Source organism: Ornithodoros turicata, chromosome 6 (genome assembly GCF_037126465.1).
Source record: "Ornithodoros turicata isolate Travis chromosome 6, ASM3712646v1, whole genome shotgun sequence".
NCBI lineage: Eukaryota > Metazoa > Arthropoda > Arachnida > Ixodida > Argasidae > Ornithodoros > Ornithodoros turicata.
The window spans coordinates 7,832,593-7,904,681 of NC_088206.1; the positions used below are offsets into that span (position 1 = coordinate 7,832,593).

Sequence of the window (72,089 nt, forward strand, 5' to 3'; positions counted from 1 at the left end):
AAGAGCGCCGCGAAGCAACTCTGGCTATGAAGCTAAGGAAACTTAGATTTCACCCGGTTTTCAAGACGACATTGGAAAGCGGCACCACCAACGACTGCGCGCTGTAGCAACATCACCAAAGAAACAAAGCCTGCTGATCGCTCGAATGACGTGACGTAACCATCAAGCGCCCGCCAATCACGTCAGTGCTTCGGCGGCCGTAGCTATATGGAGACGAGCCGCCATGAGCCGCTTGGGGGAGCCACAGGAAGCCCCTGTTTGAAATCGACTGCGGCGATTGGTTAACGCTCCGACTTTACATGTCCACGCGCAAAAGAGTTAGAGGCCTTCTGTATCTGTATGTTGTCTGTACCCACTCTATACCGCGCTGCTGGTTGCTGTTTTACTTTCTTTGTTACATGTCTCTGTTACACCTTTACTTTAGATCCTAGTGCCCTGGGCTTAAAGCAGCAATGAGGTGTCATTTCACGTGACTCGAAACCCATTCGTCAAGCTGTGCCTCAGGGGCCACCATACAAAAATGTTTTCGCTGTGCGGTGTACTGTTAGTGCGCAGTCAAATTTACGAAAGCAGTCCGAGAAAGCAGCCACGGCCGGCCGGCACGATCCTCGCGTGACGTCAGCAAGTCCCCGTACCTTTGTGCTTTGTTTCTTCTTAAAGTCACTGGATTGGGGAAAGCACCGCCGTCCCCCGATCTTTGCCGTCGCTACATTGGAGCAACAATGGCGGCCGTAGCATTCCAACACATGCAGCGACCGCCATTGTTGTTCCATGGTGGAGGCGGGAAAAGGGAAAGCATGGCGTTACTTTCCCCAATCCAGTGACTTTATTAAATGTATTTCTTCTCAGCTTACGCGCTGCTTACACCCGTTTGAGCTGCGCCGGTCTATGTCACGGGTCACGTGCCAGGGGAACAGGTGACGTCATGACGTACCCTCCTCCTTGCCTTATTCTTGAAAGGTGTGCGGAACCGAAGACTCTCGCACGCACCCATTAGCTCACCTCTGCTCCTCGTTCGTTCTCAGTGGTATAGAGGAGTATATAATATGTCACGTTCATAAATACAAATACTGAAAATAATTTATGCGTCTCTGGGCGCGCTGCGCTCGATGCATTTTCCGTGCGGCGCATGTTGAGGCATTCTCGTTCAAGTAAGTTGCACGCGCCCCTAAACTTTATCCACGAAGAAGGCGATATCTCTTTTTCGCTATTGATTAGAAGGGACGGGAAAGACTATATCAGGAAAGTGCAGAAACGACAAGATGGAGAATATAACGTTATTAGGGCTCATTCGCTCAGACGCCTACGCACAGCGTGCACTCACTACGCCAAAGTCTCCTAACTGAAAAAAAAAGAAAAAAGAAAAGAAAGCTCACTAACTTTGAAGAAAATACGTTTATTTTTCATCGTTCGTTGTTTCTTCTTCCTGTGGGGCAACGTTGCAGAACGTTGATAAATCTTGATCAGCCGAAAGAGTTCGCTGTTGGTCTTGCTTTCTTCTTTTTTTTGTGCGGCACGGAGGATGATTAAACTCGACGAAACCGTTATTTTGAATGGCTTATGTCTTTTTCGTCATTCTTAAATCGGGTAACTATGCGCTCGAAATATGAGAAGCTGGAAAAGTATCCATGGACTGGCGGATTGGAATGGGTCGGCGTGTTCTGGGGAGCGACTTCAGACGTTTGCATTTCGATTTTTTACCGGCCTCGGTGGATGAGTTGGCCGCGTGTCCATTCTGCTGATACTAAGGTTGCGGGTTCGATCCCGATTGTGGACACCACTAACTTGGTGGCAGTGTACATACAAGTTGCTCAGGCAGCATTTCGGAGCATGTTAATGAGCCCGTATATAGGCTGGAAAGATTGACAGACGACTGCGGCGTCGCTCATGGGTATGTGGTTGTAAAAGAAAAACACGAATTAACAATTATTACATTTCAATTTCTGTTTGCTTCTTGGAGTATTAATCCGCATGTTCTTGTTGCATTATCAGCGTAACAAGTTGTAATCAGTACATATATACTATAGTACATAGTGCTATGGTATTTTAATAGATCTGATTTCGATCTATTAAGACCAGCGTTAGGGGTAACTGGTTACTGTAACTAAGCTAGTTTTTCCGGTAACTTTTAACTTAACTCGTTGCTTTTGATCTCCAGTAACTTCCTGAGGAACTCGTTCATTTTTTAGGTAATTTTGTCAAAGTAACGCGGAGAAAGTTCAAAGTTCCTTTTGTTCGATTCTCGTCTACAAACATCGCGAGCTGCGTACTACTACTAAAGAACTAAAAAGCATATATAATGGGTAGCGAGTATCTTGGAAGTATATATCTCGTTACTTTTCTAAAGTACCTCAGGAGCTGGTAACGAGTTCCCTTTGTCGAGTAGCTTCCTCATCTCTGATTAAAACTATACATGTTACTGCGTACTGTACTGAAGAAGCACAGAAACTCACCCCCGTATGGTAAAGTTGCTGTACAAACGCTAGTTTTGATCGATTAATTGTGGGATTTGAGCCGTTGTGAAGAACGGCTGACATCTCCATATTTTCCATTTTCCCTCTAATCTAATCTAGGTGCGGGTCTAGCTTCCTTTTTGATGCGAATGTGAGTTCATTTTTCTTACTGACAATAAATGATGATTGTGGGGGCTGGATTCGGGACTTGATATCGATTTTTGTACTCGGCTTCGTAAACACAGTGCGAAACGTAAACACAGACAGACTCCTTTTTCCTGCAGTACAAAGAAAAGAGAGAGAGAGAGAGAGAGAGAGAGCGGAGGGGAAAAGGGTAAGGGCAGAGAGCCAACAACAATTGCCCGTGCCGCTTTTATTTTCTTCCTATAGTAATCCCTCAGCATTTTCCGTGCGAGATAAAGTGCGAAATGCTGTCTCGTATATATGTAAGAGAAGAGGAAGTTTAGTTTAGCTTAATTTAGAAGCGAAAGATGAAGAAAGAGGAGGGGTAGGGGAGAAAGATTTCTGGGTAGTTGGTTGGGGATTAAAACAGAAAAATTTGTAAAAATTTGATTAGTAGTAGAATAGTGTGCGCTGTTTGATTGAGAACGTACGCACCGCATATATGTGGAAGTGGGTTTGGCTGAGGAAGGTAGCTTGGGAAGTTTTCGGAATAGGAAATCAGCGAATTTCGGTATGGTCACGTGACCCTCTGGAAGCGAGTTTTAACGTGTTGTCAATGCCAACAATGTCAGTGTGAATGGAAGCTTTTTTTTTTTTTTCAAAATTGATTTTGTAAAAGTTAGTTTAACTAGCCAGTTTGATGCTTATTATGGTTATCTTACTTCGCTCTTCTTACTCTCCCTACGATTTTGTAACACCGGTGGTCAACGCTGACCTTGATTGGTTAAAGGGATAAACGCATGGAGCGTTTTTCCGACGTTTTCAGGACGCGCGCGCGCTCGGCGTGCGTGTGACCTCGTAAAAACCAGTTTTTCAACGCGGGCGGAGGGCGTACGCCGGAATCTGTCGACTACAGATATTCGCGCGCGTCTGGGCGCGTTTTCCGAGAAGTAGACAGAACCATGGCCGTCGTGTGGCAGACAAGGTAGCGTATAAGCAGCTCGCATAAATTTTTGGGACATTATCCGTCACACTAAATTTACGTGAACATTTTAATGGTATCTGGAAAGAAGGAACGCAGGACCCACAGGAAAGAAGAGCATCTGCACGATCTAACAGATATTTGTGGTCGACGATTATAGCAACAGTGGCGTGCGTCACTCGCTCCGTACGCGTCCCATGCGTTTCGGGTGGTCGCCTCGCTGGCGTTTCTTCGCCGCGTGTGCAAGGCCATGGCGTACGCGCGACATTTTGACGCTGAGAAAACGTCCAATGCGTTTCGCCCTTAAGAGGAAATGTGCTTTGACGTCCCGCGCATGGGCTATACTTGTGCGCGTGCTCGAATAGGAAAGAAGACACCCAAAGAACACTTTTTCTGACCGGTTCCCGCACAGCTGTACATGAACGGGTGCGCGAGGAAGAGAGTTAATAACCGTACAAGATTAGATCAGCGCAAGAGTCCCTAATTTGATCGGCCACCGGGAAGGTATGCATTACGAGGAGATACCTTAAAGCCTTGTCGTCTTCCTCCGATAATGATATTTGTCGATTGTGAAGAGGTGGGCTCCCATGTGGCTAGAATCTTTATCTCTTTTTGTTCCATCCTCCACCTTACTAACGTTGTTTTCTATCCAGGGCGTTCCCCCGCACATGCAGCATGGTATAGGGATGTCGTTGAACATTTCATGACCCGTTTCAATAGTCTTCACGTCTATTCGAGTGTTTCGATGCGGTGCTTTGAAGCTTGTGGAATGTGCAGCGTATCACTACGGCATAGTTCATCGTTTCTCCGCAGCGGTGTCGGCGCGCTGCGGAGAAACGATGAACTACCGTAGTGTGGATAGCTTCTTCGCGTCGTCTGCTTTTACACGTTTATTTTCCGCGTTCAGTGCAGTAGGTGGAGCATTGGGGAATATAACAGTATCGTACCATCGCGGCACAAGTGATCTTCCGGTAAATATACACAAGAAGTACGGGAAAGAACCATCTCAGCTCCAAACATCGGACGGCGTGTTATCCACACTAGAAAGGTGACGGTGTCGCCCCCTATAGGTCGATCTAGAACACACTGACTTGCGCATGCAAGCCAGGCACATGCCAGACGAGCACTAAGTAGAATTTTCACATTCATTATGAGCAGTAACTAAATATTGCACTGCACTGTGTGTATAGTATAGTGATTCGAGAAAAGTTAGGTCAGGTTATATATCAAACAAGAAAAAAAGAAAGAAAAAAGAACGGGGTGATCTTGACCGTGCATGACGTGGTGAGAGCTGGCTACTCCAATAGTCTCGTAGTCTTCGGAAAAATGAACCTGCGGACAGCTAATATATATCCACGCCGAGACTGCGAGGGTTCGAAACTCAGCACCGGCCATGCTGTATAAGGTTTTCCCTGGGTTTTTCGGCAGACTTTCCATGCGAATGTCGGCACAGTTTCCCCGGAGTCGGACCAGGACGCATACTAACCCCCCTACCTCTCACTCCTTCCTGCTGTCCTCTCTCCAACTGTCCACGTGTCTGTACGTCGCTCATAGCCACAGCTGCTTCGCAGCGCTCACACGGAATAAAAAAAAATAAGAAAGAAAAACTCAGCTAATATGTATATCAACGTAAACGAGAAAGAAACACAAAGTCAAGCCCAGAGAAAGAACAATTCTTCTCGTAGCATGTGTGATTTGACACATTCGATAAATAAATAAAATCAAACGCAAAACAGAAAGTGATCGAAAACTCTTTAGCAGTTCTGCCAGAGTGTTTCCCAATACACCCAATCTTTTCTTTTCTTTTTAGGCATTAGCAGTGACACCCACAATATGTCCGGAAAGACGTCTTTCCCTTCCAACAAATTTCAGGCACTCTCTTCCGTTCCTCCATTAAGGCCCACCCATCACATGCGAGAAAACGCGGTACATTCACATAACCTCCGCAGCGCCCCCGTCCAATTCATTCCGAGGCGTCTGCTAGCCGTCTTTTTTCATTAGCGGTTGCCCCTTTTCGTTATATAGTATGGCACGCGTACTATATATGTGGGACGGCGCCACAGTCCACAAGGCGAAAGGCTTGTTTGAAAAAAAAAAAAAAAAAGAAGAGAAGCGAAAAGAGGGCGCTCTGGCTATGTGGACACCCGTCCTAATTAAGTTGTAGCATTCCTTGTAATCTTAATGAGAGGGCAACGCACGTAGCGTTAATACACATGCCACAAAAAGCATGTATAGCTTGGTGACATTTTGTTCTCCTTTAATTGCCTTGTCTCGGGAACGTGTCAACATTTTTGTTAGTTGAATTGCTTTTTCTTTCTTTTTTCACGAAATGTTGCTGCATACAGGGATGGGCAGTATTTAAATACATTGCAATTAAAATAGCATTTGAAATATAAATACATGTATTTATATTTTTTTATTTCAATAGAGGCTTGAAAATGTATTTATAACTATATTTAAATACCGATTTTTGGGTATTTATTATGTACATACTTTATAAAAGTTGTAGCATTCCTTGTAATCTTAATGAGAGGGCAACGCACGTAGCGTTAATACACATGCCACAAAACGCATGTATAGCTTGGTGACATTTTGTTCTCTTTTAATTGCCTTGTCTCGGGAATGTGTCAACATTTTTGTTAGTTCAATTACTTTTTCTTTCTTTTTTCGCGAAATGTTGCTGCATACAGGGATGGCCAGTATTTAAATACATTGCAATTAAAATAGCTTTCGAAATATAAATACATGTATTTATATTTTTTTATTTCAATAGAGGCTTGAAAATGTATTTATAACTATATTTAAATACCGATTTTTGGGTATTTATTATGTACATACTTTATAAAAGTTGTAGCATTCCTTGTAATCTTAATGAGAGGGCAACGCACGTAGCGTTAATACACATGCCACAAAACGCATGTATAGCTTGGTGACATTTTGTTCTCTTTTAATTGCCTTGTCTCGGGAATGTGTCAACATTTTTGTTAGTTCAATTACTTTTTCTTTCTTTTTTCGCGAAATGTTGCTGCATACAGGGATGGCCAGTATTTAAATACATTGCAATTAAAATAGCTTTCGAAATATAAATACATGTATTTATATTTTTTTATTTCAATAGAGGCTTGAAAATGTATTTATAACTATATTTAAATACCTATTTTTGGGTATTTATTATGCACGTACTTTATAAATACCCTTAAATACGTTAGATACTGACTCATATCTCAAAGTTACCCTGCATTTGACCTTGTGGTAAGAAGGGCAAAACAGAGTTTGGAGAGCCGCGCAGTTATGCCGTGCTTTGGCAAGCATGCACATGCGATAAACCAGTTTAGATGGCTAGTTTTTCACTGTTGTTGTGGATAACGGTCGGAACCACCCGACTACCTCGTTGTACGAAGCATCCTCGTCAAATTTAATACAAGCACTTGTTCATCGGCACCTGTGGAGATGCTGTTCTCCTTTGTGAATCTGTTTCTACGGCCGAACAAAAGATACCCAGAAGATGCAGTCTTCGAGAAACTTCTAATATTCAAATCGGCTTCATAATCTAACAAATAAATGCTATTGTTCGTCGCTGATTTGTTGTTATGATAATCGTTATTTCTGTAATTCTTGTTGACATCCTCCTCAGAGTATTTATGGCGGTAGTTATGGTATTTAAATAGTGTATTTATATTTTGTATTTAATTACTCATATTGGAAGGTATTTATGCAGAGTATTTAAATCCCTCTTTCAACAAAATATTTTGTATTTATATTTCAATACTCAAAAAATGTATTTATTCCCATCCCTGGCTGCATAGATCGCTTCCATTGCATATCGGACAGAATGAGGTTCGGGATGATAGGAAACGAAGATAGCAGGGAATTAGATGGGAATAGATAGAACAACAACTCGATTACCCTGATCGAAAGTTGTTGCTGTTGCTTCTGACCTGCTGTGTATATGGTAATTATTCGTATCTTCAATGATTCTCACTTTTTCTTTGTTCCTTGAGATTAACTTCACCGCAATATATCGGGCGGTCAACATTCGATGACAAGTTAGAGCAGACAAGAACAACACAACAAAACGCTAAGCCCGGTAGGGTGTTTCGCAAAAATTGACTAACCTCGTTGTGATGATGTAGCTCTACAAGTTAGAAGAAGAAAAAAATCCCTCATACTTTACGTATTCGTTTCGTCAACAGAGGGCGCTTAGGAGACACACATCGACATCCAACATACAGCTTTTCGCAACCTGTGGCGTATTGGCGCAACTTAGCCTCAAAACATACAACAGTGGTAAACTGCGAAAATTTGCAGAAAGTCAAATCTACGTACTCATCTTTCACCCTTTTTTATTCTTTATTTTTGTACAAAGTGTTGTTGTCGTTGCTTCTGGTTTGAGGGGGCGATGTTCAGCAGCCATGCTCATATACAGGGTGTTTCACGAGAAATGAGCCAAAGTTAAAAAAAAAAATGTTCATCGCGCACCAAAAAGACGTACTGCATAGTGTTACCAGTGGTGTGAGGATACTCAAACTACTTTTGTTTTGTAATTAATTGATCAATTAATTAAGTACAATTAATTCTCACAGCAGTTTTTTTTTAATTATAAAAATTAGAGCCAAAATGCCAATGAGAAAGTTGTAGCGGGCGAGACAGCGATACGAAACACGTTGATCTCAACTTTGTACCTCTAACGGATCCTTTTTTTTTGCTCAGCTCCAAAGACTAACTTTCGGGTTTGCAAAAAAAAAACACACAAAAAAAAAAACGACGCGGGACCTGTCGCAGACGAGCGAGGAGTCAATGTCAAGCCAAAATGTCAGAATGTCAATGAGAACCGTGACTATAGTCTTCGTTCGATAACAGGACGCTAGAGAGCGCTGTGATCCGGCGCTCCTCGCCCGTCTGCGAGGGGTCCCGCCTCTGTTTTTTGCAAACCCGAAAGTTAGTATTTGGAGCCGGAAAAAAAAAAAGCATCCGTTAGAGGCACAAAGTTGCGATCAACGGTTGATTCATGTCGTTGTATCGCCCGCTACAACTTTCTCATTGACATTTTGGCGCTAATACTTATAATTAAGAAACTGCTATGACTAATTAATTTCATGAGAGAACTGATGTTCTGAGGCTGGAACAACATAGAAGGGACAATCACATACAAGGCCTCAAGTTGCCTAAGAAATTAACGATGAAAGATGATAGTCAGTGACTTTCATCTTTCATAATTAATTTCACTTAATTAATTAATTACAAAACAACAAGATAGTCTGAGTATCCTCACACCATTGGTAACACTATGCAGTCCTCGTTTTTGGTGCGCGATGAACCTTTTTTTAAAAAATCTTTGAATCATTTTTCGTGAAACACCCTTTGAGCTGAGTTGAGTTGATAAGAAAGGGGAAGAAAATGGAGAAATAGGCACTCATTACGAGAGCCGGCTACTCCAGAAGGAAAACAAAAATGGCTAATTACAATAAGAACAATGAGTGCCAAAGACACTCAGTCAGTCACTCACGCACACTGTCCACACACACTGTCCACACACACTGTCCACACACACTGTCCACACACACTGTCCACACACACTGTCCACACACACACTGTCCACACACACTGTGTCCACCAACTGTGAAACACCCTGTTTACGTTCATGCATATATGTTCATCATAGTATATCGCCTCCTGACAACTTTACGCTTCTTCTTCGGGACACGCGAACTGTTGCGAGTCGTCTATGGTTAACTCCACCCATTCATCTTGACGTGTTTCTGCTTATACGCGAACGAGGAAAAGCTTCAAAGCAAAACACAGTTTCCTTCCTCGACTCCAACACTCCCTTGTCTGACTCAGCCTGTGTGAAGTGCTGTGACAGCGTGCCCGGAATAATTGCTACCTATATCCACAGACTCGGACGGGCGTCAGCGAATCGCCAGACACTTAATTGGGATACCGTAACAAAATACGAAAGCGCCTTCGCGGATGATTTTTGCAACGGGGGAATAATAGCTGTAACCCGCCTCTTGACGCAGCTGGGTTTCTGACGGAGACTTTGGATTCGCGCATTTGACGGGAGATAAGATGCAGTTTGTGTAGTCCGTTCGAGCCGGGAGCGGCTCAAATCGCCTCGTTAAAATTTTAATATGTGTTTGTGTTCGTACAAAGGGTGTTGGCAGGGTGGCTTTGCAACAATGCGTCGCTGTCATGCAGGGAAGTTCTCTTTACGGATTTGTAATTTGAGGGTATTTAAACGGCACATTCGGACGTTGAATGGTGAGATGGTGACAATAGGAAGGTGAAATATACTTTATCGTTGAGTGATGGTGTTCTCAGCTGAAGCTGTGGACGCCTACTGCCGAAAGATTCTACGAAACTTTTACTAAAACTATGACTGCTCTAGATTAACAGTGATGTAATTGGGGTTGGATAATTTGAGTGTTGAAATCTGTGTGTGTGTGTGTGTTGAGTGTTTACGAGAGTTCTATTCACTTGGCTTTAGTGTCATAAACAGTAGGTATAATTTATATAACTTAGCTGTAATTAGGTAACTGTACCTGTTTGTTAGTCACATTTTATGTAACTTATGTATACGGGTATGTATGTATGGATCGCTGTCGGTAAATTTTTGCTCACGTGGTCACTGTCACGTGCTTCTCCAACGCTACGAAAGTACTTACACGGTGATTGCGGCTACACAGCTATCGCTTTGAAAAATTAAAGAAATAAGAAATACGGTCAAAGATGGAAGTCACTGAAAAGGTTAGCCAGCTGTAGGACTCGAGCCCATGCACATCTTCTGGATTGACGGGCTTTCCAGAGTCTAACTCGAACCCCGAAATGAACTACCTTTTTTTTGTTTCGCTAAAAAAAGGAAAAATAGGAACGGAGTATTCAAAGCGTTCGTCGAAAATTCACTCAAAGAAGCCGCCCTACAATCATTCTACGAATATCTGTCTGCCAAGCCAATCGGAATACATTTGCCACGCGAAATGTATGCTAACTCTAATATTCCAAATCTGGCGGTGCTCCGCGAAAGCACCCGTTAAAGATGCACAGAAATTGCGTGATTTAAATTCACCGCGTGTTGCACTCACAGGCGCAGGACATAGAGAAACCGCCGTCTATACGAATTTATTGCTCTCTTTGCTAGACTTTTCGTTTTTTTTTTTTCGTTTTTCTTTTTTTCAGAACGTTTCTTTGAGAGCGCCATATTTACATAAAAGCCAAAACGAGAACAAGTCGCCCGTTTTTTTTTCTTTTGTTTTTTTCACTATATGCCGTGACAAATTGCAATTGCTTCGCGACCGCTCGGCTGTTTCCTGTTATTCCCGTCGAATTTTCGAAACGGCGCTTTCAAAGCAAATAAACAAAATAATGAAATTTGTTAGCTCTCCTTCCGGTTATTGAAGAGACGATGTCGGGCATGTACATCGTTGAGTAAAAGAACATGGCTCTATATAGGGTGCGGCTTAAGATCGGCGCTTTTCTTTTCAGTCTACAGTTTGGCACTGCCGGGGGGGGGGGGGGGGGGGGGTTACCAGTGCGTCACTGCATGCGCGCTAGAAAGAAGATGTAATCAGCTCTCAGTGGATGCTGTTACAAAGCAGAATTGAAGGAGCGAATGACGGGTACGTTGGAAAGCACAGCACTGCCATCTCGAAGATTATTCTCCTTCAATTGTTTTTCATACTATTTTTTTTTCCTTCACGTCTTTGTTTTTGGAGCCATAGTCCCTGACCGGAAATCCGGCACCTTTTCCCTCGGAGTTACTTGAATGTTTTTCTTTTTTCTCCCATTTACATTGCCAAAGTTCCAAAATGAAACCCTAGCAGGAAAAAAAGGAAAAGGAAATATAGAAGCCTCAGGAATGTCTGCGCGCCTATACTTTTCTCGATGTCTTCAAGTGTGGCACGTGTGCCTATTTGTCGATCTTATGACAGTCAGATGGGTGCTCTCGATTCGTGCACCGGAAGTAGTCCTTCAGATGCACATCCGATTTCTCAAGAGCCCCTCGGACACGCAAGCCCTTCCAGTGGTGGCGATCACCGGGAAAACGCAAAATACAACGGCGATTTCCATTCGACAACGTTTATGTCTCGTTTTGGCCGATATCGTTACCGTTTTGCAGATACCGTCTATACAGTACTGTTCTGAAACTGAAACCGAAACGAATATCGGTTAGGCTACCGTTACGGTTCAGTTTCAGAACTCTGAAAGCGGTTCCGGTTCCGGTTACGGGATTCGCAGTTTTAATATTTGCGGTTACCGGTAACAAAACAAATGAACCGGTATTTTTTTTTTCGGTTTTCTCTAGGATGGTATCTGCAAGCTGCGTGTATGTCGCATAACGAGCTACAAAGTGCAAACCGATAAAAATGAACATATTTATCTGTTGTGCTCCGAAAGGGTGGTGCAGTGCCATCTGCCAGGTCGAAGAAAGAGTGACCTCTTCCTTCTACGCAGTTTTAGCCGTTTGCGACATTCCCTGTAAAAGGCAGGGAAGGCGGAAACAGAAACGGTATGTTACCGAAATTGGAGACTGTAACGATAACGGAAACGGAAATGCGTACCAGTGTCCTCCATTACCGGAAACAGAAACGGAAACGAAAATTATCGTCCGGTATTGAATTCGGGTAATGGCTATTACTGTTGTGCGATGACATTTCAGTGACTTTTCATTTTATTTTCGTATTTCTATGACTCCGTTCCCTGTAATGCTCTAAATATTACACGACAGCGTGGAAATAAAGCGCAATATTGGATATCGAGGGTGCATCACTCGCTTACCTACTCGTGACATTTTCCTACCTACATGACATCAAAACATGACACAACATAGACTCCACGAACTCTACTCCACCATAGCACGAGGATGACAGCATATGATTTTTATCCTTATTATTATTATTATTATTATTTTTTACTTTCTTCCTTTCACCGTGGCTATATGGCAGTATTGTTTACTACTGAGAGCGTCCGCCTATGAATGCGACATTGGACAAAGGTTACCCCCATCTTGGGTTGCTGGACTCAGAGTGACTGAAGACAGAAGTCTGACTGAAGACATGTTCCTACACTTCTTTAAAAAATCCTGCAAGATGTGCACGTCCCAACGGCGTAAAATTACTTGTGTAGTGTGTACGCGTGGCACCGAAGCAGTACCTGGGCAAAACAGGGTTGCTGACAGAGCCGGACGCGCTGTCGTCCCGCAGCTCTGTAACAGCCGTTCCATTACCGGAAACAGTAATGGAAACGAAATTAAAAGCTGGTATCAAAAACGGATAACGGAAACGAAAATATATTACAGTAACGAAAATGGAAACGGTAACGAAAATATGTCCGTTATCCCTCCTTCCTGGTCAAATGATTTGTTGCGGTCTCTATATTATCTCGTACACATTAGTTCGCTCGTGCTGTAACAAGCTACAAGGCAAGAAATACTGGGTGCGTTAAGCGGTTAAGCAAACAGACTTGGAGGCAAACAACGTGCTAGGCTTGGTATCTTAACGACCACAATAATACAGTTCAGAGCTGATAAGGGACGTATACACGCGATACATGTCATACGATGCGTATGTCATACGATTATGAATGAATGAGTGAGTTTATTGGGCCCAAGACCGGCCGCAAGGGCCCATGGGTCCAAGTGCATAAGATGGTATATGTTGTCTACACAACTTCTGAATGAAAAACACATGACGTCTGTAACAGAAGAACATACAACACCACTAATCAGAGTTGTAAAGCGATACGAATATCGTGTGAAAAGTCGTTTGCGTTCACGCTTGAACCGATTCATATGAACCGGTAACCGAAATCATATTTTTCGGTTCAGGTTACGGTTGGTTAAGGTTAGGTTAGGTTAGGACAGGTTACGCCGATGGTGAATTGCGGTTACGTTCCGGTTACCGTTCTTGAAACAATTTGGGTTCCAAGCGGTTTTCGGTTCCGTTCCTGTTTCAGTCCCTGGCATTGTAAGAACATGATGACGGCGAGAGTTCAGACGTTTTTTAATACCACACAGATGCATTGTTATTAAGGAGACTTCCTTTCTTTTCTTGAGATTTATTTATTCATTTTCATAATACGGGAGGGAGAGAATTTTAACATGCTTATTATGGAAGCTTGCTGCCCACACATACAAGTGGATCACGTGCGAAAAGCACTCGCCATAGATAATAAATCAATCAATACATTTGGGGGCAAGGCAATTCCAGACACTCTTGCACAAACACCGATCAAACGATGTCCTGTGTAGATGCGTAACAAGTACGTTCTGGCTACGAAATCGAATAGAGATACTAATTACAAAGAAAATGAAGAGATGATGGGCTTGCCTACGGAAAGTGCGATAATTATTTAATTTTCAGTTTCACATTCATTTATATTTGACAAAGGAGAAATTTTCAAAATAATTTCAAACCGCAGTACAATATATACCTGTATCTAACCTTTCCAAGTGCTGTCAAAATCATCACTGGATTTTATAGCACGTATATTAATTTCTGGTTTTAAATTGGTACTGGCCGTGTCAGGCCATATTGCGTATTGCCTCGCAACGTCAATAGCTTTCTCGACCGTAAATTCTCTTGATGACATTTTTCGACCGACATTTAATTTAAAGTTTCATTGGAAACCTGACAGAAAACAAAAGCGGGTTAAAAAAAAGTGAAGGCTGCACCCGAAGGCTGCGCAATTTCGCGCTGCTCAGCAAGAAAGCATAATAAAAAAAATGTGTTGGACGCCGACATAGTTCTGTTTCACTTTTCAGCAAAACTCACTTTTATGTAACGACCGACAAATTGCGCGAATAAAAGTTCATTACCGGTGCGAATCGTTCGTTGCTTTTATTGCGCGTTGAACTTGGTGAGCGCTGGCAGACGCTCCGCGCCTGCGCCAGCAACAAATAAAGTAGTTCGCACGCGAATAGTTCGTCTGCTACTAATACCACTATAATTGCTGCGACAGTTAACTCTGTTTTAAGGACATCATTATTGCAGACGGCATGAGCAGAATGTAAGTTCGCGTAAGTTCAGTTGATACTTCATCGCGCGCATGCATACAACTGTCAGGGCGTTACTATGCGCCGCGTCCGTGCAGCGTCCCGTCTCCGTTCGTCCGGTTGTGGTCTGTTTTAATCTTTGCGAGCCTGACGGATTTTTTTCGAGCCGATCTTGGATTGATCGACGTTATTCGAGGAATCACTTGGTACGTAACAAACAATTATTTGATTTCTTTCGCATTGTGCACTCAAAAGTACCTCCTAGATGGACGCAATACGTTGATTTCGGTCGGAATAGGCTTAGCAGCGCCATGTTGGGGTCATACCGAACGGCGACGCCCAAATCAAATATACAACATTCCTGTCACACTCCTGTTTTTGCTGCACGCTTTTGTTCTATACGATCGGAGTGAAGTTCCTCTTTGATGCTGGTGCCGATAAGCTAAAATGACGGTCACAACTTCCTTTCTCGCAACGGATGCACGGAGCATCAACTGTAGTTTTTCAAATGCTGACCCCGGCGCACTTTGTAAACACGGGTGGGTTGTGAAAACTGCACATAATTGACGTTGTATATGACGTCACCTAACGCAGCTCGTGCCAAATGTTGTCTTTTAAATAAGAGATTAGTAGTATCAGTTGCGTTTCACGCAGAGCACGTGATTATATTATCGGTCAGAAGCTCGCTACCTGTTTGAACGCTGTGCATTCCACAGTGCTTGTGCAATCGAGGGGTCGTACGCCAACTTTATTTGGTCACTTTGGCGCGTGTTCTCATCACTTGTCTCGTGACCTAAACTCGGCTCTATCGATTCACCACGTCGAATCTTTGACCTCATTAACATTTCATGTTTCAACCGCTTGGCCAACCTGTGATATTCTCCTAGTGGAAAAAAACGAGAACAAAAAATGCGTTTCGCGCCGGATATGCAAAGAGGAGTGACCGAGGGACTATGTTTAGCGGTTTGCATCTTACGTCTGACCCAGTTCCGCTGGACAAGGCAGGGATTCTGCTGCTACGAGAATGTTATCAAACGTGTCTGCTATCTCAGACATAATATATTATTGTTTCGGTGCGAGGCGGATATGGCGCACTAATGTGTTTACGAGCAGCTCTATCACAGCACATATCAGCCATTGCGAGCGCCCTCCAAATGAAAATGATCTGGCAGACCGTGAGCCGTTGGGCCTACGGTGTTTGTTCTTCGTGTCTTGCCTTTCGTATACGTGGTGATCACAAAGCTCAAACGCGAGGTATACTTCAGGGCTTGAGCTTCATTAATTTGATGCAGTAATCAGCAGTTATCAAGGAGAGTCACAAAACGATGATGCTTCAGGCTTATCATAGAGCATCACACTTTGATAACAGACATATTTCTGTTTTGGCCACTATGTATCCAGAACGGCATGGAACAAGCAGTTAGCAGCAGTGTAATAATTTGGCATGCATTGTTATGTTTCTCATAACTAGATCGTTCACAGAACTAGTTGACATGACATAATTACTTATGTTGTGTCGTATGTTTACTCTTCGTAATACTTGGGGAATGCTATTCACATGTGGGCACGTCTGCAGCTGCACGTGGTTAAGTGCAATCTCTTCCGTAGAACTCTAGCACACCTACACAGCCACATTATTTCACATAACCTGCGCATATGACTCACAGACTATGACTCTGTGTGCTGTCCCAAAGCGCAAATTTCATTGTACGACATCCCAGTGATATCCTTTGGATGTCCGGACCTTGTAGGGATGTCCCTAGGATATTAATGGTTTGCTGGGGTGTTGGCAATGGCATGTTCTTTGCACATTTAGCATTGTGAAAAGTGTCAAAGCAATTATATTGCAAAGGAAAGTTATAAGCACTACAACTGCCGTTGTCGTGTTCACAACCTTGGCTTCAAAAGAAGATCCACCGCGTGAAATATGTTCTTATGTGATTTTTTATTCCGTGTCAGCGCCGCGAATCAACTGTGGCTATATACTGGCTATGTAATGTGAAATATGTATAAGGTGGTAGCTTACAAAGCACAAAAATTGCAGCCATTCAGTCCCATTACATTGCGACACATTCACTTGGATTTCTTGAGCTCGAGGATCCGTCGACGTTCTCTTGCCTTGCTAAACAATCTGTTCCAAATTTTTTTGTTTACCTGGTACATAGTACATGATAAAAAAATAATGACAAAAAGTCCCAGCAAAGAACAATACAGAATGATCAGACCCTTTAGTCTGTCTGTTGAAGCGTCTGCCTTGCTGATCAAATCCAGGTTGTTAAAAGTTGTTCTGCCCGCAAAGCTTCTTTTGGTCGTGACGGGAGGAACAACTGTGTTGACACAGCAGGATTGGAGGCTTCCTTGCTGCACGATATAGTGTATCTTGTGAAGAAAGGTGACCTTGGTTTCTGTGTATGTCTTCAGTTGCAAGAGCGGTATTACGTTACTCCGCATCTCCTTTCCCGCTTCAGCTCGGGTTAGGTTTTTTTCGTATATTTTTTAGGTATATCTCTGAGTACTTTTTGTCGATTTCTTTTCACAGTGTGTGACATTGTCGATAGACATGGTAGGGTTATTTGTGACATTTTTGTCGCACAATTTGTTAGGTTTGTGATGTTTGTTGATGTTGTGGAGCTTGTATTGTGTTTCTCCCTGTATGTCTAATTGCCTCGTCAATTACAATGTTACACGATTTGTTACCCATTCTTGGGCTGCAAGATCTTGAGGACCCAGTGCTTGGGAATGACCACATATTTTTACGCACCTGAGGTTTTTAGCCATTTTATAAGTTCATTTCATTAAGTGTTTCTTGTGCACCAGCAAAGAACAATCCCTTGTATGAAAAACCTAGGAAGCCTGTTTCCTTGCAGTCTTCCATTTTGGCATGCGTGCTAAGAGTAGCAAGCCATTTGCATGGCTGACCACTCTCATCTCTAAGCGAGCATGCGTGAAGACAGTGTGGAGATGCAGACCATCAGTTCTCCTTCTCATATTTAATCCATCCTTACATCTAACATTTGTTCTGGAGCAAGCAAAGTTATTTTTCAGTAATGGTAATGACCTACACCACATTTTCTTATATGAAGTCCTCACATTGATATAATGGAGCTTGTATCCCATAAACGTTTAAGCCAAAGCATGTGTACATGCACAGAAGCATCAACCTATCTTCATAGTCGGGGAGCTTATTGTACTTCACTGCGTAGCATTCATAACATTTGTGGTGTGGTACATTACTTCATTTAAAGTATTACGGCTCATTAGTTTTAGAATTGTCACATATTTTATCACACACTTAGCATTAGTGTGTTGCAAACTCAACGCACGTGTGGAAACACATTGTGCAAAACCTTACACACTATGGATCAGCTTGGCACCCTCCGCTAGGGTTTGTTCTGCATGGCTGCCTCATGAAGGAGTAAGAAGAAAAAATGCCTTCCTGTCTAAATGGGCCCATTGTGGTTGGGTGGGGCACCATTATAAATGTTGGCAGGATGTCGCTCCTGCATGAGCCCTGCGTGTTTGGAGTACCTGCAGGCGAAAGGGGTGGCAGGATAGTTGTACACTTTGTTAATGCTCTTTGCACCTTGGAAATGTATGAGAAGTGTGCTTTTGCATTATCTGAGTGATGTATCACACTTTTCACATTAACAGACCCAATAGTTCACATGTCGAAAGCATCTCTGCATAGAAAGTTGGTGTAGCTGGTTGTTGTACGTCGGAAACAAAGAGAACAACAACTCAATATAAAACGTAACGAGCTAGTCTCATTTTGTCTTGAGTGTTTGTTTTTATTTCCATTGTCTGAAGCGTGTATATTTTTAGAAACCTGTCAAGGGCTGTACATGAGTTTTGTCCGGTGTAATCTGTTCGATACCGTATTGCATTGTGGACTGCATGTAACAGGGACTGGTACTTATATTTTGCATGCATATTGCTTACTGGGTGATCCGCTGCTTTGATGTAGGTGGATAATGATGAAATCATTGTGATAAAAGTAGAACTACTTTGTGATCGTACAACAAAACTAATGGAGTCCTATCAATATTATCGCCACACCATTGAGTGCAATTTCAGCTCCTTAACTATTGATATTTTTAGCAGCTAAAATTCTACAAAAAATAGTGAAGAAAATAATTTTATCAGATTTGAATTGTTCTATTGCTATATTGAGTCATTCCTTATTCGTAATTGTTAAAACCAATCTGAAAAAATATACTACCATGCTGCCTAAGTTACACCATGTCTTTTTAATATGTGCACCTAGCATTACCGAAAATGACCTGGCGAGCTGCTGTCAGTCATTGTCGTAACCAGATGTACTGAATTGTAGAGTGGAGATGTTGTGAACCTTGAAAAACTTAAACTTATAGAAAATGATGAGCAATGCCTCTGACAAACCTGGTGCAAACGGGATGCTAGCATACCCGTATGTTATGTCATTCACATGAAAAAATATTTGGTGCTTCATTTTCGACAGTTCTCAGTTATTGTTGAAAACGGAAACACATGATTGTGAAATTGTGACATCACTTCTAATAAATGCCTTGCTGAGTTTAAAGTCTGTGCATTTCTCTTCCAAAATGGGATGATAATACAAATTGCCAGTGCCAGATGAGGTAGACAAGTTGTGATTAATTGAACTTCCTGTTCCTCAACACATTCCAAGATAAATTGCACCTCCATTGAGAAATGCACAACAGAAAACGCTGAAAACGGTTAAAAATTGGGCTGTTTGGTGTGACATTAAAATCGACAAAAAACAGAGCCGTTTAAAATCTGTAAAGACAGTGCCGTGTCTTGTGTTGTCTTTAAAGCACCGCCCTGCACTGGCGTTTTTATCGATAAAAAATCCTTGCTTTGGTTGTAATTACATAAACATGAGCTCAAAAACTCGTAAAGAGCAGACACCGTGTGTTTGTTGTTGGGGGGTTGTTTCACACATGGGCTTCCGGATTTTATAATAGATCTGCGTACTTTCAGCGCTTGTCAAAAGACCGAAAAAGTGTTTGGCATTAAGCCATAGTGAGCCAATTGCGGAAGTTGCGGAAGTGCGCCGTAGGCCCCTGGCTGCAATGCCTTAAACCTTTCGATGTGGAAGCTACAGTGATAGAAAACACATTTATGATTCACTGCAGTGTCATTCTGCACACCCCTGAGACACACATACTTAGAATGTATGTTGAAAATGGCACAAACTATGGCTTGTTGCAACTTACAAGAGAGCTAGTAGATTATTGAATTAAGTATCTCTACAATCTGCAGCGTGCAGTATGAATGAAATGTTTTGCACTGGATAATAAAGTACACGTTAATTAATTGTTTCTGTATGTGATAATAAGTTCGTTGTCCGCACCAAAGTTGTTGGTAATATAATGCAAGAAAATATGCAGTGGTTTGAATTGAACACACAGCATGAGTCTTATTAAATGGATGCTTTTAGTGTTTTGTACGTTACATACAAGCAATGAATGTTTATCACGGAAAATGTGATGTATTGCTTCTATGCGTAATTTTTCGATGCCTTTAATAGACGACTTCAGGAAATCCCAGAGAGCTTAGCGCCACTTTGAACTACCGGAACTTGCTGATAACAAAGGAGGAGAAGGTATCTCCTTCTCTCTCTCGTCCGATGAATCAAGGGCAGCGAAAACGAAACGTGGAGGACAGTTCACCCTTCCTCATTCCACTAATCTCCCAGGATGCAATGCGTGTGCAAGGAGCACAGGAATTTTCTGAAATCGTCTGTTCGTTTTTGGAGAGCCTCACCATTTTTTTTTTCTTTTTTCTACTGCTGGTCACAATGACAGTTGGTTTATTGTATTACCGATCCACACAAGTTGAAGAAGTCATATGTACAGTTCTCCTTGTACACTTTTTTTTTTTGTGTGTGGCAGAATATTCTATAACCTGCAAAGTTATTTTGAGTAAACGTAAATATGTAGATCTGAAGATGTCCCTCTATTTCACGAGCTTGTCAGTGCATTAGCATTAACCATTTGCATACGCAGGCACGGCAATCGGTGTTGGTGGCTAAGCCAACCAGAACACTGACAAGTATGGTACACACGACAGTACCGTAATTTCACGCGCAAAAGCCGCATTGCAGATAAGCCGCAGAACTCGTTTTTAGGAACGTTTTGAAAATTTTCTGTCAGATAAGCCACGGCCAATACGAGACGACTGATTTTTGCGACAAAGGAGACCATAGAGAAGGCCATAAACAGTGTGGTCCATACTCCAGGGTCGGCATAGTGTACAAGAAAGGAGGTCAGCTCCAGAGTTCTACCGAGATCGGATTGTGCTTGAGCAATCCAAAATTGATCGGGCAAATTGTGTAAAAATTGGCCAATTGTGCAAAATCAATCTACTCGAATGTGGACCCGTCCCTGTTACGCACTGTTCGTGCATCGGCAGGGCAGTGCTGTTCCAGAGACACTGTCGGCCCTTTCGTTACAACCGGCGTATGGAGAAAATACCAGGAAAAAATAGTCATCAGATAAGCCGCACCGGTGGATAAGCCGCAGAGCACCCGTGAGAAAAAAAAATTGCGCATAAACCGCGGCTAACACGCGTGAAATTACGGTATATGATATCTTGTTCGAACCGTGCATTCAAAATTTTGAGTGCATGATGTTGGCTGCACATGATTTGAAGTGTTGTATTTTCTCTGCTTCAGACCGTCTGCTGTGAGGGGGCATGGCAGAGGAGAAAGAGAGCGGGGGTGAAAAGAAAGCGGCAGAGAATGGCCCCTCGGACTCTACCCCCTCCTCCAAGTCCCGTCGCTCAGGAGGGGTTACAAGGGGCAAGGGCGGCGTCCCATGCAGAGTGCACATGCTGGACGGATCAGATTTTGACTGCGAGCTCGAGGTGAGACCTCCTTCCTTTTTCCTCCTTATGCAGAGATCCTTTCCCTCTTCCAAGTCTTGTAAGCTTGGACAGCTGGATCTTTCAGCGGTAGTTAATCTTTCAGAAAGTCAGGTCACCAGCCTTGATGTATTTATGAATGGTTTACTGTTGTTCCTTGTTTCTGCCATTGCCTCCTCACAATTTATAATATTGTTTCTACTTGAGAACCATAGAAACCTGAGTATGGATCAACTCGAACATACAGATTGCAAAAAAAAAAAAAATAAACAGAGAAACATAAGATATGTTGCTAATGATAATAATTTGATAATAAATTTCGATTGAAAATGTAGCAAAAGGAGCAACGCAACGTGGTGCAGACAGGAGGAGGAAAAATTAAGACGATGTCTGTCACCCATTGTTGCGAGGCTCGTACATTTTCTGCAAGTGACCGCAATGTGAAACAAGGGTCGACTTTTTCTGTTGCATTTTTGAACAAAAAGAAAATTTAACCTATATTCCAGTTTATATTGTCTCTGTGAGCCTGTGTTACCGTGTTATCCTTTTTTTTTTTACACTGAAAAACGTTTCCATTGCAATTTTTGCATCTTTATCCACAGCGCAAAGCCAAGGGACAGGAGTTGTTTGATCGCGTTTGTGAATCCCTCAACCTACTGGAGCGTGACTACTTTGGTCTCTCCTTCAGAGACCATGAGGACGCTAGGGTGAGGTTGCCCTTCAGCTAAGACTAATCCTAAGACTAATCCTCTAGATTTGTCTTAGTTCATCCTAGGCTGGCATGTATTGCTACAGGCCTGAAGGCTCAGCACAAAAGGCTGTGCCACGCTTAGTTTGCCAAATTAGCCCTCGTCATTACACTTTTCCATTATGTGCTCGTATGACCATTCACATATGTTTCAATTTCGGCTAGAATTGAATTCTTAAAAATGTGTGCTATAAATCGCTATTTGATTACTCTTAAACATATGGTAACATTTTACATTTATCGCTATCCAACGACATCACCACAATTCTTTGCCAGGGAGCGAGCGCCATTGCGGTATGTAATCAAGTAAACTAAGTTTGGCACAAGTTGTCTATGGAAGCATCGTGTAGCTTTCAGGCCTGCAGTAATACGTGTCGGCCCAGGTTCGTCATAAACTGTTTGGTCTCTTTTTTTTTATATTTTGCTTCACCTCCTTCACAATTTTGTACATGTTGTTGGGTGCCTTTGCAGAATTGGATCAACCTTGAGAAAAGGCTATCAAAGCAACTCAAACGTAAGTGGGCTTGAGTTGCAAGTAATTCATGCATGTTATTTCATTTGCACATAGGTGTATCTAGGGTATGGCACCTTTGTGCCATTTGAGGTCGTAGCATGGGCACACTTCGAAATTTGAACAAATGGGGGCTGCTGCAGTGTTGCTTGCAAGTTGGGAGGGCTAATACTATAGTAACGTTGTAGTGGATGAGGCTATTACACATAGAAGGACAAACACAACACAAGCCTCACAAGGCCTAGCAACTGTCATCAATCAACTAATACTAGTACTTTTTGTACTGGAGAGCCTGCATGGGTCAAGGCTGGAAAAAATAAACTTCAGGTCACATTGCAGACCAATACAAGGTGCAAACAAGGAAGGCTAAGTTATAGTTTTCTTGTACTGCCATCAGTTAATTTTAATTATGTTCTGATTGAATTGAAAAATTAATAAGCTTGACTTGTATTTTGTTAATAATATATATTTTGTATTTGATAATACGCTAACGTTATCTTAGAGATGGGTGTCCGACGCCTTGACGAGAGCACTGAATTTGCAACACTTAAAATAAGTAGTTAGAATTTTCCTCCTCACCCACAGACACACCCTGGGAGATGTCGTTCGAAGTGAAATTCTATCCACCAGACCCAGCTCAGTTGCAGGAAGATATCACAAGGTACGTGGCTTGCTTACTGTGTGTAGCATGAATAATATGGTTCATGTTACCGCGTAATATCGTGTTGAGGTCACTGAGCAACAATAGTCTGCATTCATTGCAGGTATCAGCTCTGCCTGCAAATCCGAGACGACATTCTGTCGGGAAAGTACGTCACCGTTTGCTCCGTTGGCTCGCAATAGGTTGAAAGTTGAATTTGCTCAATCTGGCTGTTGGTATTTTCCTTGACAGGCTTCCCTGTTCCTTTGTAACCCATGCCCTACTGGGATCATACCTTGTTCAAGCTGAACTTGGTGACTTTGACCCCGAAGACCATGCAGGGAACTACCTGTCTGAGTTCCGCTTTGCCCCGAACCAGACGCCAGAACTTGAGGACAAAGTCATGGAACTTCACAAACAACATAAGTGAGCATTACAGTTGCCAGCAATTTTTTTTCTTTCTCTTCTTTAATTTTTTGTACAGTAGAACCTTTACATAGTGTACCACAAAAGGGAGATGGCACAGACTAACTGGTGCATGATGACTAAAAGAACGAAACACCGAGAGACACGGGACAAGTAAGACAAACACGAAGAAATTTGTGTTTGTCTGCGTGTCCCGTGTCTCTCAGTTTTTCGTTCTTTTAAGTTACATAGTGTACCAACATAAGGTGAAGATGCTGGTGTAGTGATGTAAACCTGCAGTCCCAATGTGTTGAAACCCCAACCATGAACTACTGATATAGTGTAGGTACTGACATAGTAAGGTTTTATAGTAGCCTGACCAACCGCACCATAAATACGAGGGGTGCTCAAGTCAAACTGGGACTTTTCATTTTTTGCAAAAGCAAAATGAACTTACAGGCGAGAAATTAGTCTTATTTTTCGACGTAACCTCCAGCTGCACTAATGCACGTGTCCCAGCGTTTCACGAGGGCTTGGATGCCAGCAGCGTAGAAATCCTTACCGGCGCGCAGCAGCCATGATCGGACCGCATTCTTGACCTCGTCATTGCAGCTGAAGTGGCGGCCCCCAAGAAATGCCTTCACTGGCCCGAAGAGACGGAAATCGCTGGGGGCGAGGTCTGGACTGTAAGGGGGATGTGGCAGCAACTCCCAGCCAAGTTCCTGTAAGGTGCGTGTCGTGAGATGCGCGTTATGCGGGCGTGCATTGTCTTGTAGAAGGAGAACTCCTTTGGTGATGAGGCCCGGCCGCTTTTGCTTCAGCGCCTTATGCACATCCCTGGAAACCTGGCAGTAATATGCACTATTGATGGAGGTACCAGTAGGCAGAAAATCAAGATGAACAACGCCAGCCTTCTCCCAGAAAACCGTGGCCATGACCTTACCGGCAGACGAGGTGCTTCGGAACTTCTTGGGAGCTGGCGAGCCCAGATGCTTCCACTGTTTTGATGCGCGTTTAGACTCGGGAGTGAAATGGTGCACCCACGTTTCATCGCACGTGATGATCCGATCAAGGAACGGCTGTCCTTCAGTGTGGAAACAGTACCTTAGCTCTTGGGAGATTTCCAGTCTTCTCTGCCGGTCAAACACTGAGAGGTGCCTCGGGACCCAACGGGCACTAACTTTCCGAAACTGGAGGTGTTCATGAATGATAGTGTTCAACGTTCCCACAGAAAGGTCCGTCTTTCGAGCCAGTTCGAGACGTGTTATTCGTCGGTCCTCGAGGATCAGGCGCTCTACAAGTTGGATCAGTTCTCAGGAACTCTGACACTGGGCTCCGAGCCGCCCCGGCCGGGATCGTCCTGGGCTGATGTACGGCCGTCTCGGAACCGTTTGCACCACTCAAACGCTTTGCTGCGGCTAAGTGTATCGTGGCCATACTGAGCCTGAAGTCTTCTGTGAATTTCAGATGGCTTTACGCCTTCATCCATGAGAAACTTCATGACGATTCGCTGTTCGATGTGCGCGCTCACCTCGTTGTCGGCCATCTTGTCCAGCACGTGTCTTCTATTTTGCACAAACTTTGGACCACCTCGTGGTGAACGCGGAGGCCTGTCGCGTGTGAAAATGACGGAAAAGAAGTAGCGCGAGCCATTTGTGCAGTCCGGAGACAGAAAGTCCCGGTTTGACTTGAACACCCCTCGTACGTTCTATGGTATTTTGTGGAACTAATTTTTTTTTGGTATAATTTTTTATAAGTGATATAATTTGGCATAACAGTAGTGACGAGAATGCGAAGTCTCGGGAGTACGTCGGAGGAAGTTAATGGATGTACAACGCTGCATGTAGAATGCCTCCGAACATGCTACAACATACCACATTACAACATATATGTTCTCCCATGTGCACAACGCGACCTGCAGTCATGGCATGTAGTTACATTGTCACGTGGCATATTTTTTGGGGGGCTTTCTTTTTAGGTTGAAAAAAAAAAAGTAAAAGGAGAAAGCAACAAGAAGCTTACTGACCTTTTTGTAAACACTTCACTTAGTGTTTCCCAAGGCACCCTACAACTTTCCACTTGAAAACTCGCCCCTAAGAGCTGTAGTTTGAACGTTGACTAATTAGCCCTATCTTATTAATTAATTATGGATAATGAAAAAAAAAAAAGTTGAATGTGAACGCCTTACTTTACTCATGTTATGTTACGTCTTGAGTGTGCATGGGAGTTACAGCAAGGACACAAACCTTCTGACCTTCTGTGTTGATATTTGTCTGTCTGGAATTTAAACCTGTATTGGCACGAACTTGCATTCCTCGGTGTACTGTTTACACATTCATCTGATGTGGGGATGGGACTTCACTACAATAATAGGGGCCAGACGCCAGCGGAAGCGGAGCTACACTACCTGGAGAACGCCAAGAAATTAGCCATGTACGGGGTCGACCTCCATCAGGCACGGGACTCTGAAGGGGTTGACATCATGCTGGGCGTGTGCTCTTCGGGGCTGTTGGTCTACCGCGACCGACTGCGCATCAACCGCTTTGCCTGGCCCAAAATTCTCAAGATATCCTACAAGCGGAACAACTTCTACATCAAGATTCGACCAGGAGAGGTGAGTGTTGTTGAGTGAAATAGTCTGAAGGGTGGAATGACATCTCATTTTTGTACAGTAGAATCTCGATGATACGATCACGGATGATACGCATTTCAGGACGGTACGAGCGCCTATTCTTCCCATGTATTCATCATCTTCCCATCATCTTCGGATGATACGAACGCGTGATCTTGCCTTTACGCATGATACGAACAAGCCGAGGGTGCGGCAGTGGTCGCTCCCTCGATAATATGGATCTTCACCACGAACTCCCTTACATCATGTTCCGCAATGCAGGCAGTGACTCTCCCTTTGGTGGTGGTGGTGGTGGTGGTGGTGGTGGAGATAAGATCAAAGTGATTACATGGCCCCAAACGTTATCATTTTATCTCTGTTTTGTCCTTTTTACCCCCCCGCCCCCTCGCAACAATAAACCGTGAAGCTGTGTGGCATCGCACTGGGTTAGGAAAACAGCAACCAGAACACATGGAGGGAAGATATCGGGACAACTTCTGGCAACAATACGCATCACCATTCCGCAAGTGGGCTTCACCTAACACCTTCGTGTTTTAGGAGAAGCTCACTTTAGAACACTGTCGCGCGACTCCGGGGTGGAAAATACGTGCTGGGTCTTTTGAATCGTCTCGCGAATTTGGGCAGCATTGGCCAAAAACGGAGACACAAAAGCGTTACGACCGACCTCTTTCGCTGACAGTAATGGAAAATGGACAGTCACTGTCTATTTTCTTGCCTCAATTTTTATTTTTGTTTAATTCGTTTGATACAAATTTTTTCCGCTACGCCGTGAGATTCCTATCATCGAGATTCTACTGTAATGACCTTGAGAATCTTTTTTTTATTATTATTTATTGTATCACATGTTCTTAGATTTCAATTGTGTACAACTTCGAGCTACTATGAAGGAAGATTATGTGCGAACCCCTAGTCCACCACTAGGAAACTCTAAAAAGTGTAAACTCTACAAAGCCCATGCGATATTTGGGGTTTCAGGCTCTTGTGTCGTGTCCTGCTACACATAGTGAGTATCTGTGGGTACAAAGTCGGTACGATTTAGTGTTGTGCGGAGCCATGCAACTGAACGTTTCATGTGCTGCTGACATAACTGGTGTAATCATGTAGCACATACCTCTGGCCCAGGTAGTGTTTTTATAAGGCGCCTTAGCCGTTCGCTTCCCATGGGTTTGGCAAGAATGGTAATTAAGGCCCCGGGTTTTCCCGCGATTCCGCGAAATTCCACGGAATCCGGAATCCATCGCGGAATACTTTGTTTGGCACGGAACTTCGCGGAATCCCTGATTTTGCTCGAAATTTCGCGGCGTATCGCACGGAATTCTGTGGAAATCCGATTGGGTCGAAGGACGCAAGCGAAAACAGTGGCTGAGCCTTAAAAGGTCCTTGAAAAAGGCTCTCGAATTTTCGTTCTAGAATTCAGTGGGAACCATGTCTCTTCTTTCGGCTTCTTTTCTTTTTCTTTTTCTTTCTTTCACGAGTCTCTCTTTATTAACTTTGTCTAACAGTTTTCCTTTCTGAATCTTCCAGTTTGAACAGTTTGAGAGTACGATAGGCTTCAAGTTAGCAAATCACCGTGCAGCAAAGCGGTTGTGGAAGGTCTGCGTTGAACACCATACTTTCTTCAGGTACACTTTGACCTCCTACGACCTTTTTCAATTTCACCGTTTAAGTACGCGGAGTAAGTGGACTCCCTTTTCTTTTCTTTTCTTTTCTTTTTTTTGCTCGACAGGCTGATGTCTCCGGAGCCAGCGCCAAAGCAACGACTGTTCTTCCCCCGGTTCGGATCCAAGTTCCGTTACTCGGGCCGAACGCAGTACCAGTCGAGGCAAGCGAGTGCTCGCATCGACCGCCCTCCGCCACACTTCGAGCGCACGCTCAGCAACAAACGCTTTTCCTCTCGTAGTATGGATGGTGAGTCGGCGTTTCTTTCAAGCAATTATGATGATGATGCTGATGATAGGAGGAAAAAAAATGGAGATGTGAGCCCGCTCACTGCGGGACGAGCTACTCCGGGTCTAGTAAAGAAAAGAAGAAGAAAGTGTTTCAAGTGTTTGCGGAGGATTGATACCGGGGAGCGTGGAAGGTTTTTCCGTTGATATTCCAAAAGCCACTTAGCGGAGCGAAGTTTTTTTTATTTTTAGTTTTTGTAAAGTCTGCAGTAAATATTTTCACGCAGCGTAAAGCTGATTGATTGGATTTTGTAAGCATTACGTGGGCATTTTCGACAAAACGCTACCGTGCCTTGGGTTCATGCGTGTTAATCACAATCCCTGGTTACCAAAATCTTGCATCAATAATAAAAAGTATTTAATAAATAAATTAAATTAGAATTAAAAATAAATTAAAATATAAATAAATAAAAAGTAATAGATTTAAATGCGGAAACAGTGTGCGAAATTATTTTTTCCAAACTTGAGCGGCGTATTGAATCGAAGACGCAGATAAAGCCTGAATAACATGGGGGGAAAACTTACACTCGAATACTTTTGACTTCCTATGTTTGGAATACAGCGCAGTTTGAAGTCTGTTATACTGTCCTTGGTTTCGGAAATATTGTGGTTCTACTGCATTGTTCTATAACCACCTGCACAAGCCACCTTCATGCTCTTGTCTAGCACTGAGTTAGTTAGTTTGGCTTTTTGAGCATCAGTTCAGATTTTTGTAGTGCCTCTGCTTAAATGAGTAATGTGTTCTTGCTGTATGGAGCTGCTGTCTGCACACAGTGCTTCTGAGAGGTCTGGCACTTTCTGCCCGGTATGTTTCCAAACTTCTATGGACGTTACCCTCCTCTGCCTTCTGTATTGCTTTGAGTATTTTCTAGAGCTGTGCGAATATTCGAAATTTCGAATATGAAGCTGATATCTGGTGCTGTTCGCAACCCATTTTCAGAATTCGAAATTTTCGAATGTTTTTCAGATAGTACTGAAGCGAGGTATCGTTATCGCCCATTCTGTTATCGTTATCGTTATCGCTTTGTCTTATTACATCCAAGAGTTAGGTGAAGCCCACTTTCCATTACTGCCATTGTTCTTTTGGTGTGTGGCTCCATTCTGCAAGTCGGCTTCACCCCATTACTCTCGAGCGTTAGGTGACGCCCGCTTTACACGGTTTACAATGAGTAAAGACACTCCTGTCACTAAAGTCCATAAATTTTGTGAGCTCATGGTCAACACACTATAGTCTGGGCATTGCAGGTTCCAGAAGATGTACTCCCAAATTTGAGAGTTATGTTCAGTAACAGATGGAAATGTGTGCAGTTTCTAAAAAAAGGTACAGGAAAATTACAATGTAAACACAGAAATGAGGAGATGCACACAAAGGAGGCCGCATGGAACATGTTGACTAACTCTCAATGCAGTTCATTCCACTAATGCAGTCTAACATACACAACACATGCAGACCCTTCTCTCACGATGTGTTGTGTTGGTTGAAAAAGCTCACGTGTTTGGAGCAGAACATCATCTAATGAGCACAACAACACCACAAAATATTTCACCATAAGGTATTCGAAATAATTCGAATTGGCCCTTTTCTGATTATTGGAATTGGATTCGCCACCTGAAGAAATGATTCGGATTCGATTCGCAGTGTAAGTGGAATATTCGTAAACTATTTCGCAATGGAAATTTTGCTATTCGCACAGCTCTAGTATTTTCTTGTTTTCATCCTTTATCCAGCACTCTGCACTTTCCTTAGTACAACTGACAAATTAGGATGTACCTACTAGAGCGCTGAAGGCAGAACTCTTAAATGCAGTACAGTGATTGCAGAACATATTGAGTTGTGGTCTGGCAACACTGGATTCCCGTACCGACGTAATAGGTCTGTCTGCTCCGCTGTTATCACATGCTAGCGCTGGTGACTATCGAACGTACAGCTTTTTTTTTTTTGTCACCAGTGATGCAATGCCTGGTCTCGATAAGGTCCTCACGCTGTTAGTATGATGTCAACCTCCAACAACAATAGGAATAAATGAATAAAATGCAGTAAAATAAACAAAAGCTACAAAATTTCGCAAGAAATCAAGTCGTAAGTAACACTACCACCAGGATGCATGGGTGAAGCGCTATATTGAATTGTGTTTGCTGCGCCATTCCTTGCATCTGCACTTGCTGCCTTTTCTGTCTACCTTCTGTCCCTCCTTTTTAACTCCTCTGACGTGTGGTCCTCCTCGTTCACACTCCTGAGAACATCGTGAACTTTATGTACATTTAGGGCCTGACTTTTTCGTGTTATATTTTTCAGCAACGTCGGGGGGCAAATATTGGGCTGTACAGTGAACCCCCGTTAATGTGACCCGCGTTAATGTGACCCCCGTTAATATGATTCCCGTTAATATGACCCCCGTTAATATGACCCCCGTTAATATGACCCCCGTTAATCTGACACACTCGCTTTATGACCGTTTTTCTCGGGAACCGTTCCGCTGGCACGTAAATCCCCCTCGTTAATACGACAATCTGTTTATCTGACAGTGACCAAGATTTTTGTCACAAGTAGGGTCGAACACAGGCATCACCTTCCCGCCATTATGACGGCGTCACGTGACCCTCGGAGTAGCCCCCGCGAGAGGCTATCTCGTACCTCGCTCAGAGGGTGACACGCGTTAAAGTAGGGCATCAAGGTTTGGGATGTCTCCTGAAATCGCTGACCTTGGGATTATACTCGTATGGCTTTTCGAACAACCGAAGTGCTTAAAAAGGCGGCGGGGACCAGGTCATACTGTGCTGCTGTTTTCATGTAACGATGCCGAAACAGAGTGGAAGAGGGATTTCGCAGGAATGAAGAGCGCCGTTACTCGAAGGAGGCGAGGGAAGCCCTACACAGGTTGTGTTGTTATTTTGTTGAGCAGATAAAGGTCAATAACGGGGTCGCAATTGATGGGGGGGGGGGGGGGGTAAATGTCGGGCATAATCGGATATAACCCCAAAAGGTCAGGCCGTATGTGTATTCCTGAAGCATGTCCCTGCAAGTAACAGAAGCTGTTGTAAACGTGCCAAGGAGAGCATAACTTTTTTCACAAAGGCGTGTTAATTTTAAATTCTAAGTAACTACAGTGGTCCTCTGTCTTTGTACTGTAGCATAAAGCTTCAACATAACAGACTAGATGCTATAGTCGCGATCAGAAGGAGAAGAAATCTAGTCCGTCAGCTCTCAAAATATTACTGCGCTGCAGATAGGATGGCTGGACACAGAGAGGTCACGCTCCCTCCTGTGCCTGATAATGTAACCCATCATACTCATTCTGCTTCCTGCCCTGTCGTCTGCTCCTGCCGCACGACACTACGCTGCGTGGTGGCGCCGCAGTATCTCTCCTGGCGCGCTATTGCGTCTCCTTATCTCCAGCGCCGTATGTAGTTGACAGACTAGATTTCTTTTCCTTCTTAACTCTTTCCTTACTGCCAGAAAAAATGGCCATTTTTGGGTGGTTTGGCAAATTTATTTTCTATGGCTGACAGTATCACTTCAAAATATGTTGCTATCTAGGAAAATGTGCCCAAATGAATGCCCTATGGAATGGCGTAAGTTTCAGAAATAAAGCTATCAATGTACGTATTTCCAAAATTAATTTTGGAACACACACACACACACACAAATAATAATACACAAACGGCAGAAACCTTATGAATATATGCCTGTACCTTGAACAAAAATATCAATCTACAAGTTCCAAATTATACAAAATGTGACACATTTTGTCAGAAAAAAATATCTGCAAATATTAACACTCTGCATCAAGAAGTTAATGAGTTGTGGAAAATAATGTCAACACCCATGTTTGTTCATGTAACTGAGTGGCTGAGTTCATTGAAGGAATAAACCAGAAATGAACATGATAATTTCTGCAGAAAGCAATAGTTTCATGTTCAACCTTCCTGTTTTTGCACCACATTTTGCTATTTCTATTTTTCACCACCACTTTTCTATTCCTTTATGGCAGGGAGAACAGCAATAGTGCAAATTACATATCCACACACTCAGGACAAAAACTGATTATCGAACAGCGTCAGAGTCATTATATGCGTTTTAATAAACGAACTCGAACGCAAATATGCTCCAATGCGTGTAATATGCATTTGCGAAAGAGGTCCGCCACGACCGAGATGAAATCTCCACACCGCCTCCTTGGTACAGAGCTAGTTTCACAAATCACCGACACAAGGAAAAACTGAAAGTGAAAACAAAACTCGTGCTGTATTGTTTATAGTATCCACCAAATGTCACCACTTGTCCCTCTCTGCTTTGGAGGCTGAGTAGCGCGGCTTGAAAACCTCTCGAAATGCTCCATGGGTGCAGTAAGGAAGGAGTTAAGTTGAACACGACCATAGGATGTGGCACACGTGCTAGGTGTGACTGTGTCGTGGGAATTGTTATATTTTTGTGTGTGTAGTTTTTACTATCAATGGAATATAGTTTTGTTACCTTGTGTGCCTAACCTGTAGCACTGTGAATGTCATGTTAACCATTTGTGAGGTTAGATGCATTGTCTCATCTGTATGAGACAGAGTGTTTATATGGTCTATTCATACACTGTGTTGTTGGTGGCTGATCTTTATGTTATTGTGACTTTTTGTAGATAATTGTTTAATGTTCTGCTGAATCTAAGTGCAAATTCCGGCATGACTTATATTTAAAAAAAAAACTGCAGGAAAATATAAACATTACACTAACAAGGGAAGGATAGTGACTACACAGTAGCTACTGAAAACATAGCTCAGTCTGGTGTTTCTCAACACATTCCGCAACCTTCCGATTGACACTCGTGCCCTTAAACGAATACTGTAAAAGCTATCTGATTAATTTTATCTAATCAATTAATCTGACAAAATGAAAAAAAAAGTACTGGTGACCACAGCACACAACTACTAACAAAATTCGTTTGCTTTCGTTCACGTAGAATGTTGCACCCTTTTCAAAAATTTGGCACACAATAGTGTGATTAGTATTTAAAATCTATATATTTATATAAAATTAAAAATCGTATAAAATTAAAAAATTAACAGTGGCTTCTGGTGACATCAAAAGCCAAACGTCCAGCAAAGAAGACGAGACGCGGAAAAAAAATAAACGGCTGGTAACCGAGAACTTTTCGAGCATGCTTGCCTCAACTATATCTCATTGTCGCATGCTTTACATTTGTTATCCATTTTTGTGCGACTCGCATGCCCTTCCCCTGCTGTACGTCGTCCCGTCTAACCTCCCTTGCCCTGTCCCCGCGGGGGATGTCGCAGCATTGACATTGCCTTCGCGGGAGAGGCCCGTGGTAGTGCCAGAAGAGAGCAAGCGGCACACTCTTGCAGGGGCCCCCGCATTGCGGAAGTTGCCGAGCGATGAGCCCGGAAACCAGGAAGAGCTGACCAAGATGTCGGCCAAAGCAGCTGCCCAGGGTGCAAAGGCTGCTGGGAAGGAACTGGTTGACCCAAATCTGCGGGACGGCGTGCGGGACACGGACGTGTCTCCCGGAGACACGGATAAGAAGAAAGACAAGGTAAGTTACGGAGCGAGCCTATGTTACCCCACTGCTATGATAGCCACGGTCAAACCAGAGCTTAACCCATGCCCGCAAAAAGCAAGCTTTACCCGGCGGGGCCCACAGGCCGGGTTCGGGTTTTTGGGTAAAGACCGAGCCCACGCAGTGCTCTAGTATGAACGCTTACGTGACATTTATATTCGTGCGACATTCCCTACGTGCCGTCCTAGTACGCTCTTCAAGTGATCTCAAAACTTTAGAGAAATGGGGCTAGATACTGCTTCGGAAACACTTGCCAAATATTGATTGCGCCAGTACGTTTAATCTTGATTTTACTATTCAGTCAAGCGCGAGCAACATAAACTATGATCACATGTGTAACTAGGGTTGCCACATTTCGTAGTGAAAAATACCGGCTGAGGGAGAGGAGGTGCAATAGAGGAAAAGGAGGCAAGGCTCGCGGAAAAGGGAAGTGGGTGAGGGGCGGAAGAAGAGCTCGAGGACAATACGAGGAAACGTGTTTCTGTGTGTAATAATAATAATGAGTAACTAATGAAACAACTGGTGACTGCGCGGAGTGGGTTTGTGCTCCAGATTTATTCAAGCTGTAGTGGAATGTTGAAGGGAAAAGCCCCTATGAAAGGTATTGAGCTACAAATACCGACAAAAGGCTGCCGGTATCACCTTCCTACCGGCAACCGGCAGAGTGAGCTAATAACCGGCCTGGTGGCAACCCTATGTGTAACGTCTCCGATTGCGTGGCACTCAACATATAAGTTTCATACCTGCTTTTACAGGAGGAGATAACTTGAAATACAAATTAGATAGCTAGGGTGTTATGCAGCTGCATCGTTTGCCTTTCAGAGACCTGTAGGCGGGGTAGCAGTCATGTTGCCCATGGACATGAAGAAAATGGAACAACGTCAGAGTCACCACGAAACAAAATCTTCCAAGCCTTCCAAGGAGGATGCACGGAAATCTGTGGTGAGCGATGAGGTAGGTGCTGCCATCACGTCTGCAGTTTGGAGGTCTCAACTACAGAGCTTTGCTTATATTGACCCGACACATACAGTTGATCTTTTATCTCTCATGTTCTTATTCTTGTACCACGTAAAAGTGAAATCTCTTATTTCCTACTATTGTTATTTCCTACTCTTGAGCCATAGAGCTTGCACCAAGGCATGCTCTTGATGGTGGCACCAAGACTTTGTAACATCCTTTGATACGATGTGGGAGTGGATATGGGTTATGGGAGTGGATATGATTGTGGATATGGGATACATCTTGCCTCCGAAGTGAGGTAAACGAAACAGGTGGCAGGATTATTTGAAAGTGATTGGGAAGAACCAGGTTAAATGTGACTAGTGTGTTATATGTTATGCTCAAAATCATCTGGCTGCACATAGAGTAAATTAATAGAGACAGTAATGTTTTCCTTCTGCGGTGATTACTATAAATGGTCTCTACTGTATCAGAACCATACTGTAGGACAAGGGTTCTCAAACTCCGTGGGCCCGGGGAACCCCTGCACATGGGAGGAACCCCCCCTCCCAGCTCGCCAGATTTGCTTTTGAAAGAACACGAGCGGGATCGCACAAAACTAATAATACAGCACACGGTTATCTTTATTCCACAAAACAAACAAAATACATCTGGGGCAACCCCAGTGGGGATTTAGCTGCGGCTGGAACGTGCTGAAGTGCAGCTATAAGGAACGCGCTGAAGCACGTGTTCCTTATAGATCGTGCTAACTAACTGCTCGCGGTAACTGCCTGCGGAAGCCTTCTTATGGCGAACCATTTTGAGAACCCCTGATGTAGAAGTTTGGTTGCAGAATAATTAGTGGATAACCATGTAATCAGTGGAGCATTTGAATCATTGCAGTGGGTAATTAGTGGACAATCACTAATTAAATATATCCACTAAAACAATCACGGAATAATCATCACTGAACAATGAGATGGGAGCGGACACCTCTGTTATGTCACAGATGGAGTGGCAGTACCCACAAAAGTCATTGATGTAGCAACAACTAATTTTGTTATGGCAAAGTTGACACAAAACTGTATTATGCACTTATCATATACGGTGGCATGCAAAATGTGGAGGAAGGGCGAGGATAAAAAGAGCAACAGAAGAGCAGTAAGAATAACAAGGAGAAGATAACACTATCTTATCCAGACCACGAAGAGCATACAGTTCTTGTGCTATATATCTGTCAACAGCGGCGGTGGCATGTTTCCACTGCCTGCAGAGATGACGTCGCGTCTACTGTGCTGCAAAATTGTAAAAGCAAGCATAATGCTGTGAACAATGTAAGATACCCCTCCTCACAAACAGCTTGGGCAAATACACATGTATTTCTTGCTTTGTCATTTGTTCTGTATATCTAGTGTCAAGGAAGTCTTCAAAGATTTGCAAATTTTGTCTCGAATCCCGACGCAAATTCAGCTCAGATTTCATGCGTCCAACTTGGATAGCTTTATGAAGACGTTGTAGTGAATGAGGCAACTGTTCATTCAACTGTTTATGAAGACCTCTAATGACACCAGGTATATATGTGCAGCACTGCTGTAACAACTCTTCTTTCCCATTTTTCTTTCTTTTCTACTGTCTGTCTCTGTGAAATAATGCACAGTACACTGTGAGAGGTACCATCTTGAGAGCTTGCTTGCAGGCTTCACATGCTGTTCCTCTTCTGAATGTCACATGTACAGTGCAAGATTTAGAGCCTGAAGTTTTGGGTCTCATCTCGGTCCTCTCTGAATGTGGACTTCAATTGGCAGGTCATGTACGATGACATTTCCTCACCTGTGCAACTGGCATTGCGGTGAAAGATGAGGCCAGTGTTGCAATATTTTCATGAGCAGATGAAAGTAAACGGAACTAAAAGGGTGATACAGCTTAGATGAATGATAAGGGTGGGCAACGTGGCATCATGAAAGGGAAACATAATGCAGGCAAACTCCTCCATAACGAACGCCTTCTTAACGAAATGATGGCTATAACAAACTTTTTTGCAGTCTCGTCAGAACCCCATGGGCCCAACGTAGTTTTTTAACATTTAGAACGAATTTCTTTACAACGAGTAGTGGGTTTTTGGTCACTTTCACTACACTCCCGTACCGTAAACCCGTACACCTCCCGTAAAAACATCGTATTGAAACGCCACTGGCCACGCGTTTTGTAATACTAACTGCGCGAATCTATAGCTCACGTCCTTTTTAACAAATTAACTGTTACTGCCAATTTTTGTTGCAGTCTCCAGAGTTTTGTAATAAAGGTGTTTGACTGTTCTAGGAATCTCACAATGGGCCAATGTAACATCTGAATAAGAACGTGACAGGCCACATAGCTGCAGTGAAATGGGCATGTGTCGGGCAACCTAGCAAGTCAGTAGTGCTCGGCACGATCATTCTTCGTTTGCCGAGATTGACACTACAGGGCTTTCATTCTGTTCTAAACAAGCACTGTGTTGACAAAGAATATTGAAAACACTTCAGATTGCTGCTGTTGACATAGGGTTTGTGTCACCTTATTCACCTTCACCTTCACTTTTACCAAATAGTATTTCATCGCGACTTAGTTCTCTGGCCACGGGTGGGTCATTGGCCGGCTAGTATCACCAGGGAATGGAGTGCGCTAACGCTCTATCGTTGAAACTTTGTTACACTGAACATGGATAAGATTTGATTACATTTAGGCATAAACTATGTTGGTTTCGGTGAGGGAAAGACCTGGGAGACTATAAACTTCACTACACGGTCGTTGATTCTTGGCAACATGACAAATACTGCCTTTGCAATATTACGATTATCTGTTGAATGCTGCCCACAATGTTGCGCAAAAAAAATCGAGTTTTTTTTTTAGATATTTCCCAAAAATCTCAGGCTCTAAACTTTGTGGGCTGCCTGTACTGTTTACGAGAGACACCCGTATAAAATGATTTTGAACGCTGAATACTTTACCACCCGAGTTTTTGAACAGAGTATTGACACTGTCGGTCAGACATGACGAGATGCTGACCATTGACTTGCACAAACACACTGAGCTGTAGCATGTTGCATGTCCTTTCCGTCTACGATCAAAGATGTAAGGTACAAAACACTAATGCCATGCTATTTTTCTTTCTCTTTTGTTTCTTTGCATGTCCTCCCTCCTGCTCCTACTCCTGTCCTTAACATAAACGCCTGCATGAACGGCACGCCTTCACGTTGCTAAAAAAAAATCCAAACACCACAAAACCTGAAACATAACGCCCCTAAAAAAACAAAAGAAGGCAACCGGAAAGGGCGGCAAGTCACCGACGTCCCCATCTAAGGACACGAAGGGCGGCAAGTCGAAGAGCGAGACTTCTAAACCGAAGGAAAAACCGTCGAAAGAGAAGTCCGACGTGGCCGAGGTGAAGGTGATCCAGTTGCAGGATCCCAGCACGGGAATCACGACGGAGGTTTACGTAACTTCCCGCGACGTCCCTTCTGGTGGCGGCGGAAAAGAGAAGAAGGGGGATGAAGTGGAGAAGTTGAGGGGACGGAGGGACAACTCCCTCCCGAGCAAGTCGAGTCCAAGGATCTCTGAGCAGGTTGGAAAGAGCGGGGACATTCCAACCGTAACGGGGGTCTCGCCGAACGACGACTCTGTAGAAGACTGGGAGCGCAGGGAGCAGCTGCGGCCGACGAAATCCGAGAGTAGGCTGGAGAATTTTTCGGAGAAAGGTATACAGGACCAGGACGTGGTCCGGCTCTCTCTGACCCGGTCGCGCGAGAAGCTCGGACCTCTGTCGGAGAGCGGAGACAAAGTGGCAGCGACGGAACCTGCCGGAGGTTACAGGAAAGGGATTGAGGCGTCCGGGGCGAGGCCGAAAGAAGGGTTCTGGCCACCGACCATTTCGAAACAACCTCGTTCTTCCAACGCGCAGGAGCCCCCGGACACGCAGGCGCCGGTGACGAGCACGCCGAGGCCCTCTGGCGGACCGCGGACTTCGGCAACGCATGGCTTTGGGACGGCTACCTCAGACGAAGCCGCACGACGAGCTGCGGGTTTCATCGGGAGGCAGACGTCTCCATACACAAAGGAGTACACGTACGAAGTAGAGGAACAAGGCGACCAGAGGCGACCGTACAGTCCGACACGGACGGGATTCAGCTACGCCCAGCCGACCACCCCACCGACCTCGCCGTCCGGGCAGGAAGCGGGCGAAATGTCCCCCGGATCGCGCCAGGTGAGAGGGCTCGCGTTCACCTACTCGCCCACGCGAACTGCGCCTCCGAAGGAAACCGCGATCACAGGCGCGCCCACCGCGACCAAGGTCAGCACGAAGGGCGACAAGAAGAACGGACACAAGGAGAAGAAGGGGAAGGTGCCAGGAACCGGAGGAAAGGTTCACGGGATCGACTCGTCACCCAGCTCGGAGTCGGAGTCGTCGGACAGCAGCCTCGACGAGTACAAGGAAGAGAAGGCGATGACTCCGTCGAAAGTCGCAAAGACAAAGTCGTCGCCGCCTTACCCGTCGCAGAAAATGACGTACAAGGTGCCCACGAAGAAAGTGATTGCGCACGCAGACGGCACGTACGAGGAAGTGATCGAAGAGCCAGGCCAAGTGCTGGCCGGCACAAGACCCGTGGTCGTGGGGGTGGTGCCCTCTGCAGGGAGGCCGACATCGCCGGGAAAGACAACGCCACCTGGACCGAGGGGGCCTGCTTCGACAGCATTCGCAAAGGTTTAGTTTCACTTTCATTATTTACGTCCTCTGTGATGACCCGCATGTTGCGTAGGATGTGCCCGCGTATGGCAGAGCTGCATACATGTCCATGAATGCTTTTGCAAGCTTGTGCCCAGCATGCAATTTTGTCGATTTTGGCACAAAGTAAACGTGGAAAAGGAACAACGGAGTGCATGTAGAAGTTCCAAACCCCTTTTTAAATGGGAATTGTAACAGTCTTGACTGTGGTACAGTCGAGCCCATTTATTACGATCTTCGATAGAACGATAACTCCGATGTTGCGATCGAATTGTTGGTTCCCGTTAGCTCTCCCATTGAACTACATGTAAACAAAACATCGATATAACGATCGCCGCGAAAGCGCTTGCTCGCATATAGCGATCGGAATTCTCCCGGCGGCCGGTAAAACGCGTGAAAATTAGAAAGCAAGACTGCACCATTTCACTGAAAACAAATTACATTGGCATTTTCAAGAGCCTTCGCCTCCGTGCCCGCTAAAGTGAGAACGCAGTGCGTTTATCCGCGCACGAGTGCCGGGGATTAGATGCGTGGCAAGGCACGCGACTTCGAAAGGGCGGAAGAAGCTCGCGAGAAGTAGAGGAGGTTGCTCCCTCTCCACATCGTTCTCTCGTCTTCAAACTTTTTCTCTTCTTTTGCCGCGCGCTTGCTACGATGGCGTCCGCGGTTCCGAGACGCTTTTTGACGAGGAAAGACGCGTGGCTCGACCCTAAGTTACATGCGCTCTACGGGTTTCGTACTGGTGCAAAACCGCGTTGTGAAGTACTGCGGCTTCGAAAACGTGTATTGGCAGACAGTTGCGTGTCACCACACAAACACGCGTCGACAGATTACCCGTGGCTAAGGCGCGTTCTGATGGACCTAGTAGTCGCGATCGTGAGAATGATGATGACTACGGCATTGGATGAGGTCGTCGATCTGAAAAGGTGCGGCGCCTCACACGGTATCGGCGGTTATGTTATCAAACGCTTTCGACGCACAGCTGCGTCAATTTAAAGCTAGATAAAATGCTCCCGTGCTCCCAACAAACGCGCATGTTCAGCGGCGTTCTACTTGTGGCGATCTACTTCATTTAGCGAACCCGAGCGGCAATTTCTCGAAAGCTCGTTTCTAACGATACTCGGATATAACGATCGGATTTCGCGTTCCCGTCAATGTCGTTATAAGCGGGCTGGACTGTAGCACAAATAGCTGAAAATGCAAACTCCTTGAAAGGACAGGCGGGGAGTTTGTTTGAGAGAATAGAGCCACTTTCTCAACATGCCTTGCTCCTTAAGCAGCAGCAGTGCACAACCTCTTTTGGTTTTTAGGTGGTTCTGTTCCAGTCAGAATTCAGCGCTTCCATAGCGAATATAGTACTAGAAAATTGTTCACATTGGTTCACTCATCCGTAAGGGTTTGCAAGTAGCAGGGCAAAAATCAGGGATGTGAAAGGGCTGTGAGAATATTTTGATATTTTGTATACTGTAGCGAATAACTGTGTATTTGGTTTAAATTTAGAATAGAGGGAACGGCTCTTTCAAACTGAATATATTTAAATAGCTCTAAAGCTGTACACGTAAGCCTGAAGATTCCACGAGAGAGAGAGTGTTGAAAGAAGGTGAAAACTGTTTCAGGTCAAGATTCAAATGCATATATCACATATGCCCGTATGTATGCCACATGTCATTACGCTCATATCTATTTGCTTTGCTTTGAATAGCGTTATTAGCACAGTCCCATAAGTTGTGATATAAGTTGCTCGATAAAGGATATGTGTACGACTGACAGTAACTTCAGTGTTTTTTTTTTTTAAGCCTGTATTAAAACTGCTTTCTGCCTGTCTCTCTCTCTTATCTTCGACCTGTAGGAGAGTAAGCTGTCGCCAACATCGTCCAAGATTCCAACACTGGGGAAAGACACCTCTCCTCAGCAGTTTGCATCTTTCTCCTTGGGTAAAGGGTCAGTTGAGGTGTCTCCAACGTCCCCAGATGGTCCTGCAGGTGTGGGTAGCTTAGATACGACACGAAAATCTACTTCAACGCAGCAGCAGAGAACAGTGACCCAGCAGATGGCCAGGTCTGCAAAGGTTGTCGCAGTGCCCATTGAAGATCTTCCGGTGAGCCACCTGGTCTCTTGGTGCTAGTTTTCATTGCTCCTAGGTATCATTCGTATACGTATGGTGCTGCAGCAGATTCCAAAAACTTTGCGTCTTCATATCAAGGAATAGCAAGAACAGCTGTGGTGTGGCAACCATGGCACTCACAAACCTGTTTGCTGTGCAGCCAACTTACAAGTCATAGCTTATAGGTAGAGCCTGAAGTTTTAGGGTTTTACCCGATTCTTCCCCGAATTTGCACCCCGAATTGAAGGTTGCCTCTTTAGGGTGTAACCCAATTTTTACCTGGCAAATTGCCCTCACTGGGATGTCTGTACGAATGCATTAATTTACTTAATTTACTTGTTTGGCAGAAAAATTCACTTACATCACCATTTGTACCATACCACTACAGTTAGTTGAGTAATTGAGCCCGATTTCACCCCGAATTTAGCATACTAGAAGTTTTTTCACCAGAATTCGCATGAATTTAGTGCACATGTTTATTTACCCGATTTTTACCCCCCGAATTTAGAAAAAAAATATTTCCCGAAAACTTCCGGCTCTAAGGTAGAGCCTGAAGTTTTCGGGAAATATTTTTTTCTAAATTCGGGAGGGTGCGTACATGTTTGTTTACCCGATTTTTACCCCCCGAATTTAGAAAAAAAATATTTCCCGAAAACTTCCGGCTCTAAGGTAGAGCCTGAAGTTTTCGGGAAATATTTTTTTCTAAATTCGGGAGGGTAAAAATCGGGTAAACAAACATGTGCACTAAATTAATGCGAATTCGGGTGAAGAAACTCCCGGTACGCTAAATTCGGGGAGAAATCGAGCTCAGTTGCTCAAACTAACTGTAATGGTTTGGTACAGGCGGTGATGTAACTGCATTTGCTGCCAAACAAGTAAGTTAATGCATTCCGACAGACATCCCAGTAAGGGGAATTTGCCGGGTAAAAATCGGGTTTCACGCTAGAGGGTGAACCTTGCAGTTTTAGGGTTTTACCCGATTCTTCCCCGAATTTGCACCCCGAATTGAAGGTTGCCTCTTTAGGGTGAAACCCAATTTTTACCTGGCAAATTGCCCTCACTAGGATGTCTGTAGGAATGAACTAACTTACTTGTTTGGCAGAAAAATGCAGTTACATCACCGTTTGTACCAAACCGCTACAGTTCGTCTGAATAACTGAGGCCGATTTCTCCCTGAATTTTACGTACTGGAAGCTTTTTCACCCGAATTCGCATGAATTTAGTGCACATGTTTATTTACCCGATTTTTACCCCCCGAATTTAGGAAAAAATATTTCCCGAAAACTTCAGGCTCTAATAACTGGTTAACGCACCGAAGGAAGGAGAGAGTCGTGTGAATTACTATGCTCTTTGGATAGTATCGTTTCTCGGCAAAGCTCGAAGACCTGCATATTGGGGGTGCTCTGTGCTTTGTTCTATATAGGATGCAGTTGGAAAATGGTCGGCATGCTGCTTAGTGGCCCTTTAGGTGCCGATTTCATTCGTATGCTTTTGCACGAGTAAAACAAAAAGTTTTTTTACTTCTGCTTTGCATGAAACTGCGAACAATTTTTTTCCTGTCACATTTGCTGGCTTACGCACTGAAGGAAGGAGAGAGTCATGTGAATTACTATGCTCTTTGGATAGTATCGTTTCTCGGCAAAGCTCAAAGATCCGCATATTGGGGTGCTGCGTGCTTTGTTCTTTTATAGGGCGCAATTGGAAAATGCTCGGCGTGCTGCTAAGTGGCCCTTTAGGTGCCAATTTCACTTGTATACTTTTGCATGAGTTAAAAAAAAAAAAGTTTTTTTTTACTTCTGCTTTGCACGAAACTGTGAACATTTTTTTTCCTGTCACATTTGCAGTCGACCATTGTTAAAACAGAGGCAATGAAGTACGACCCAACCGCAATGACGGGCGCGCCGCATCCGACAAGCACGACGACTGTCCCCGTGGTATCAACCGAAACTCGGAAGGTGGCTTACCAGGTGTGTAGTTGTAAAGGCTGGTTGACTAATTTGCAATGGGAAAAAAAAAAAAAGGAGTTTGCTCGATTTGACAAGCTGTAGTATTGCCTTCTAAACGATGCAATGCCCGAATTGTGCAGGTGGACCAACCAGGAGAAGGCATGCCGCCGACGGGAGCGCGATTCGCAGCCACGACGGTCACAACGAGTGCAGTGCCACCGCATGATGTGGTTGAGCAGGAAGGAGAGATTGTCAGTTCTCAAACCATCTCCAGCAAGACGCGCACTGTCGAAACAGTCACTGTGAGTAAACTTTTGCTAAAGACATGCAATAGACATTTTTTTCGAGCTTCTTGCGCTGCAGGCTTCAGTAAATGAAGATGCCGAACGAAGACACTTCGTTAAGGTGACTGCAAATAACGTGTTAAATAAATTTCACTATGTATATCGACATTTGCTGTATTGAGGTTCAAGTGTGTTGAGACGCCGTGGAAATTAAAAGGTTGGGTAGTAGATGCATCAGCAAAACTTCAGATTACCTACCAGCAAAAAAAAAAAATAAAATAGAGAGATTTACCTTGAGAAGTTCAGGTATCTCTACACATGGATACAAAAGAGCAGTAACACATATCTGATACGAGAAGAGGGCAAAGGGTGATAGGAACGATGTTGCATTGAAATTAAAGTTGGTTTTCAGTTTGGAGTCTGTGTCTGCGTTGTCCTTTTTATGTACCCAGCACTGGGGTTTCTTCACTTTTAACTACGAATTTTTGCATTTGGGAGAGAGCTGCATTTTTTTAAAAGTGTGACCTTGAAACGCAGTACAAGATGGAGAGGGATGGCGTGGTGGAGACGCGGGTAGAGCAGAAAATCACGATTCAGAGCGACGGGGACCCCATCGACCACGACCGGGCGCTGGCTGAGGCCATCCAGGAGGCCACCATGATGAACCCCGACATGACGGTCGAGAAGATTGAAATCCAGCAGCAGTCTGCTGCTAAATAGATTCATCTTCCTCATCTTCATCTGCTGCTGCTAAAGTAGGTACTTTTGCTCGGATTCACGCGTGCAAACCTTTTGCAGTTTTGTGATAACGCTCGAAAGGAGCCATCAAAGACCTCCTCTACACGGGGCTGAATTTTCGTGTGATGTGTAGATTGTGGAGAGATACGACACCGTTCAGCAAAAATATATTGCATAGCTGCTCTCGACAGACTACTTGACGAATCAAGTAATCTTGAACGTCATTTCACTGCTCCCTTAAGTGGGAATATGGGTGCCTAACTAAAAATTTTCTCATTTCTGTTTGTTTAAAAGGAATTTATTGCATCTGTGGAGCCTGGATTGCTAATACAAAATGTAGAAAAGCGGAAAATGGAAGGTCGGTCAAAGCAAACCCATAAAAGTGACACCCATATTTGTTGCTTCTCTGATTCTTTTTTTCCTTTCTGGCTCGCACTTTTGAGGGGTGTTGCAAGATTTTTTGGGGGGGAGGGACATTAGGGTGTGTGGGTGTGTGTGTGTGTGGAGAGGGGGGCTGAAAAATCGCTGCAGCTTGTTGAAATACGGGACCTCTTCATTGGCGAGGAGGGCAAAACGACAGTTGCAGTGCCCTGAATGCACTGTAATACATGGGAACTACGTAATACAGCCTAGTCGCATAGCTTAGTGACGTGATGTGACGTGACGTGACGAAGGGAAGAGAGAGTCTTTGAGATAATTTTATTGTCTCACTGTAAGTACGGTCACTTTGGCTTAAAGAATTGCGTGTTTAGATACAGTCAAACTCCTTTATAGCGAACACCTTTTTAACGAAAATACCACTACAGCAAATTTTTTGCGGTCCCGCTGGGGCCCTATAGGTTCAATAATGGACATCCTTTTTAACGAAAATACCTTTACTGCAAATTTTTTTTGCTGTCCCCTGAGTTACGTTGTAAAGGAGTTTGACTGTATTGTGATCTTTGTCCTATTATGGAGCATGACAGTTTGAATGTGTTCAGCAACGACTCTTGTGACTGTTTAATTGCTGTCAAGTGCATTGCCTCATATTTTTGGACAAGCCAGGCTGACTGGCACGTGTGACCTATATAGATATGGAGCTCACAGATGTTGCACTCTCATCCGCGACATAGGTTCTGCCGGGGCTATTCATCTTCTTGTAATCAACCCAGTCGCATCGCTAACGAACGCTCGATGTCTCAGCTACCTAGTGCGTCGAGAATCGTCGTCACCGTGCCCTCTTCCGCCAACGAAGAAAGGAGAAGCCGGTCAGGTTGACCGAAGTGGACCGTTGCATCCATTTTGTGCCGAGGCATGTGGAGCGACACAGAAAAGGCGGGCAACAATCTCTCCGTTTATGCGTAAAATTTTGAAATGTAAATGTTTCCGTATCACTGTTCGAGCGTTAAAGGAGGGATTGTTCGTCCCCTCTGGCGGGATGACGGCTGCCCGACTCTGTGTGCTTTACTGCCGAAGGAAGCGGGAAAAAGTTTTGGCCGTGTTTTTAATGACGCAAAGTTTCACTCTCTCTCTTTTTTTTGTTCAGTCGGACGTCGTGCTACAGTGTGTCAAATTTTATGCGGGATACAACCTCGCAGGGTGGTGGTAAATAGGAAGTGACAAAACGGCAACGTGTCTGAACGAGCGACACAAAATTGTTCGCTCGTTTTTTTGCGGCTGGTTGAGACCGTGTGGCAAGATGTTGAGGTCTAGGACGGCGTAAAGGTGCCCGCGGTTGTTTTGATCTCCTTTGTGGTTTTTCTTGTCGTTTCGTTCACTATCTGCCGACTTGCAGCATAATCGCAGCGTTCGTTTTGTAACAAGTTGACGACTTAGTGTATACACCCGTACATTGGTGAGATACTTTTCCTTTGGTGCAAACCCTCAATGCCCGTGAGCTTCTGTGTTGATCAACATTCCAGCGCAGCAAAGTGCAAAATTCCGCAGCGTGCACATCTTTTCCCTTACTCGTTTTCGCATGCTCTAATCGTCGTGTTACGTCGGGTTAACATGAACGTTACAACGCTACAGAAAAGCGACGTTGAAGCAACAAGGAAAGAGAAGTCGTTTTGTGATGTACATATATATGCATTTTGAGCGAGATACATGTGCTTTGCATACCTCGCATACTTCTAGTATATCTGGATAGTTATTTTTATTCCGCGTCGACTGCCATGCACGAGTCCGCCACTTTTTTGTCTAGTTGAGGAGAGCGTGGTAGAGGAGACATTGTGCTCAACAGCATTTTACAGCTTGTTTGTGTGAAGTCTTTTGTTTTTTGTCCCCCTCCCCCGAGATGTTTTAAATCTAGTTATACACATATATATATATATTATGCATATGTATGTATGCATTGAGAGCAGCTGACAAACGATGTCATGCAGTGTGACATACTTCTCTGTTTTTTTTTTCTCTGTTCTGTTCTCTTTGTGAAAGTGTAAAAAACACAGGGGCAGTCTCTGTTAGCTTGCAACTGTATCTTTGCTCACTTTCTGTGCACTTCTTTCCGTGGATCACAAGACTACACGGGCCAAAGGCGGCTAAACCTTTCGCGTTTTCCTTTTTTCCTTTCTTCTTTTCCGTTTGGGGAGGCTTTAATAGTACAAAAAGAACAGTCTCCACACGAATCAGACTGGCCGGAACAAAGTGGTGATGCAGCTTGTGGCACAGAGCAGTGCATAGCATGATGCAGAAATTATGAACGCTGCAGCTCTACGGTAGTTTTTGTTTTTTGGGGGGTACTACTACTATTACTACTACTACTACTACTACTACTTGTATTTCACTGCCCGTAAAATAAGGGGGTGCTGTTGCGTGAACAGAGCTGCACGAGCTATTGTGTTGTGCCTCACGGTTGAATGCGGATCGTATGGCCTCTCGAGAGCGTAGGTACTAGTGAGAGGGTTAAGAGAGGTGAAGTAGTGGACGAATAGAGCAAAACGTCGACGTGCGAGGGACTGCATAGCTACAGCAAAGTGACCTATGTATTTGGTGCAGCATAGCTAGAGAGTAACGGAAAGGAAATGGCTTCCGGATCTTTTTTCTGTCTCTCGCCGTTGCCATATTTTGATATGCAAATCATATTCCCTTCAACTTATAAAAAGTAGAAGTAAATTAGAGCCTGAAGTTTTCGGGAAATATCTTTTTCTAAATTCAGGGGGTAAAAATCGGGTAAAAATAAACATGTGCTCTAAATTCGTGCGAATTCATGTGGAAAAACGTCCAGTACGCTGAATTCGGGGGGAGAAATCTGGCTCAGTTACTCAAACTAACTGTACTGGCTTGGTACAAACAGTGATGTAACTGCATTTGCTGCAAAACAAGTATGTTAGTGCATTCCTACAGACATCCAGAGTGAGGGGAATTTGGCGGGTAAAAATCGGGTTTCACCCTAAAGAGTCAACCTTCAATTTGGGGGTGCAAATTCGGGGAAGAATCGGGTAAAACCCTAAAACTTCAGGCTCTAACTGTATTACGTTCCCATCTCGTCTCACCTAGACGTGGAAAAGGGGGCGTAACATTTTATGTTGCGCGTTCGCTATATATTCAATAATTTTGAGCGTGTATATCGTGGTATTTTGCATCTTGCCTCGATCTCTCTGAAATTTGCGAGCAAGAAATTGAGCACTTTAAGGCAGTCACGTAACCCTTTCATTACTGGCACATTACACGGCACGAATTTCATGTAAACGGGCACGGGGTGTTGAATTTGTGCAGAATGTACAAATATATATATGCGCACAGTGTTGTTGTCTGCACTAAAAAGCAGGAGCTCTGTGTTGGCCCCAGTAATCTAATATTGCGCTTTTGATCTCCAGTTTCAAACTTAACGACGTTGGAGCGAGCTGCAGGGCCTTGCTTTTTCGTGCAGACGGCCATGTGCATTGCTGCTTGAAACTACAACGTTGTTGGCATAACATTGTCAAGTGTTGGCAGCATCGAGTGTTTTGAGAGCAGAGCAGGTGCCTTTAAATTTTAGAGACAGAGCATGGCTTAGTTTGGAAGCAGGGTGCACCTAACGCTAGTCACATGACACGTGTGACTGAAGTGTTTCGACTGAAGCTTCGTATTTTAGTTTGCAGTCTCCTTGGCACTCTTTTTTTTTGACGATCGGACTTCCCCAGTTGTGTGGTTGAGGCGTTTTATCTAATGCACGAAGCAGATATCATTTTCATAGTTTTTGAGTTTTGCATCCTTCATTTTTCATTCATTTAAATGCACTTGGACAGTAAATTTGTTATGTGTAGAGAAGAGAATGGTTTTCTCGCATTGTATTTCTGGGCGAGTTTCAGGCTCTCCCTTTAGTTCTGTCTCATTCTTAGCTGGAAGGACTTGCAAGTTATTTTCGTGATGGAAAGTGCGACATGTTCTTTATGTACACCATCGTCTTACACCATCTGTACAGTGTGCGAACACAAAATGAAAGTGACTGTACATAAATAGTTGTGCAGCTTTACAGAGGCATTTTCGCGTCATGTTTTATTTTTTCCGTGCCCCCGTCTACTCCGGATATTGTAACAACGTTGTGTGATAGTTCTCTCATGTTTTGTTGTCTCAATTCTGGCATTTTTACTTTCACAGTGGTGTTGGTTACTCCATTTTTGTGTCTCTGATTTCATTAGAGTTTATCGTCTTTTTTTTTTTTTTTTGCAGTTAGACTGCGGTACGAGAATTAAAGTTCTTACGTTTCTTACGTGCTATTTAAAACGGGGGATGCGGGAACGTTTCACCGACTTGGACAAAAAGAAGAAGAAAAAAGATCCCTGTGAACAAAAAGAAACGTGTATGTGGGGGGCACAACTAAATGCTGTTTCCTACATGCTATCTTACTTTAAATAAATGGTTTATTACATGTTGTGCTGGTTTTGTTAGTCTCTGCTTTGTGTGAAGGTTCAAGAAAGTAGTGACAGAATGTTGCCGTCAATTGTTTGCACGACATTTGTGGATAGACCGTTTTACAATGTATTATCGTGAGTGCTGATACGCAGATTTATGTCAGCCTCGGGTTATATTGCACTACACGCCAGTTTCTTTTCTCAGTGTGCAATATGGGACGACTATGCAGACATTTTTCTTAACCCTTCTGAGAAATGGACGTCTTGTTCGTTTCCCTGCTGACAATTAGCAAGTTTGAATTGTGAAATCAACAAAGTCAGTTGTTTTAAATTATGATAAACCTCCTTTATTTTATGTCATTCATTTTATTTCTTTCGCAAAGAGGGTCCGTAATGTAATCTAAAATTTAAAAATGCAGGTCTACCTGCCTATGCGTACTTGCCAGAGGTATCTGAGAAATTGAAAGCTTAAAAGAAGATAGAGGATTGCAAGAAAATAGCTTCAAAGTCGGACGTGTACCTACCAGCACATACGCTGCGTTCCAATACCTCGTGCCCACGAAGCCGCCTGACTAGGCAGCTGAGTAGACCCTTTTGCTTGTCACTATTGGAACAGGCTTGCCTAGCCGTGGCGCCTGTGGAGCCATCTCGTTGCTCACGCAAGGAATGCGTACGGCGCAAGCGCAGCAGGTACTAGCGTTTCCCGCTGTCAGCCATCCATGCTGTCAGATGGTCAGGCGTATAACTAGACTACATCGATGCGCACTAGGCGGTAGCCGACTGAATAGCGGACTTGGCGAGATTTCGAACGAGGCTTAACATGGCGTCACTTCCGGTTAGACCGCTAGGCAGTCGACTAACCGGGGTATTGGAACGCAGCCATAGAAACGCGCATGGGCACAGGAACACACTGTCTCGAACCCAGCGTCAACGCTTGGCGGCGCTGGCGTTTCAGTTTCAGCAGACCACGCGCTCGCGAAAGCGTTATCGCGCCTTTACAAGGCAAAGTATAGGTGGCGTGCGTATGACGTCACACCATAGCTTTACACGCGCTTTTTCCCTCTCTGGTGAACCGGCGCACACTGCCTATACGCGTGCTTCTTTTCACTCTTTCTGGTGATCCAGCATAAGCAAATTCATCCCACCTATACCAAGGAACTTCACCAAGTGCACACATTCTTTCCGGAGGACAAAACAAAGTAAGTCTAGCGTTATAATGGAAAGAGTCAACCCGGTGTTCCCAAGGTTATTGCAGACAGCATCCGTGTTATTCACACGAGCGACAACCTCATGAAAGATTCTAGTGGATGAAGTTCTGTCCCGTGTTAGGTTGAGCATTCACACGGTGCCGTAATATCGGGAGTGGCGTACCGCAAACTTAGCAGAAGACACTGTCGGCGTCATTTTCTGTCGTCTGCTACGGAACACCTTGTGGTTGTACGAACGCGCACTCCAGTCTCCCCGAAGATTGAGGCCTTGGGCGTTTCTTCTCTAATTTTTCTTTAAAAGCTGCGCAAACGCAATCTTGAAGAATTAGATAGCCCGTCACACCTGTTTCGCGACATGGCCACCCATGGCTGGAGGTAATGACAGATCATGTGTGCGAAAGGGAGTGCCTGGCTTGTGCGTTTTTGCTGTGAAAAAAGTTGTCAAAAATTCTTGCTTTTGATAGCCTTGGCGAGTCTTTCCAGGTTTGTCTCTTCACAAATATTGATGACAGTGGTATAGGCATTCTTGAGCTGTTGGGGTTTTGCATTTTGAAAATACTTCTTAAGTGCATTAGCTGTCCTCTGGTCGTAGATTGGTTCCGGGACAATGACAAAACCACCTTCTTTGTCAGCGGTGACCAGATTGCTTGAAATATGTCAGAACTTGCTTCATTCTTGTGGGATTTCCTTCTACGAGTGGAACGGTTCTGATAGAACGCAAGATCTGGTCAATGCAGGTAGACTGTGTGTTCTCCGGTACAGCGTGAGCCACCCTTCTAATCAAAGCCAATAAATAACTCAGGTCTTTTCAACCGAGGTTCGATGCTGAATTTAGGTCCCAATCTCAGTGTATCGACAACGCTCTGCGGCACCGTCCCAGGCAGCACAATGTACTGAAAGTCGAGTGCAAGAGGGGTGGACGGGTAGGTGGAAGGCCTTGGAACAGACTTGTGAAACTAAAGAACATTGATAAGACACATACCGTCCTCCCCTATTGCACTCGACTTTCGGTACATTGTGCTGCTTGGGGTGGTATCTCCCAAGATAGTAACATCCTGTTGATTGGTGGGTTTCTTCAACTTCTTGTGGTTCCGCAGAAGATAATATGATGAAAATTGCAGCTAGATATGATACTAATGTCGTGTTTTCAGCCCCGCAAAAATTGCAATCTCTGTGTTCTAGTTAATTAACTAACAAAAACCACCAACTGTCTGTGAGGTGCGTCACCGCAATCCTTTTTGTTACGTGCAACCTAGGGACGGTGTATTCCATCCCGCTGGATTGCGGCAAGATCTATGTTGGGCAATCTGGTCGATGCCTTGATGTCAGATTAATGGAACACGCGTCTTCCTTAGGTCGTGCCCCATCTAGTAACCTTGCACTCCATTGCAGGCAATGTTCGTGCACACCTATGTTTCATCAGACTTCTGTGCTTTCAACACATAGAGATCAAACTGCGCGTGAGATAACGGAGGCCTTTGCCATCCACGTGTTTGATGAAAAATGTATCAGCTCCCCTTCCGTATCACTTACTTACCAAGAAAAGGAATTTCTTAACCGGGTACATAATTTATTGAATCTATAGGTGAACCCTCAAGGTCAGGAGTATGACTGGAACACCTTCTAGGCTACCACGTGGTAAACCTGTGACCTTATATGACGTGTACTGGGATCTGATATGCCCTTGATGACGCACAACGTTTGTTCTACAAATACTTCCTGTTCCAATAAACTTCACTTAGTTGAGAGTCTGCAGGTGGTTTGTCTCTTCTACGTTCTAACTCTTTGGCCGCGTCTGTTGCTGCAGTAAGCCGATATGTCCTCTCCCCATCTGTCCTCATCTGTATGCCGCTCGTAGCAACAGTTGCTTCGCGACCTCACCACAGAAAAAAAAATATATATATATGCAAGAACAAGCAAAGGACACTGCATTACGCGTATGATTCGACAACATTTTCAAAGCAGCTAGACATTGCTCCTGACCCTTTGCATCTTTCACAGTCACGTTAGCGAAGCTTGCTGGTCGACAACACCCTCTATACCTCCGCAAAAACTTGTAGTATAACGTTGCGTAGTGTAAATCCTCAGGACTTCATTCTTGCCATCTTTTTACATCATGTGAGCTGTAGACGAAGAATTATAGTTCTTCGTCTATAGTTCACGAAGTGATTTCAGATCACCGTGAGCCATTGGGCGTTCTCTCATCTTGCGAAAAGATGCCGCTGACTCCGTCGTCCCTTCCCCATCTTGGGTCACTTTCCACCTTTGCACAACTCGTCGAAAAATTCGGTAATCTAACTGAAAAATGTTTTGCGTGGTGACTCTCGCGGCATCGCAAGGAAACGTGTGGCAATGTTTGCTCAGCTCTTGTTTGGAGCCGGACTGGCGCTTTAAGCGGCGGTACCGTAAAGTATATAGCTCTCTTGGATTACGAAATAGTTGGAATGTTATTAGGGCTACTTGAGAAGCTAGTTCACTGTGAAGGGCGCAAGGGGGCGCTGCATTCCTCTGCCTTGAGGCATTCTGCATTAAAGGAGGGACGAGTGCTCCGTCTATATAGTACGTTGTTTACGACTAATTACGCGCCTAGGTTCCAAAGTGTTCTGCGATGTTGGAAATTCGTTCGGCTCATAAACATGGCGAAAAAAGTTAATAAATTCGCTTCTTCACAGCATCTACGACCATGAAACGGGGCGAGAGCGTCTCTTGACACGCAAGATGTAAATCCACAACGTGCTGCTTCTATGCCCAGCTAACTAAAGTAAGTAGTTTTCAGCGTGCTTCTCGAGATTTTTGATGTAGCCTGCCACTGCACGTATGTGAGCATTGAGTCATTGGGCATTTAGGTGACTTCCTTATGTGATGTCTCAAAGCTTAAACTGTCAGCCCGTATCACTTGAAGCTGAATGCATTTCGAACTGTTTGATATGACTGCTGATATCACTACTGCTAGGGTTGCCACCAGGCCGGTATTATACCGGCACGGCCGGTTATTTGCTCTCTGCCGGTTGCCGGTAGGAAGGTGATACTGGTAGCCTTTTGCCAGTATTGGTGACTCAACACCTTTCATAGGGGCTTTTACGGGGTTTTCCCTTCAACATTCCACTACAGCTTGAATAAATTTGGAGCACAGACCCAATTCCGTAGTCACCAGTCCTTTTCTTAGTTATTCATTATTATTATTGTTGTTGTCTTGAGCGAGTACGCTCGTTCTTTCTTTCTCTCTTTCTGTATACTCTCCACCCCTCACCCACTTTCCCTTTCCCGCGAACATTTCCTCCTTTCCCTCTATTCCACCTCCTCTCCCTCAGCCGGTATTTGTCACTAGGAAAGGTGGTAACCCTAACTACTGCATCAGTTCCGTTGACGACAATACGCGAATTTTATTGAACTTATCGATACATCTTGAAACAAAGTAACAGGGACATTCCGTTATGTTCCTATCGGCAAAGCCCCTGCGTTCCATAGCGTAAGTCGTTGACTTTACGACTTTTCGAGGTACTACTGGTTACGACGACATTGATCGATGCTGTCTCAACTGCCAAAATTCCGAGCCCAACTCAGTGATCTTTTTGATCGCCCAGAAGGCAGAGCATGGCTTTCGGGCAAAGCCGTAGCCGAAGTCGTTCTCGAAATTGACGCGCTACAACATGCGACAGCTGCGAGTCTATTGGCAATTTCACAATCTTTCCAAGTTAAAGAGTGATATCGATTTTGCTGTCATTCTTTGCACCGTTGAGTCTGTGTAGCGGCTGTTGAGGGAAAGAAGGTTGATCGATAAGGGGAGATATATTCATTGATAAAAATAATGGGGCTGGGGAAGAGGGGATAGGATCAGCCTAGTGGAGAGTAATCGGAAGTTTCCGGTTGAACGAAAGTGATAGACATTCACACACACACACACACACTCTCCTTTCTTCTATGAAGCGAGAGCTCTCGGCAAAAGCCAATTTTTGCCGATTTTTGTCATGAAGCGAACGAACGGTGGATTTAGGGCCATGAAAAAGGATGGAGCACGAAAGTACCCGCTCCTTGAATGGACGATTTTAAAAAGATGCGCGCGCCATCAAACGCGTGGCGCAAGGCAGCATGGGAACTTTGAGGGACACTGCTCCGTCGTCTGCTTCGGATATGGTTCATATCGGCTGACGCTGTGGCTGCGCACACCGGGAATGTTGTTGTTCTTCTTCTGCCTCCGCCTCTGGCCGTATCGTAATGCTTGAAGGCGCTGTAAGTTCCCATGAGCCCTTGCGTACCACAGGTGGCGCTTGCTTTTCTAAAATGGTCTATTCACAGCGTCGGTGGAACCGGGCCTCAACATTGTGTGGGATGCTGTCTGACGTTTGCGTGTCGGAGCTTTGCAGACTTCCTAGATGGATGTCGGCACAGATTCCCGTTAAAATAGCGCTGAAATGCTTTTCCATAATTCTTTTCTTTCTTTTTTTTTTGTTTTGCTGCGGCGTGTTGTGAAACAAATAACGTAAGCTCCCGCGAAGAAAAAAACGAGAGCAGGTGACCTTTAGCGCGCGGGCGAGAGAGAGAGAGAGAGGCCTGTGATGTGCACATCATCTAGACCAGAGGTTCCCCATTCGTGTCCCCGGGCCGCATTGAGCCATGGGGGAACTACGCGGCCCAGCACGGGTTTGGGGTAGCCTGTTCCTGATATAGATAACTACACAGAATTTACGACAACATATAATAAAACGTATATATTTGCGTTGCTGAATTACACGGTCAGCAATCCTTTTTATTTGCTGGGTGCTGAGGAAACTTGGCACCTTTTGTTTTTAACTATTGCGTCAACATCGGGCGAAAGTGATTGCGCTGTTGCAATCTTAAGGACTGCGTTGAGGTGTTCGTTTGTGAGTTGTGAGTGTAACTTTGACTTTATTCAGGTTCATCACAGAAAAGACCTGCTGGCAGACCTATGTTGATACAGTTGTCTTGCGACGTAAAGCCGCGACGTATTATTATTATTATTATTATTATTATTATTAGACGTCTGTTGTACCGAACATGGACAGGTTTCTATGCAGCAACATACGTATCTTCGGGTACTTTCGTCCAACGTAAGAATAAAACGAAGCCGTACCAACTTCAGCAAATTAGTTCTATATCGGTACGTCGCACTGCAGGTAAATCAGTTCCATTTGTAAGTCATCGAGCACGTAATCCACAGCTACAGAAAACGGCGACCGAAAAAGCCCCGTTTCAAGTATCCTGAACTCGAAGAATCTTTGCTCGGATTCACTCGCGGAAATAACCAAGCCTGCGACTGAACCGGACCGTCTCTGGTGTCACTGAAGGCACCAATATTACAAATCGGGCTATGTAGGGTTTCCTCAGAAATTTTGATAGGAATGTACTAGTAATATGAATCAAGTGAAAGTCAGCCACGCAGGGGCAGGTTTAGAGAGTCATCAGCGAAGACGACGAAAGTAACACAGAGACCCAGACAGGGAACGTCGAACTTTCAACGTTCAATCGTGTGATCAAAGGTAGATTATGATTAAGGGTTGAAAGTTCGACGTTTCCTGTCTGTCTCTGGTGTTACTTTCGTCGTCTTCGCTCTTGTCATGTGCAAATCCCCCCCCCCCCCCCCCCCCGCGTTCGTTCCTTATTTAGAGAGCCATCGGCTGTTACCGATTTTTTATTTCTATTTTTATTTTTGTTCGGGGGCTACGCGGGCCGCACGGCAACACCAGGCCTGCCGCACGCGACCCGCCGGCCGCCACTTCGGCAACTCTGCTCTAGACACTCTCCACTCCTTCAGAGAGCGCATTGAACGAAGTAAGACGACGTCACTTCATGACGTCACCAGTCCGGAGACCCAGGCCGAACTGGTGACCCGTGAGAGTGAGAGCTAACGGCTGCTCCCGATGCACGCCTGATGCCACACGTCATGCCACGGTCTGCTGACGTCACGCTAGGGAATCGAGCCCGGTCAATGGCTGCTTTCAGTGGGCGTTTTTTGAAATTTGATTTGAAATTTGAAACGATGCACTGCTCAGCGAAAATAGTGCGCAGGCAGGAAAATAGTGTGGGGGCTCTTGATAAACTGGATGATGATTGAAACAGAATTCGGAGCCTTCCTTGCTCCTTTAACACAAGCTCATGTGCTCAGATTAAAGCGCGTATCAAAGAACCCTCAAGTGGGCAAAATTATTCCACGAACCAACCACCATGACGTCGCCAGTGATCGTGTAAGTTTGTCGCGCGACGCAAAACTGCGAATTATTTTTAGTATCGTCGAAGCTGCTTTATCAAGAACAGATAAAACATCTTCTGTCCCGGTCTCGTCTCCTCGAAACGTCGCGTTTTCATTCACCAAGCGTTGCCATTGTGTGTGGGTACGGCGGGTAAGTGTGCGGCACGAACGAAAGACAAAAAGGACGCATGCGCTGTCGTCATCGTGGTGACATCACGTGATTCTTAAAAGCCTGCATACGCAGTTTTATTCTCGACCGTGCAAGCACTCGGATAACGATGAGCAGGAGAAGGATGTACAGGATTGAGCTGACTGACAGCACTGGGATCCCCATAATCACGTGGGCAGAAGGTTACACGCCTCTGAGCAGGCTCATTGCAGCCTACCGCGCTGCGACGGGGGCACGGAGCGTTAAGTTGGCTCTCGAGACAGAGAACTACAGGGTTTGTTTGGCCGGCGAACTACTGGGTGACGTTGCCGCTGAGGACGGCCCACCAGAGGGCGAAGTCGTGCGGTTTTGGGTGAGTCCAACCAGCGGCGTAGCCAGAAAAATATTTCGGGAGCGGTTCTATGGGGACTTTACATGGGAGAGGAGCATTTCTTCCTGGTATCCCGATTTCGGAGAGGGGTTCGCCCCCCCCCTCCCCTACGCCAGGGAGCCCAACGCTCGCTGTGATCCAGCGATGAGAAAGTTACTCGACAAAGGGAACTAGTTACGAGATACTACGTTACTCTATTAATAAGTGCAACTAAGTTAAGTCATTACAATGATCTCGAAGTTACATTGGAAAAGTAACGAGTTACGTTCAAGTTACTTGTTATGTAATATGCGCTCTTCAGTTTCTGACTTCCGTGTAATAGTCTAATTAGTGTCTTAATTTCACAGTGGTTAGTGCATGACGTTTTGCGAACAAAATTATACATATTTTGCAGCTTGCGTTGTTTGTGGAACAGAATTGAGGAAAATGAACTTGGAACCCTAAGTTATCTAGTAACGAGATTTCCAACAAGTTACCGGAAGTCTAAAGTAACGAGTTGAAAGTTATCAAAAAGTTAACCTGGTTACAGTATCGAATTAGTCCTACACTGCAATTAATAGTCTACTAACGGCAGAGAAAAATCAAATCAGATTTTTTAGTAGTACTAGAGCGAGGTTGTCAAATGATGACATCACGGAGGCCGACTTCATAGCATATTGTCCAGCAAGGTGCGTTAATTCTTTATATTTTCTTCCCTGTCAAATTGGCATGGATGTTCAAACTTCATTGCTCCAGCTATGGTATCAGAGGTGCAATCAATGATAAAAAATGGACGACATTTTCTCCCCGTTTTTAAGTAGTATCTTCCAACTGGAATACTAGGGATGAGTATGATAATCCTTCTGAAAGACACGAGTAGTTAAAAAAAAAACTGCCGGATAAAAAATGTGCGTCCCATGATTCAGTCAAGGCAGGCCTCGGTGACTGTAACGGAACATTTCAATTCCAATTAAATTTGCTGAAGGTTTCACTGAAAGCAACAACAGCAGTTTAGCACATCACTGTGTAAGGTATTTAATTGCTTGTGTAATATTTTTCTGACTTGCAAGCGTTAAGTTTCGGTTTCACCTTTATTGAGGTGGTTGACGGAAACGAACCTGCCGACTACGTAAGCGAATCAGAGGAATGGGAAGAAGTCGCCGAGACGAGACACGAAGACGCAATTGAAGATAGCGAAATAAGGGAAGAAGTTGCGACTGAAGGCAATAGCCTCCGAGAAGCCGCAGGCGAAATTCCCGTTTGCGATGTTGGGAGCGAGGACGAAGTTGGTCAAGACGATGATTCAACAGCACTGTCCCGCGCGGTGCTTGAAACAGGCTCAACGAATGACGGTAACGGTGGCCTAGCGTCTGTAGCAGCAGCCAATCAGCTTGCCGCTGGCCAGGTTGAAGGTAGGGATACAGTTGACGAAGTTCGTGAAGAGGATGCTCGCGGGATGGAGTGTCATCACGCAGAAGGTTCATCAGCAGCTCTGAACGAAGCAGTGGGACAAGATTCCGTGATTGATGCTGTGAAGAGCGAACTCAGTGCAGGTAGGGCCGGAGAAGGAATTGCTGCAGAACGGTTCGCGAGATCAGCGCCAACATTGCATCTGGTCGTTCAGGAAGGTTTCGGACACTGTTCAAAGCAAAGCAATAACGTAGACATGGAAGACGTCCTCCTTGTGGTCGGGGATTTGATGGAGAAGGTGGGGGATGAAAGTGCGGACGAATCACCGACGTTGCTGAAAGCAGTACTCGAAGAGCATTCCATAGTTTGGGACGACTTAGAGTACGAAGCGGAGGTATCGGATTTGGAACCACAAGATGTGGATTTGGAAGGTGATGGAGCAGAGAAGGACCGCACGGACGTAACGGAGGCGGGGTTGAGTACGATAATCGAAGAAGATGAAAGGGACCTGACGTATCGAGAAGAGAGCGGGAAGGGAGTAGGCGATGGAGTTCAGATGGACGTCGCTGCAAACGAACTCGTTGTGGCCGGTGTTGGAAGGGAAGAGGAAGAGAAGAAGGAGGATCCTCCTACCTCACAGCAGGCGACGGCGGATTCAGGGATTGGAGAAACAGGAACCATCGCAGTGGCGGTTGAAGCAGCATTAAAGAACGATGTTCCTGCTGACGAGGTTATCATGCAAGGTGAAGATGAAAAATGAACATTGAGCCGCGATTCTGTGTTTGAGCTGTCACCGTTTACGTAATATAGTTACGTAACGAGACACGTGTGAATTGTATTTGACTGCCATGCCGGACAGTGGACGAAGTCTGTGATTAAAGATGCCCTAATAATAATTTACGTGGTTTTATGTAGACACTGATGTTCATTTTGTAAGAGCTTTTATTTTTGTGTCCTTGTTTTCTCTCGAGCTCTCGAATTACGTTGGGTGTTTGGAGTCAACAGAAATCGGCTGGGCATCTTTGCTGTTCAGTATCCGCTTGCACTAACGTTGAGGAGATCCCTTAGTGCCATCCTCAGTAGCTTTGGCAGTACTCCACGCACGAGCAGAGTTGAGGACTGTAGCGCGTGCCGCAAGTTCTCCCGAAGCTACCGACGACGCCACCGAGGAATCTCCTCAACGTTCGTGTATGGTTCACGCAAGCGGGCCGATCTTCGGGCTCCCGCACTCGTAGCAGTGCCTTTGTATCTTCCTTCTTCCTTCTCTTCTCTTGTACTTGGTTCTCTCTCCACAACTGTTATTGACGGACCTACACGGCTGTTGACGTAGGTTGTCCGTACAAAGCCATCGCATATACGTTTCATGAACGGGTTGAAGTTTATTTTCATCTGAAGATACCAACATCATATACCTATGAAACGGAGGACCCAGTGGAAGGGTGGTGGTGGTGGTGGTGGTGGTGCTGCTAATGAAAGAGCTACAGCTCGTCGTTGTCGGCCTCACAGAGGGTGTGTAACGGCACGACTAACGCTGCGAGGGAATGTGTGTCCTGGGCCGACATGTAAGGCAACCGTGCCATATGTCTGACGGGCCCCGTCTGAGGGAAACTCAAGAAAATCCCCAGACAGCACAGCCGACACCAGGATTCGAGCCCGGGTACCTCCCAGTCTCGACGTGACATGGCCAGCACGTTAGCCACTCAGCCACGCGTGCTTGGAAGCAGTGGAAGGGTACTTCTATACGCTATGCAAGTAGGTCAGCCTTTCGCGCAGCCCCTCAACTTTTCCCTTTCCCCTCGTGCACGTAGAACGGTCTCATTGGATCGCTCTCAAATAAGGTACTGCAACAGCTGCACGTGAGGACCATGGTTTGCTTCACGGGCTCCGTGGCCGGGTGGTTAGCGTGTTGGCCATGTCACTCTGAGTCTGGGAGGTACCTGGATTCGAATCCCGGTGCCGGCTGTGCTGTCTTCCTCAGACACTGCTCCCTCAGAAGTCGGTCTAGGACGCACGTTCCCGAAGAGCGTAAGTCGTGACGTTGTCCACCTCTGTGAGGCCGACTCTTTCAGCAGTACTACCACCACCACCACAACCCATGTTGCTTAATCTTTTTCACCACAGTGTTGTGACCCGTCTGCCCCCGAATGCCCCCGTATTGCTGCTTTCTGAGTGGACAGACGCTTTGTCACGTGCTTTCTTCTGCTTTTCTTCCTCTCATGCGCAGACACACACTTGCGTATACGCTATGTGTTTCTCTGGTGGTGCCACAAAGCGGCTGTCCACTGAGAAAGCAGCAATAAGGGGGCATTCGGAGGCTATCCACAACACTATCGTGAAAAAGATTAAGCCACGTGGACCTCACGTGTAGTTGTTTGCGTACCATATTTGAGAGTGATACAATGAGACCGCTTTGTCAGCACGAGGGGAAAAAAATGAAACGCTGCGCAAAAAGCCGACCACTGCGTAGCGTATGGACCTTTTTCACATACGCGTCATATCCTAGCAGCTCACCAGCGAACCACGCTCGTAGCGCGTCAAAACAAATCCACGTGGGTAGCACAAAGGACCAAAACCGGTCCGGAGTGGGACCGACGAGCTCGCGCCGGTCGTGCGGTCTCCCCACTGGACCCCACTTCTGTCGTCCTCATGCCCCATGCTGCGCCATGTAATGAAGGAGGAGATAACCTCCTCCGGCGCCTCAAGGTCATGCACGTGCGCGTAGGCCGACCTGCTCGCATAGCGTATCGGAGATCGGGGACTGATTTTATGTTTTGAACCGCGTCAAGTTACAAAAATATGCCTTATTAAACAGACAATACGGTTAACAACCAACAACTAACAGCATAGATGTGGTGTCGTGGGGAACGACCAGGCCGACAGCGCCGCAGAAGCAGCACTCTCGTATCGGAAACGGACCCGTATTGTTCTGCTGAGAGGGGACCGCCGTTCAATTCTGCGCCACCTAGTGACACCCCTGGCTTCCCGCCAACGGACAACCGACATTCTTCCCCCCTCTATGTTGAACAGAGTTGATCCCACGCTCGCTTTCCGCATGCCACGAAACACCTCTCGTCAAGATGCTGCATTAATCCACCGAATGCGCCTCGATGTGGCCTTTACAGCTCAGTGGCGTTACCGCTTGAGACAAGTTGACTCTCCCACCTGGTGCCACTGTGGTGCTCTTGAGGATCTGGAGCGCATTCTTCTTCATTGCCCTCACTACGAACCTTCCCGAACCACACTCTCCGAGTCTCTTCGTCAGCTGGACTCTCGCCCTTTCTCCCTATCGAAATTGCTTGGTCCCTGGCCCAATCCAGGCCAGCAACGCTCTGCGCTCAAAGCTCTTCTGACATTTCTGGACACCATCGGACTTCGATCGTTATTGTGAAGGGGCTCGTTATTTTATTCCCCCCATTCCATCCAGCAATGGGGTAGAGTATCGCCTGTGGCGATGAAACTCCCCACTCTCCAAGGTCGAAAATAAAGTTGTTGTTTAACAGCATAGACGATTAGCTGGTTTGCTTGTCGAGACCTCAACGGTAACTTCGCCCCAGGGTTGCATAAAGTGTGTACTATAGTGCAGTTCTAACCAGGCGTTCAGTGTCTTAACACGTCTTTCAAAATGTTAGTCCCACCTGAGAATACTGTCCCCCCCCCCTTTCGACCTCCGACATTAGTGCGCAATTCCGCGAATGTCCGCACGTCACATTCCTGAATGGTCTCCCGAGGTTCCTGAACAATCATGTCTACTCCGCTCCTCAACGCTATCCGGAACTATTTCAGCGTTGCTAACAAAGAAACCGCGATTTCACCGTGCCTTTCTCCGAATCGATCGATTCTATCACCGTCTTGTTCCCGAGGATGTACTTTCTCGTGAAGCTCTCTCGCTAGGTTGCATCATTGAAACCGTTCATGGAATAGAAAGTTCCAGACGCCTCAGGTTCTTCGGATTGGTTCTACGATCGCGTTATATGCATACGAATTACTCGCTTGCGAAGAAAGCATTGCGTAGGCAGTGTCTGTCGTCGGTCTCGGGTGGCTTTACGGTGTCTTCGTCAATCCGGCGGATTTAGAATGACTATTCAGAGTCACGTGCTTGTCTCGCTTCTTATTGGAAGAACGTGCACACGTGAGGAGAGGTCAGACGTAACGATGATGATGGTGATCTTGGTGACTGTCACCTTTGTATCGGGTGGACAAAACGCAGAGCTATACTACTTTGCGTCCAACTGCCGAGGCAGTAACCCGTCTGTTTCTTTTCCCCAGGCGTTGCTGTCGTTACATTTCCTTTCGTCGCAACATATGCAGCCGTGTAAGTGCTAGTATTATCAGTGGTGTCAAGCACTGCAGTCGTGACTGATCGGGTTTAACCCGCGAAAATGTTGCGGATTGATTGAAATCCTTACATAATTCTGCATGACTTGAAAATCCGAGACGAGGTAGGGACAAAAACAAACACAAACACGGTCTCAAACTCAGCTCTAACTTTCCTTTCGTTATAAGTCTGCAAGTTATGTATGGAATATTCCACGAAAAACTAAAACGTGACTGCATGAACCCAAGATTTGAAGCAATGCGACGTGTAGTTTCTGCCTGAGTTCGACCTGCATATAGGTATAGTTCTATTTGACAGTACAAACTCAGCAGCAGATGATGTGCACTAATGTCCCCAGGTGATGCTTAGGTAACCACTTTGTTATGTAAGGACTAGCGTCCGCTTAAATGCTTTACGTCGCATTTAAAAGGAACAACGAAATGACATTCAGCATTATTCGAGACACTGCTTAATTCATCAAGAGGTCTTTAGCATCCACCATGCGAATTATTTTCGCTGAACGGCGTCTTGTCACTGCACAATTGAATTTACAAAAAAACACCCTTAGAAACCAGCCATGAATGGTGTGGTGTGACTTTGGAGGCCAGATCTCCTGGCGTGACGTAATCGGGCCAGTGTGACGTAGCAGAGCGTAGCGAGCAGCCGGGAGGTCTCATTTCTCACTGAAAATTCGTCTGATCGCTACATGCGGCGTACTCTATATGTCACGTGGTGACCTCCCTCGTTCCTACCTCCGGCTGTGCTGTCTGAGGTTTTCCCTGGGTTTTCCGCAGACTTCCCAGACAAATGTCGGCACGGTTCCCCCCGAAGTCTGCCCAGGACGCACACTAACCTCCTCTGTCCCACACTCCTTCCTGTTGTCCTCTCTCCATCTGTCAACGTCTATAGACCACTCATAGCCACAGTTGCTTCGCGGCGCTAAAACGAAAAAAAAAAACTTCCTTCGTCAGGGACACCCCCGAACTGTTTCCAGGGCAGAGGAGGATTTGAGACTCCCTCGCGTGCGGTTGCTCTGAACTCCTGCTTGACTACATTGCCACTTTGATCGACCTTATACCTATACTATGCCAAGAGAACAGAGGAACGCATACCCTGCAATGAAACGGCTTGAGTTTTGCTGTAACGTTGTCGGTCTTTGCTCTAACGCAGTTGTCTTTTTTTGGCCAATGACCAAAAGTTTATTGATCATTGGAAGGCACGTGACGTAGGGTTTGTCCACTCACAGGACAGTAATATTTATTTATTTATTTCGTAGTACCCCGAGGGTCCCAAGCGAGATTACATGGGGAGCACCACTAATACATTAATGAAGAAGGCTTGCAATACACAGCCGTAGATATTATGCAGTGTTAAAGCATGTTTGAGCAGTATATATACAATGTGTGTACAACAAACAATACAGTAACACAATACTTCACGATAATAAACGAATATTACATGCGTTTTTGTGGGTGGTGACCATGCTATAAGAGTAAGTATTTGCTCGCGGAAGGTACAGCTTCCGTCAATGAGTGCGAGGGTTGTGGGGAGGTCATTCCAATCAAAGGCTGCGTTACAAAAGAACGGTTTCACAAAACAAATTATCGTTGCAGTTGACACGTTTAACCTTGCTGTGCTGGTGAAGGCGTGGGAAAATAACCTCGAAACGAGAAATGGGACGTTGATCTGATGGAAATGTGTGAAAAAAATCGATGAAAAGAGAGACTATTCGGCTACGCGGCGCTGATGTTCCAGAGGTGAGAGACCAAAGTTGCGTTACTGATGAGACCTGTTCCTCTGGGCCAGGTGGCGCGAGCGAGCAGCAACGTCAGCGCCCCAAATTATGCAACAAGCGGTAGTTTAGCAGACGACGCAGCACTTTCAAATACACGGTCTCGAGTTGTTCGCACTTTTCAAGAAGCACCGCTTTTTCTGTGAATTTCCTACAGGTCTTGTAGCTTTCCTTGGCACCATACCGTTTGAAACACCATGCAAAACCCGCTGATGAAACGACCTACTGTTGGGATCCGTGGCCGTTTGGGCCCGAAATGGCGCTGTGCAAACTTCGCTGCAACAGCCCTAGCTCACCATAACAGCCCTGCGTGGAACTCCGTGTCGTACATTTTTTTCTTCCTCTATCACATCACATCACATCCGTGTGGGTCCACGGAAAAAAAATCTACGTGCGCCTCACCTTGAGCTGTTACCCCCTATTTGGGAGGGGGATAAACGACGTCGCTGAATCCTGGTGGGAATTGGGAGGAAAATCCCGCGATGCGATGCCTTGTTGAACTATTTTCAGCGGTAACATATTGTTCGAGCAACGTGCAATATACGGTTTTAACGAAGTATGTGGCGAATAAGGTGCATTCTGCAGGATCACATATCGTGAAGTGGAGAAAATTTTAGAACATTGGCTAATAGTTTCGTGAAGTGCTCTTTTTGGTCTTGACAGTGGGGGTGAGATTATCTTACAAGATGGTGGATTAAAATAAAACATACAGAAAAAATTCACTGGCGATTTTAGCGGTAAATGCGAGAGAAATGCGTTAGCATTAACCGCCTTTTCCGGTCCATTATACTTTCCTGCTGGGTATCCACTTCCGGTTTAAACCCAACTTCCGGTAGTCCACTTCCAGTCTAAACCCGACTTCCGTTTATGAACATTCCGTCTATACTTGACTTCCGGTATGCATTTCCGGTCCAACCTGACTTCCGGTTATCTACCTCCAGTCAATGCTTGATTTCCGGTTTCACACTTTCAACTACTATATGTCTATCCATTTCATTAACCTTTAATTAGCCTCAATTACTTTCGATTACCCTGTAATTACCTTAGGTAACTGCAGGTTAAATAAGGTAATCTTGAATTCCCTTAATTACCTTTAATTATGTTTACTTGCCTTAATTAGTCTCAATTCCCCTTTAATCGATGTTAATGACCTTTAATTACATTTAATTACCACCGATGTAACCTCTGGTTACTTTCAGTATTCTTTAATTTCATTTAATCTTTCTCTTAATTACATATATCTTACATTCATTAACTTTAAACGCAACTTTCCTGTTTTAATTGCCTTAAATTGCCTCTAATTACCTTCAATTACTCTTACCTCTTACTCTCAATTACCTTCGCCCACTTCAATTTCAAATCACTTGCCTCCATTTCCATTTATCCTCTTATATCCCCGTTGCATACCCACTTATACCGCTGTTTCGATGAGGCTTGACCATCTCACACACGGACTCTCTGACTCTCTTACTCTTTGACTCTCACTCTGACACTCCTAATGCTAACGCATTAAAAAAAGAGAGAGAAAGATGCTGAAACCTAGAGGAGAGCCGTATTCCTCACGAAGTATGCGAGACAAAATTTTCGAGCTTTGTTCGTTTGAAAGAAGCAGCACAAGAGGCTATTCGGTGATAGTTTCTTGCCCGCTTCCGTTGACCCGATTTTTTTTTCGGTCCTTTCTCGTAACTTATCGCAGCGTTGCGTAAAAAGTCTGCCTTTCCTCGAGCAACTTCTTTCCAATTCGCGTGGCGACTTCTCTCTCCAGAGTGCCACTATGAGGACGCCGAGCGGATTGCATAAGATGCGAAACTCGGGTGATTGGAACTGCCAGGGGAAGAATATCGAGTCGAGGAGGAGAAGCCAACTGTCTGGCGCGCAATGTTGTGTTTATATGTGGGTTTGGTTATCGGCCGTGAAAACACGCGACACCCTCTCTCTGTCCAGCTTTCTGGCCCGTGGGCTACGTCTTATTGATATCACAGCGTTAGATATCCCAATCATCCCTTATGTGTGGGTGTGGGGGACTGTCTGTTGCTATGGGATCTTGACTGGAAAGGTTACGCACCAAGCATCGAGACTGTGAGCTGGTGGTAAAAAAAAGGGAAGTATGGTGGATACGAAAATATATAAGGTGTATGTGCACAGGGTGCAATTTTAGTGTGTCTTGTGGGACTCGCAGACGATCCGAGGAAAGGGAGTGAAAAGGGGCCAGAATTCTGTTTCCTAGCGGACCGTATACACCGTGTGCATTTTCTTTCTGTACGCCGGAAACTTTACTACACCCCATTGGATGTTGGCGTCTTTTCCTATATGGCACTCGTCGAAGGGTGTCTCGTAAAAGGACTGCCAATCCGAGATGTTGTTGCCTACACTCGCTGACTTTCAACTGCTGTCCTTCAGATCATTGCTTGCAGGGGTAAGCATGAGGGGATGTTGCAAAAAAAAAAAGCAAAAAAGCAAAAAATGGGGAGGGGGGTCATTATGACACAACGTTTTAACAGCTTCATGTATCTTTGCAAACATGTGCCTAAGGCTGAAATAACCCCCCCCCCCCCCACGCCCTCCACAGTGTAGGGTACGCACGAGGAGGAGAGGGAAGGGTAAACATTTGGGGGGGGGGGTGTAGGGCGGGTCTGAATGTAGATCACTGATTGCTTATTCTTTCATGAGGATTAAACGTAGCGTTTGTCCTAATTGTTGATTCAGCGTCTGCAATGCATGTTCAAGATCAAGTTGGTTGACCACATTAAGATTTTGGGTGTTATTATCGGTAACAGACTACTGTGGGATAATCATATTTCTTACGTTGCATCCCAAATTAGCAAAACTATCGGTTTACTCCAAAAGCATAAATATATGCTTCCAACCTGGAGCAAGCGATTACTTCACCAAGCGCTTGTTCAGTCGCACCTAAACTACTGCAGCTTAGTGTGGTGTACAGCGTCCAGAACCCTGCTCCAACAACTTCATCTTCTACAAAAAAGAGCTCTTCGTGTCATCGAGGGGGTTGCTTTTGATGCAACGACTGAGCCGCTTTTTCGTAAGCACAGTTCTACCGATTTTTCGTCAATATACATTTCGTCTTGCAATAGCTTACAAGCAGGCCCTGAGAAAAACCAAACGACCTTTCCATGCTAGCTCTTGTGCGAGAGATTACGAGGTGCTGCACATTTCGCAATCCAGATATATTCCACGTTCCCTATTCTCGGTCTAACTATGGCTTGCAGAGATTGGAGGTAGTCGTGCCCCGTCTTCTTAACTGTCTGCGTCGTCTAAACATTGACATAGAACGATTTCTTTCCATGAGCTAAAGGTCATAATGTCTGATATTGATGTTGCGCTTGTGTAATCGGTACTTGTCCCAATTTTTGTCTGTTCAGACGTCATTGCCGTGGATCAATTATTGATGTGTTCTCTTTTGATGTTTGATGTGTTCTACTTGATGCGTTTTGTTTCCATGTCTTTTTCTCCGATTTCGTACAAAATGTATTATTCCTTTTTTTGCCCTAACCGTCATCTTCTATTAGCCGAAACCAACGTGGCTTGTCTCCGGTTTTGTTTTTTAACAGTTGCTGCTACTGTAACCCGGGGGCGAGGCCCCCCTCAGGCTTCCCTTTTTGCCTCGCCTCCGTCCATCATGTGTATGGAAAATAAAGCGAAATGAAATGAAATGCAATGTTACCACTTTTCCTCTTGGCAGTGTGGAACTTTACATCTGTAATCCTTTTTCTCACTCTCTCTCTCTCTCTCTCGTCTTTTCCGGGAGGGAGGAGGGTGGCGCGGATGTGCATCCATTGAACGGAATGCTTCCTGAACGCTTGAGGGACTCCTCTTATTTCACGCTTTTTATTGCCGTATCACTCTACTATATATATATATATATATATATATATATATTTTTTTTTTTTTCGTTGATTCCGTTGAGGTGTGACACTAGAGCTCGACACAAAGTCACGCTCTTCGGTATCGACACATCGGATCGGATGCAGAGCAGTTGACGCGGCGCTTTTTTTTCGCAGCCGTGTTTGGCGCAGTTTCTGTCTTTGTTTTTTGCCGTGATGCATTTTGTGAGACGCGTTTCCGCAGGGAATATTTATTCTTATATCGATCATTCGAGCGTTTTGTTTCTCGGGAAAACGAGCTTTGTGGAGACTGCATGAGTCGCCGGCGCAGTGCGCATATAACAGGCTTGCGCCGGCAGTGTGGAATAAATCGCGGAAAACGATTTTCGTCCCGACCTTCTCGCGTTTCGTTTCTTTTACTTTTTATGTTGTAGGTTGGAGGGAGAGGTGCGCCAACTGCGTCTCAGGGGATGAAATTGGGTCTTTGGAGTTGTGTGTCGGGTGCTTGACTTCTTGGGGTGAACTTGCGGAATGAGATGAAAGAATTTCTTCTGAGTGTACGGTGAGAAATGACGTTACGCGACACTTATTTATGTGTTGGCTGATTTTGTACTTTGTACTTTTCTTTTTTTTTTTCGGCAGAGTGAAACGCGAGTCTCTTTATTTCGTGCAGTAACTTGTCGCGGCAGGATGACTAAGGAAAAAAAAAAAAAAGGCTGGCAAGGAATAAAATTGTTTGCGTGACCTTCACGCACTGTTGAAATACAGGGCTTGAGACTTCGTGTTGTGTCTGTCCTTTCGTGTTCCCTAGTCTCGAGGTTTTACATTATGCATGTTCCAGAATAACTCGGCCATAAGACCCGCCTCGTATAGTTTTTTTCCAACAAATGATCAAGTGTACATCCCTGCTCGCCGTGACCTATTTGCCATCTCGCAGTAGGTGGGATTTTCGTTTGGGGCTATAAATTTAAGATATCTAGCTGTACCCGTGACATACATACATATATACATTTGTTTTATTTAAATGTGCACATAACGGCATCGAGCCTTGTAATGTTACACATTGTAAACAAGAAGCATCCCAATATAAACAGCATCAGACATTAGAATCACTCTAATAGCTTAACAGAACTCTTGAATCGAGAAAATGTGTTAAAAATATCAGCATCGTGTGGCATATGGTTGTAAGCAATTTGCAACCGGGATGATGGTAAAAGCTTCAATTGATTTAGTGGATAAAATAGCGAAACCTGTCTGGAACGTCTAGTCGGCACATGAAATGCTAGAGCAGCAAGGAAGTCCCTATAAAATAAGGCACCATTAACAACTTTAAACAAAAAGAGAATATCACGTTCGTATCTGCGGCTAAACAGTGAAGAAATACCGAGCTTGTCCAACAAGGTTTCATAATTATAATAACATGTACGCCCCAAATATCTGTCGTAAACAACGCTACTTGAGTAGTTGCATATTTGTTTCTATTATTATTATTATTATTATTTCACAATAATGTGTGCTCTATTCTGAAGCCATACCAGGAGTAGGGAAAAAACAAAAAACAAAACACGTAGTATCAAATGCAAAGTACAATTCAAATATTACATTAACAATTCCGTGCTTTACGTCGGGAGACAACTGCGACAATTCAAAGATACGGCAATCAGTAGAAACAATATACACTTTCGAAAAACAAAAAAGTTACATGAAAGAACACATTCACGGACCATCGACATATTTAGAGGACTATTCACTTATCCAAATCTTGTGGACCGGAAATAGCTGGCCAATTTTTGATTAACTATGTCGTAGGAAACAGAATTATATACATCGGAGGGTAGGTAACAAACAACAACTCCGTTCCACAACCAGCTCTCGAGTAGGAGTTGGGCATGTGACAGATGCGTACCATGTGACCCTGAGAGTAGAGGAACCCTCGGGTAGGTTGTGGCACAGGCGCGAGTACGATTCTCGACACGGCGACAGCAGACGACACTGACATTTTGGGCCCTGGGACATCAGAACCGCTGGCCGCTGCTTGGCTATTGTGTGACGGTGTTGACTTCGGTGTGGGGTCACCTGCGTGTGTTCGTACGTAAAACATTCACGCCATGAATTATAGGTATTTAACGTGCATTCCGAGAAGCGGTAACCACCTAAAACGACACCTATACTTGGTAATGTGAATGCGAAACGGACAACAGGAAACATGGCGGTTTGCGGGCCATAGGAAATGCATGGGGTGAGAATCTGCTTTGCTTCCAATTTTTTTTCTTCTACAAAGCCATTACATTAAAAAAAAGAAAAAAAAAGATGGATGAAACTTCAGGCGAATGGCTATCAGTCTGCAAAGTTTGATACGCCAGAAACGTCATCTTCTATTTTTACTACGTGATCAAAATGTGAGACGTTTTCCTAAATTCACCCTGTAGGATACAGAAGGCCCGCTTAATGCCTCCTCTCATTCCTTCGTCACGTGAGCACAACATCGGGACGTCGTCTCCATCAGGCAATCGCCGCAGGCGACTTCGAACACAGTGTCTACCAGTGGCTGCTCATGCGGCTGTCGGCGGCGGCTCATCTCCATAGTTACGGACGCCACGCCATGGCATGGCGTCACGTCGTCTAAGCGATCAGTCTTATCTAGGTGATGTTGGCAGGAAATGAACAACGGTGGAATCAAGGGGACTTACCGATGTTACGGTCGTGCCTGCCGTCGGCTGATTCCTTATGGATAGCGAGTGACTTTTACGGGTTAAACCCGATTCCGCCCGGTTATTCCCTCCCACGAATTCGGGTTAAACCCGATTTCTCCCCGAATTCCAGTCACTATGAAATCCTCAAGTGACGTTTCCACTGAAGACGAACAAAGGTCGCCACGTGTAACGCGCATGTAAGAATGGGTCACTTACGTTCCCAGCAATACACCCATGTGTGTCAACACTGTCTATGCCTTCGGGGATTACTGCTGGAAGGTCCGTAAAAAAAAGAGAGATTAGGAAAGGACCTCATAGACAAGAGGAGAAGCAAAAACACCCGATAACACCCGAAGGCACAATTATCGCCCGATTTCGTCTCGAGTTACAGATTTAAAAAATAGCGCCCGATTTTTAGCCCCCGAATCTGAGAAAGGCATTTAACCCGAAAAACTCACTCAGTACTTTGGACAGCTTGATGACACAAACGAAATTAACGGATATCCGAAAGTACAGAGAGCGCGCTCGCAATGGGCTATGACAGTCTGTCTCTGCGCACGAGAGGAGGCAAAGTGTGGAGAAACCACGTCACGACTTGTCTGTCCAATCATAGGGCAGCAATAAGGGGGTACTCGTAGACCTCGCTTCAAGAGCAGGGATC

At 44.8% G+C, this 72,089-nt stretch overlaps 1 protein-coding gene across 3 annotated transcripts; it reads left to right on the forward strand.

Annotated features, from left to right (window-relative positions):
- The first annotated feature begins 14,635 nt into the window (after positions 1 to 14,635).
- On the forward strand, positions 14,636 to 49,459 carry LOC135398996 (band 4.1-like protein 3). Of its 3 annotated transcripts, none has more exons than XM_064630613.1 (18): positions 14,636 to 14,754; positions 21,225 to 21,415; positions 22,015 to 22,119; positions 22,632 to 22,674; positions 23,257 to 23,332; positions 23,436 to 23,480; positions 23,564 to 23,737; positions 26,090 to 26,330; positions 27,873 to 27,970; positions 28,075 to 28,256; positions 33,578 to 33,834; positions 34,681 to 34,812; positions 38,093 to 39,535; positions 41,406 to 41,654; positions 43,505 to 43,627; positions 43,747 to 43,908; positions 44,428 to 44,645; positions 45,741 to 49,459. In XM_064630613.1, exons 2-17 carry the CDS (start codon positions 21,245 to 21,247, stop codon positions 44,608 to 44,610), a joined length of 3,684 nt encoding a protein of 1,227 aa, XP_064486683.1. In that variant the 5' UTR covers positions 14,636 to 14,754; positions 21,225 to 21,244; the 3' UTR covers positions 44,611 to 44,645; positions 45,741 to 49,459. The 3 variants fall into 3 exon arrangements, with proteins under 3 accessions (XP_064486683.1, XP_064486684.1, XP_064486685.1); XM_064630614.1 differs by having other exon boundaries at positions 38,096 to 39,535; XM_064630615.1 differs by having other exon boundaries at positions 33,647 to 33,834.
- The last annotated feature ends 22,630 nt before the right edge of the window (positions 49,460 to 72,089 follow it).

What these genes read in the sequence shown, in the direction of transcription:
- LOC135398996 (XM_064630613.1), top strand. Translation starts at nt 21,245, where the DNA reads ATGGCAGAGGAGAAAGAGAGCGGGGGTGAAAAGAAAGCGGCAGAGAAT. An exon ending in ATTTTGACTGCGAGCTCGAG is followed by an intron (nt 21,416 to 22,014) that starts GTGAGACCTCCT and finishes CTTTATCCACAG; the next exon opens with CGCAAAGCCAAGGGACAGGA. An exon ending in GAACACCATACTTTCTTCAG is followed by an intron (nt 27,971 to 28,074) that starts GTACACTTTGAC and finishes TTTGCTCGACAG; the next exon opens with GCTGATGTCTCCGGAGCCAG.